This window comes from Haliotis rufescens, unplaced genomic scaffold, assembly GCF_023055435.1.
Source record: "Haliotis rufescens isolate VD_foot unplaced genomic scaffold, xgHalRufe1.0.p SCAF_10, whole genome shotgun sequence".
In the NCBI taxonomy this organism is placed as follows: domain Eukaryota; kingdom Metazoa; phylum Mollusca; class Gastropoda; order Lepetellida; family Haliotidae; genus Haliotis; species Haliotis rufescens.
The window spans coordinates 33,856,618-33,928,706 of NW_025963780.1; the positions used below are offsets into that span (position 1 = coordinate 33,856,618).

At 41.9% G+C, this 72,089-nt stretch overlaps 3 protein-coding genes across 7 annotated transcripts in view; 1 reads left to right on the forward strand and 2 right to left on the reverse strand.

Moving 5' to 3' along the window:
* Nucleotides 1-13,372: 13,372 nt before the first annotated feature.
* LOC124130997 lies at nt 13,373-31,382 on the reverse strand. Its single transcript, XM_046494053.2, has 8 exons — nt 31,274-31,382; nt 24,026-24,420; nt 22,126-22,350; nt 18,500-18,715; nt 17,650-17,715; nt 15,943-15,978; nt 14,734-14,862; nt 13,373-14,074 (listed from the first exon to the last, which is right to left on the reverse strand). Exons 1-8 carry the CDS (start codon nt 31,293-31,295, stop codon nt 13,877-13,879), a joined length of 1,287 nt encoding a protein of 428 aa, XP_046350009.2. The 5' UTR covers nt 31,296-31,382; the 3' UTR covers nt 13,373-13,876.
* Nucleotides 31,383-36,771: 5,389 nt separating this feature from the next.
* Nucleotides 36,772-52,066, forward strand: LOC124130998 (ELL-associated factor 1-like). Its single transcript, XM_046494054.2, has 7 exons — nt 36,772-36,933; nt 41,139-41,233; nt 41,895-42,031; nt 44,214-44,374; nt 45,843-45,959; nt 47,447-47,521; nt 48,467-52,066. Exons 1-7 carry the CDS (start codon nt 36,834-36,836, stop codon nt 48,505-48,507), a joined length of 726 nt encoding a protein of 241 aa, XP_046350010.1. The 5' UTR covers nt 36,772-36,833; the 3' UTR covers nt 48,508-52,066.
* A 5,989-nt stretch (nt 52,067-58,055) lies between these two features.
* LOC124130999 (potassium voltage-gated channel subfamily H member 6-like) overlaps nt 58,056-72,089 on the reverse strand; it is a 252,621-nt gene continuing 238,587 nt past the window's right edge. For all 5 annotated transcript variants that reach the window (XM_046494058.2, XM_046494057.2, XM_046494059.2 and 2 more), the window contains one exon: nt 58,056-64,311. In XM_046494058.2, coding sequence (XP_046350014.2) covers nt 64,036-64,311 — 276 coding nt within the window. In that variant the 3' untranslated portion in view covers nt 58,056-64,035. The remainder of the gene's footprint in view (nt 64,312-72,089) is intronic.

Consider the following 72,089-nt stretch of genomic DNA (forward strand, 5'->3'; position numbering starts at 1 on the left):
TGTAGAAGCTTAATCTCAAACCGAAAAGTTTTACTATAGATTCAATTGTTATTATAATCTTCTCTGGTATCATTCCTCTGTGTACATCACTGTACATGGTACATGTTGTGTTGATATTTATGTATATCACAATGTTTTTCAGTTGATATATTGATGCTGGAATGTCCAAGTAATGTCAGCCCTAGTCTATCAACTTCTTGTGACCATGATAACCTTATGTATATGTGAAGAATTATAAATGCTTAAAAGAGAAAGTGTTTGAAATGTTTGTTTCTTTGAGAATATAGTTACACTAGCATTTTGATGAGCTCTGGTACAGCTCTTTGCATATTGAATGGTTTGAGGTTTTTTTTCACTTGTATATTTTTAAGATGTTTTAACACGTTACACATTTTCTTGAGCAGCGAATTCATTTTGATTTCTTTGTATTCAACAATTAAATTAAAAAAGGGAATGAGAACAGTATAATAATTTGGGGAGACATAATTGGATATGTGGAAAGATTGTCAAAGATATGAAGAGTTATCTTGCCTTTGAATGGTATCAGCTACTGCAGGGGTAGAAGCTCGTTCTTAGCGTTACAAATTGATATACCGGTAACTGTATCCAGTGACTGTCTAGAGATGTTTCCGGATACTTGTTTCGTTAGCCTGTAGAACACCATGGCGGCAGTAGGGAAACCAGGCTTCTTCACGTGGTGTTTGGAATCAGAGGGGTAGAAACTGGCACTAGTCCTGTAGTCCTTGCCAAACTGCCCAATGGTTAAGGTATCATAAGGACTAGTAGAAATTTGCTATTTTGAAGGGTTTTGCTATATGTTATCATTATATAAGGACTAAAAATGTTAGTTTCTATCGCTGAATCAGTGGCCTTGTAAATCTAGGCGTGAACTTTATTATTTAAATTAACCCCTTTTTTGGATCTATTGGCTTTCCACATATTACCTGAGGAATGTTTAAGAAACTTTATAAGTGATTGCTTTTCTAAATATACTATGTCTGGGGGAAAAGTGTAATTTGTTATGTTTGGGTATTGCAGAGATTTGCAGTAAGTTTAGTTAAATACTTGTGAATACTCAGCATAGATTTTCCCCATCCCTCCTGAACTATCTGAAAACATCAGGCAGATCTCAGACAAGGGGTGGGGGGGTCAGGTAGCCTAGTGGTTAAAGCGTTCGCTCGTCACGCCGAAGACCCAGGTTTGATTCCTGACATTGGTACAATGTGTGAAGCCCATTTCTAGTGTCCCCTGCCGTGATATTGCTGGAATATTGCTAAAAGCGGCGGAAAACCAAACTCACTCACTCATTCAGACAAGGGGCGATGGCAGGATCAGTTATTGAACAAAGTCACTGTCATTAAATAACAATATCCTTATTATCCTTTAAATTCATCCTGGCCTCGACCCTCATGTTCAAGAATACAGAGTATGTATCTTTACCACTGAACAATATGGATAGAGACAGCCCCTGGTAGTTTTTATGGTAAAATAAATTGATGTGTAGTTTCTTGACATGTTGCATTAAATGGATTGTGTTAAAATGCTTGATGTAAAATATTAAGGTCACACAAAGTCAGGGTTGATTTGAGACTAATTACTTTTATCCAAACCATTTGAAATAAAAGTTAGAGCAAAAAATACAAAATACAAAAAAGTCTTACCTCATGTATAGTCTTTGATGAGCATTTAGAAGTTGGAAAACCATGAATACATGAGACTTTTTATGGATAACAACTTCTTTTGTTCTTTGTCGCATGACAGAATAAAAGAAGTTGCTATTCATAATAAGTCTCATGTACTCATGTATGCAGTTAAAAATAGAACTGTTTTAAATAAGATGTATCTCATCTTACTTTGTGCCAAATCTTCTCACACTGATGGGGGGCACGGTGGCCCAGTTGTCTAAGGCCCCATCGTCTATTCGCTGTGCAGAGTTGCGTCCCTTGAGCACACCAGAAACATATGATTGTGGTTCGAATCCCGGTTCACCCTTATTATGTTTCTAGGTTTGTCAACACTATACCCGTGCTCGTGGGTTTCACAAAGTGGTAAACGTCTGAGACCTGCATCACTTCGGGCTTTCCACCCACTTTAAGCTGACACACCGTGATATAACTGGAATACTGTTAAAAGCGGCTTAACCTGAAATACTTTTTTGGCATCGCTCTTCCACAACAATTAGGTTTGGTGGTTGACAGCATAGACTTGTATAAGCATGTATTTTAAAACACAATGCATGAAATAGGGTTACCACGGAGGTCATCCCATTCATACGTAAATCTTTAAACAAATTATATGAACAGGAGACTAAACACTAAGACTAAATGGCGCCGCGATTCGCTGTTCAGAGTTGCGTCCCTTGGGCACGCCAGAAACTTATGATTGTGGGTTCGAATCCCGGTTCGCCCCAATTATGTTTCTAGTATTGTCAGCACCATACCCGTGCTCTTGGGTTTCACCGAAGTGGTTAACGTCTAAGACCTGCATCACTTCGGGCTTTCTTCCCACATTAAGCTGACACGCCGCGATATAACTGGAATACTGTTAAAAGCGGCGTTAAACCCAACTCACTCACTAAGACTAAATAGTCCATGTGTGTCTTCATGAATGTAGAAGGAGTGTTAACAGTGTGTGAATATTTGTGATATGCCTGAACATGGGGATGAATGTTTATGTCAGCTGAATCACTTATGAATTGACTTCAATATGTTTTGCGTTTATGGAGTTATATACGTAAAATCCAGCGTGCAAACTGTAAATCTGCACAGCAAATTTACGCAAAGTGTGCACACCGGTTTTTACGTGTATGTCTCCATAAACGCAAAAAAATGTTGAAGGCAATTCTTATAAATAAATATAGTTAATACTTACTTCACAGACTGCTTATTTAATGATTAACACACACACAAAAATGTGGACTACGGTGCGAAATCAGCACAATAATAATTCAACACAAGTCCTACAAAGTCTGTTTCCAACCAATGAGGAAACTGCAGTTTCTGAGTGGCATGGCTTAATTTATTTTTGGTTTATAAAAAGTCAATCAAATGCCACCGAATGGGTTTCGATTTATTTGTTCAGTGTTATCCCTGACTAATGATAGCAGTAGTCTTAGGAATAAAGCATAAGTATTCTTAGGTACCCACTGGGCTGGTAGTATTATATTTTTCTTCTTTTTTTATCATGATTCAGTTCTGTTGCAGTTTGGCAATACAATGTGGAATATGGTAAACCAAAGAGTGTTAAATCCTTGTTATTAAGTTTGTCTTTATTACTTATTGACTTTGCCTGCTTGTTCTTGCATCACCTTCTGTTTTGCTTGTTATTTGTGTATCTCCGTCAGCTGTACATGGTGCACAGGGGCCCATTATTTGGTATCTTTTGTCAGTGTTGTCTATGACCTGAATCTCTTTAATTTGAGCATTGCATGTGGATCATGCTTCATTGTCCATCCCATTAGTGTTCAGTGTTCGAAATTAAGCATCAAAGTCAGGGTCCTTTTGATACCTCCAGGTTTTACATGACACAGAAATTAGCATCCCGTATGCAAAAATGTAAAGAATGGACGCAGAGAAAATAAATGTCACATCAGGGACAAACAGTAATATTCTTTGTACTGAATTTTTGACAAAAATATAAAAGTCCTGTAATTAAAATCATTATCAAATGTTACAATAATATTCTTGGTACTGAATTTTTGACAAGAAATATCAAAGTCGTATAATTAAAATCATTATCAAATCTTACAATAATATTCTTTGTACTGAATTTTTGACAAGAAATATAAAAGTCCTGTAATTAAAATCATTATCAAATCTTACAATAATATTCTTTGTACTGAATTTTTGACAAGAAATATAAAAGTCCTGTAATTAAAATTATTATCAAATCTTACAGTGCACAACACCATTTAATTACTTTACTCCATCCCTATATTTCCTGTAAGGACTCGTGAAATTAATTATTGAGTGTCCAATGGATCCCAGGTTTGTAAAACTCTGTAACCTTAAGCTTACAAGGTAAATATTTATGGGGTCCCTAGATTCAAATACCGGTACTGTCGAAGCACACCTCAAGGTCCTCAGATCCCCTTGATTTCGAACACTGCTATTATCATTAGTAAATGTATTGGCACCGGACAAATATTTTCCTTCTTTTTGTTCAGATGATTTCTGACAAGCTGTAATATAGCATTGTATAAGTTGAATCCCGATTCTCCAGTGCATGGTTGTTGTGCAGAAAGTGTACGAAGAATGCCAGAAGCTTCTGAACCTTCTAGTTCTACAGGATTGTTTTTAATGCCTCCTTTCCTCCTTGCTGTGTTTGTTTGTTGGTCACACTGAGGCTGTAGTAACATTCCCCAAATGACAACACAGATTAGGGGTGTCATGATAGGCCCGCCTAGCATATTGATACACATCTCGATACTTGAGTCCTGTGATAAGTATTGCGATACTGAATTTGAACCTGTTTGTGAGAATTTCCTGTTTCATATTGCCAGGCTAGGAGGTCATGCTTTCAACATTTTTTCTTGGATTTGTGCTGTTGCTTATCATACTATAAGTTTAGCATTTTGTTTTCATGATAGGTGGTAATGCAGCGCTAGCCTGTGTACATGGTGTATCGGTCAAGCCAGGTTATTGCAAAAATATTGTAGACATGTATTGTATCATCAGGGGTAAGGGGTGGTCAGGTAGCCTTGTGGTTAAACTATTACTTGACACACCGAAGACGCTGATTCGATTCCCACATAGGTACAATGTTGTCCTCCACCGTGATACTGCTAGAATAATGCTAAAACAGCGTATAACCGTGCTCATTCATCTGGTGTAAAGGGGCGGTCGGGTAGCCTAGTGGTTAAAGCGTTAGCTCGTCACGCCGAAGACCTGGGTTCGATTCCCGACATGGGTACAATGTGTGAAGCCCATTTCTGGTGTCCCCCGCCGTGATATTGCTGGAATATTGCTAAAAGCAGCGTAAAACCGAACTCACTCACTCATCTGGTGTAAATTTGCGATCAATATGTTGGTGAATTGTGACACTCCTGATCTGTGTAGGTGAAGACAATTTACTTGGTGGCCCTCATTTACGTTTGTTTTTAAAAATGGAATACAACTTATGGATATTAATTGTATAAAGATGAAACATTGGTGAAGAGAAGTGAACCCTTTGATCTAGACACTAACATTCCTCATTTGATCAACCCAATCAACGAATTTTTCTTATGGAGTAATGTCCCTTTTTATATATTTATACGTTCACAGCAGTGTTTCCAAACTAACAGGGCTTCTTTTGTACAGATATTTGGAAGCTCAGTACACTTAAAATGAATATTGGTATTCTGTCGTCATGCTAGTGATGTGTGTAGAACAACATCAGTCTGTTTAAGCTGCTGCTGCTGCTGCTGCTGCTGGTGTGAAATAACTTAGAAAGTTCACTATCCTTAACTTCAAGGAGGTATATTTTGTTCATCAGCGAAACACACATTCTCTACACTACTTGCAAATAGAGCTGTAATGATTTACCAAAGTGTTCATGATGCACAGTCAAATTGCATGTTTATTGTGATACATTACTTGTATTGACAAAGCAATACATTTGTTCAATATTTAGATCAAATTTGAAAATTCTCTTTGGAAGTATGGCAGCGGCAGACAGCATCAGTTTTATCAAACCAGTTCAAAGTTGAGTCTCATTGCCTTTTAGAAGTTAGCTATACACATAAGGAATATTATGGATTACAGCTTCTTTATCACATATCAACCACGTTTCAGGGCTACTCCTTGCCTCTCTTGTATGTATTATAAAGAGGTTATAATCCATAATAAAACAATGTAATACATAGCAATAATCATGGGATAGGGATAATATAACAAGGGAGTATTACCAGTCCTTTCATCATCAAACATGCAAGGAGCATGTGATGTGGGTTTTTTATCAAACAAAAGGCTTTTTTTTATCACACTTGTCAAACTGTTAAATGATATGTTACTGTTTCATTATGAAAATGATTTATTTTTCTCCATTTGACTGATTTAACTTTCTTTGGGAAAATAAACAAGCAATTATACAGACAGCATCACATCACTGATCTAAAACATTGTTTCTCAAGACCCAGTTACCATATTGCTTCTGGTTGAAAAAAGAGAGTCTATTTTGGACAGTTTAACATTGAGATTTACAAAAGCTAAAAATATATATTTTTGATAGAAACAAGCAACTCAATTTAATTTTAAAAGGAATCGCAGTGTGATGGGAGATTGAGAACCTGTGGAAAGTATGGGCTTGCTCCATTTAAGGCTATAGCATCACAGTAAGCCCTGGACAGAAGGGGAAAACATATGATTCAGGGACTGTGAGACAGGCTACATTAAGACGAGTTTTGCAACATTGGGAATATTTCAACCTGCTACTAGGTTATTGTTAAGACTGAGTAATTAAAACCTCTGTCACTTGTATGATGACACTACCTCTTGGAATTCTATTCAAAATGTTGCACCTGGATTCCTGTTAACACATAATTGTAAAACAGTCTTAGCACCTGTTTGATGTAGTTGAGCTTATAATGTTGAAACAAGTAGGAATGGAGGCTTTGTATATATTGCCTATTTTAATTATGCATCAATATCCTTGTATATACTTGTATATAAAAAATAAAAGTTGAAAGAAAAACAGGACTTGTTTTCAAATATATTTTTTTCAATCAAACCAAAACTGAAATTTGGAAAGCTGTGAGAGGGACACGATTCAGTGTGGGCTTGGTCGGATTACCGATTGTTAGGGGCAAGGGACCTGGTGCTGAAGGGATCCTTCAGAGTCATACCCAAGGGGGTAGCTTCAGTGGTGAATGTCTCTGACCCCTGGACAGTTTGGCGTTTCCTCATCTTCCTGAGGCAAGGGAAGTTAACTGACTGTAAAAGTCCAGCTTCCACCCTTGCAGAACTAGGCTGCAATTTTGGATGGACGAACAAGTCTATGCATAGTCCAATCAAAACCATGTAATGAAATCGACACAGGGTTCTTCAACAACATGGATTTCAAGGTGCAGATTTAGGTCAACTGCAGGATTTGCAAGATATGTGTACCATCAACTGGGGCTCAACAGATATTTTCCATATCTTTTCAAGTTTTTAATCAAGGTGATCACATGATTTGATGCACTTCGCAAGCCAAGGTCCACTAACTCTAGGTAAGCATGGGGCGCAGGTGGCTGCATAGTGGTCTTAGGTGTTGCAATTGACAGCAGTGTATGACCCAAGTCACTAACTCTAGGTAAGCATGGGGCGCAGGTGGCTGCATAGTGGTCTAAGGTGTTGCAATTGACAGCAGTGTATGACCCAAGTCACTAACTCTAGGTAAGCATGGGGCGCAGGTGGCTGCATAGTGGTCTAAGGTGTTGCAATTGACAGCAGTGTATGACCCAAGTCACTAACTCTAGGTAAGCATGGGGCGCAGGTGGCTGCATAGTGGTCTAAGGTGTTGCAATTGACAGCAGTGTATGACCCAAGTCACTAACTCTAGGTAAGCATGGGGCGCAGGTGGCTGCATAGTGGTCTTAGGTGTTGCAATTGACAGCAGTGTATGACCCAAGTCACTGGGAAGTGTGGGGCACGGGTGGCTGCATAGTGGTCTAAGGTGTTGCAATTGACAGCAGTGTATGACCCAAGTCACTGGGAAGTGTGGGGCACGGGTGGCTGCATAGTGGTCTAAGCTGCAATACACTATCAAACACTGTATCCCTTGCTAACCTTAGTAGCCCAGAAGATCCAGGTTAGAATTGGCGTTCTGCAACCCATGCTTGCCCAAGAGGTGACTAATTGGGGGTGGGAGGTTGGAGGTGGATTTCACACGAATGCAAGCTCGACCTGGTCACCATACATGGCAACACCACAGGTAATCAGTTGTCCCCAAAAGACATGGACAGTCGTACCTGGCCAGAGACTGCCTACCGCCTTGGTCCACCACACGTTTTGTTTTTTTGTTTGCTGTTTAATGCCGCACTCAGTAAAATTCCAGCTATATTACGGCGGTATGTAAATAATTGTGTCTGGACCAGACAATTCAGTGATTAACATCATCACAATTAGCAGCGATCACAAATGGGATATGATGACACGCATCAACCAAGTCAGCAAGCCTGACCAATAGATCCCGTTAGTCGCCTCTTACTGCAAGCATGGGTTGTTGACCTGTTCTAACCCGGATCTTCACGGGTTCCACCACATGTGAACCAACTTGAGCTAAAAATAGTAAAATTCCAGGAAACAACTGGCTTTTTCCACAAAAAACCATTAATTAATTGTTATTTATAAAATTTGTCACCAAATGATACAATTTTGTTTTATATATGTCAACATTATTTGTATGCTCGTAAAGGTGCACACTACTCTGGTTTTATGATCGAAAGAGTAAAACCTTAACATGTACATTTTCCCAATAGCCTTCAGAAGCAGAATTGTGTGGTGTGGTTGCGGAGGAATGATAACTTGACATGAATCAAATTCAACAACATCTTTATTCAAATTTTGTCAAATACGAGTATATATTAAAAAGAAGCACTTTAAAAATACATAGAGAAAATTAAAATATTTTTATCAAATATATATTCATATATATAAATATGAAGCAAGAATTATTTTGTTTTAACATTTGGGGTTTCAGATGACCATCATTACAAAGTATCAAGGATATGCAAAATATCGAAAACTAGCTAGAATAATCACGTTCTGCTATATTAAAAATATCACAAATGTAAAACTATCAACAATTATCAAACATTCTGTTTTGTGTTTTTTTAAGTATGCAAGTATATTACAAAGAAAAATGGTGACACATATACACCATGTAGTGTTGATGTACCTTTATATTTCACTGGGCCCTAAATAGGAGGGCCAGAATGTGCTAAGATTGAAGTGTCAAGCACGATAGCCTTCCTTAGGCAGCAATGATTAAACTATGTTTTTACCATACCAAAGTATTTGAGTTCAACAATATTTTTAAACAGTTTTGTTTATAATGAGCATGCATGAAAACAGAGGTGAAGTACAAGTTTCACATTTATAAGTCTTACAATGGGACACCTTGAAGTTAAATTGAAATCAACTCTTTGACACGACAGCTTCTAAGTGCCACTTGAAGCTTAGGGCTATGTATCACAACAGAATATAACATCAGCCCTAGTTTTGACTTTGTGACTTTCAAAAACATTGTGACTGAGTTGATATTCATAGCTAAACTGGAGCTGGCCGGACTTTACAAGCATTTACAGATTGACATTGGCCATGGTTGTGACTTTACATGGGTGTGGACCAGATTGACATTAGCCATGGTTTTGACTTTACATAGGTGTGGACCAGATTTGCATCTGCCATGGTTGTGACTTTACATAGGTGTGGACCAGATTGGCATCTGCCATGGTTGTGACTTTACATGGGTTCTGCTATATTAAAAATATCACAAATATAAAACTAAAAACAATTATTAAACATTCTTTTTTTGTGATTATTTCAAGTATGCAAGTATATTACAAAGAAAAATGGTGACACATATACACCATGTAATATTGATGTACTTTTTTATTTCACTGGGCCCTAAATAGGAGGGCCAGAATGTGCCGAGATTGTAGTGTCAAGCACGATAGCCTTCCTTAGGCAGCAATGATTCAACTATGTTTTTACCATACCAAGGTATTTGAGTTCAACAATATTTTTTAAACAGTTTTGTATATAATGAGCATGCATGAAAACAGAGGTGAAGTACAAGTTTCACGTTTATAATTCTTACAATGGGACACGTTTAAGTTGAACTTGAAATCAACAATTTGACACGACAGCTTCTAAGTGCCACTTGAAGCTTAGGACTATGCATCACAACAGAATATAACATCAGCCTTAGTTTTGACTTTGTGACTTTCAAAAACATCGGGGCTGAGTTGATAATCGTAACCAAACTGGAGCTGGCCGGACTTTACAAGCATTTACAGATTGACATTGGCCATGGATTTGACTTTACATGTGTGTGGACCAGATTGGCATCAGCCATGGTTGTGACTTTACATGGGTGTGGACCAGATTGACATAAGCCATGGTTTTGACTTTACATGAGTGTGGACCAGATTGGCATCAGCCATGGTTTTGACACGCATCAAGACCAGATTGACATTCGACATTACATCTCAGAATAATATCTTTGAATTTCCTCTAGCTCCAGAGTTAAGGCGATCTTTGAGAACGATAAAGGAATAAGGAGATATCAAGTACACATCATATACTATAGTAAGGGCTAATAGGTGAAAATATACATGGCAATACCTGTTGAAACACACATTCATCCTTACACAACATGATTAATATTCACACGCACAGAAGCGATCACACATCACTATTTCAGACAAACATACATGCGTCGCATGCACACACAGATATGTTCACAATTACTAAATATATATACATGTATCAAATATTATTTTGTTTTAACATTTTGGTTTCACATGACCATCATTACAAAGTATCAAGGATATGCAAAATATCGAAAACTAGCTAGAATAATCACGTTCTGCTATATAGAGAATATCACAAATATAAAACTATCAACAATTATCAAACATTCTGTTTTGTGGTTTTTTTAAGTATGCAAGTATATTACAAAGAAAAATGGTGACAAATATACACCATGTAATATTGATGTACCTTCATATTTCACTGGGCCCTAAATAGGAGGGCCAGAATGTGCCGAGATTGTAGTGTCAAGCACGATAGCCTTCCTTAGGCAGCAATGATTCAACTATGTTTTTACCATACCAAAGTATTTGAGTTCAACAATATTTTTTAAACAGTTTTGTTTATAATGAGTATGCATGAAAACAGAGGTGAAGTACAAGTTTCACATTTATAATTCTTACAATGGGACACGTTGAAGTTGAACTTGAAATCAACTCTTTCAAACTTCAGCTTCTAAGTGCCACTTGAAGCTTAGGACTATGCATCACAACAGAATATAACATCAGCCATAGTTTTGACTATGTAACTTTCAAAAACATCGTGGCTGAGTTGATAATCTTAGCTAAACTGGAGCTGGCCGGACTTTACAAGCATTTGCAGATTGACATTGGCCATGGTTGTGACTTTACATGCATGTGGACCAGATTGACATTAGCCATGGTTTTGACTTTACATAGGTGTTGACCAGATTGGCATCTGCCATGGTTGTGACTTTACACGGGTGTGAACCAGATTGGCATATAATGAGTATCAAAAACTAGCTAGAATAATCACGTTCTGCTATATTAAAAATATCACAAATGTAAAACTATCAACAATTATCAAACATTCTGTTTTGTGTTTTTTTAAGTATGCAAGTATATTACAAAGAAAAATGGTGACAAATATACACCATGTAATATTGATGTACCTTCATATTTCACTGGGCCCTAAATAGGAGGGCCAGAATGTGCCGAGATTGTAGTGTCAAGCACGATAGCCTTCCTTAGGCAGCAATGATTAAACTATGTTTTTACCATACCAAAGTATTTGAGTTCAACAATATTTTTTAAACAGTTTTGTATATAATGAGCATGCATGACAACAGAGGTGAAGTACAAGTTTCACGTTTATAATTCTTACAATGGGACACCTTGAAGTTGAACTTGAAATCAACTCTTTGACACGACAGCTTCTAAGTGCCACTTGAAGCTTAGGACTATGTATCACAACAGAATATAACATCAGCCATAGTTTTGACTTTGTAACTTTCAAAAACATCATGGCTGAGTTGATAGTCTTAGCCAAACTGGATCTGGCCGGACTTTACAAGCATTTACAGATTGACACTGGCCATGGTTGTGACTTTACATGGGTGTGAACCAGATTGGCATCAAACATGGTTTTGACTTTACATCTGTGTGGACCAGATTGACATAAGTCATGGTTTTGACTTTACATGAGTGTGGACCAGATTGGCATCAGCCATGGTTTTGACAAGCATCAAGACCAGATTGACATTCGACATTACATTTCAGAATAATATCTTTGAATTTCCTCTAGCTCCAGAGTTAAGGTGTTCTTTGAGAACGGAAACGGGATAAGTAGATATCTAGTACACATCATATACAACAGTAAAGGCTAGGTGAACATATACATGGCAATACCTGTTGAAACACACATTCGTCCTTACACAACACGATTAATATTCACACGCACAGAAGCAATCACACATCACTATTTCAGGCAAACATTCATGCGTCCCACGCGCACACAGATATGTTCACAATTACCAAATATATATACATGTATCAAGAATTATTTTGTTATAACATTTTGGTTTTACATGACCATCATTACGAAGCATCAAGGATATGCAAAATATGAAAAACTAGCTAGAATAATCACGTTCTGCTATATTAAAAATATCACAGATGTAAAACTATATACATTTATCAAACATTCTGTTTTGTGGTTGTTTAAAACATGCAAGTATATTACAAAGAAAAATGGTTACACATATACACCATGTAATGTTGATGTACCTTCATATTTCACTGGGCCCTAAATAGGAGGGCCAGAATGTGCTAAGATTGAAGTGTCAAGCTACGATAGCCTTCCTTAGGCAGCAATGATTAAACTATGTTTTTACCATACCAAAGTATTTGAGTTCAACAATATTTTTTAAACAGTTTTGTATATAATGAGCATGCATGAAAACAGAGGTGAAGTACAAGTTTCACGTTTATAATTCTTACAATGGGACTTGTTGAAGTTGAACTTGAAATATACTCTTTCACACTTCTGCTTCTAAGTGCCACTTGAAGCTTAGGGCTATGTATCACAACATAATATAACATCAGCCTTATTTTGTCTTTGTGACTTTCAAAAACATCGTGGCTGAGTTGATAATCGTAGCCAAACTGGAGCTGGCCGGACTTTACAAGCATTTACAGATTGACATTAGCCATGGTTGTGACTTTACATGGGTGTGGACCAGATTGACATCAGCTGTGGTTTTGACTTAACAAGCGTCTGGGCCAGATTGACATCAGACATGGTTGTGACTTTACATGCGTGTGGGCCAGATTGACATCAACCATGGTTGTGACTTTACAAGCGTCTGGGACAGATTGACATCAGACATGGCTGTGACTTTACATGCGTGTGGCCGGATTGACATCAACCATGGTTTTGACTTTACAGGCGTCTAGGCCAGATTGACATCAGTCATGTTTGTGACTTTACATGCGCGTGAACCAGATTGACATCAACCATGGTTTTGACTTTACAAGCGTGTGGACCAGATTGACATCAACCATGGTTGTGACTTTACAAGCGTGTGGACCAGATTGACATCAACCATCGTTTTGATTCTACATACATCAAACCAGATTGACACTAGGCATGGTTGTGACTTTACATGAGTGTGGACCAGATTCACATAAGCCATGGTTTTGATTCTACATGCATCAAACCAGATTGACACTAGGCATGGTTGTGACTTTACATGTTTCTGTGCCAGATTGACATGAGACACAGCTGTGAACTTGACTTGCATCAAGACCAGATTGACATGAGACATTACATATCAGAATAATATCTTTGAATTTCCTCTAGCTTCAGATAACAGGATAAAGAGATATCTAGTACACATCATATACTACAGTAAAGGGCATGTGTACATATACGTGGCAATAACTGTTGAAACACACATCCGTCCATACACAACACGATTAATATTCACACTTACTCACTCACTCACACACGCACGCGCGCAAGCTCAATCACACAGCACTACTTCAGGAAAACATACATGCGTAGCAAGCACCCGCGCATCCACACGCACAAACACACACACATACGTACATAATTACCAAATAATCTATCCTTTCTATCTAATGCCTTGTCCTCTTTGCGGCATGAAGGATGTCATCACATTCTACAGCCTTCCTCTTGCCACAGGTCACTGCGTTGATGCGCTCAGTTGTTCCAGATGATTGTGTCCTTGACCTCTTTATGCCTCTCACATCAGGGACATCGTCATTCTGCCTCTTTCTGGATTTGGCTGGGGTCACGTGCTTATCGTCGCCGGTCTGGAACAGGAAGACGCCGGTACTTCAGGTACAAACCCTACATTATTTTCACAGTCAATTCAACAGATAACAATAATCGGAGAGGTGACATCATCTATAAACGAGTACCAAGGACCGACATCTTGGATGAGTGGCCACAAAATGGCGCCACAGCATGGACGCTACCACGAGAACATCTGAGTTTGAAAGATGCTGTTATGATGGGATAATCTGCTGGTGTTTTGCATACACATTTATTTTCTGAAAGGAGACGACGAATATAATTTATTTCCGGACATTTCTTTTCAGAGGCGAGGTGAAATGATGTTTGACGTCTCTTTAAAGACGATTGCACTTACATCGCAACGCGCGCGCGCGTGTGAGAGACATGAATACCCCACTCAGACACAGTATTCTGACTCCGAGCCGAACAGTCCTTATTTTATCCCCTTAATGTCGGGCGCCAGGCAGGGTAACAACAAGTACCATCTTTTAGCATATTTTTGTTTACGACCCGACCGGGGATCGAACCACGATCTACCGCTCTCCGGGCAGACGCTCGATCTATCCTCTAGACCTCAGAAGATCCAGCAAGTGGATAATACAATCTGTTAATTTAATTTGATATTAAAGATATAGATGTTGTTACATGTACTATCAGTTCCAGGTGCTTCACTTACATGTTGGGCATGTTTGAGACTCAGTCTTGCCATGGGTGGAACTAGGGTAGCGATGACGTCTCCCACATAGGGAGCTCTTGGTCGAGCGGGAGGCCGGAGAAGGCCAATGACGTTGTTGTCGAAGTCCACCTGCAAGGGGAGACAACTGATACTGAGCACCTGTAGGAAGGTTGGTTAGAAATTTGTAGAAGATGGAACAGGTATTAGCGAGTGCTTGTAAGAAAAGACTAAAATGCAATACACTACAGGCAATAGAAATATCAACAATTAATATAACCATTTCTCAAACAGTTAAACGAGGCGTTCATTGAGGGACATGTTTCATGACGTTATGAAATGTATTTGTGTCCTACGTCATAATTACCTGTGTTAGACAGATACAATATGCGCACACAACACGTTATATCTAGGTTAGTATTGATCTTCAGCAACCCATACTTATCGTCAGAGGCCACTAACGGGATCGGGTGGTCAGGCTCGCTGACTTGGTTGATACATGTCATAGTAACCCAATTGCTTATTATGTTAATAACTGGATTGTCTGGTCCTGATTCGATTAGTTTTAGACCGCCTGACCCGTGAAGACCCGGGTTAGAATAGGTCTTCAGCAACCCATGCTTGCCGTAAAAGGCGACTATGCTTGTTGTAGGAGGCGGCCAACGGGATCCGGTGGTCAGGCATGCTGACTTGGCTGATGCATGTCATTATATCCCAATTGCGTGGACCGATTCTCATGATGTCAATCACTGGATTGTCTGGTCCAGACTCGATTATTTACAGACCGCCGTCATATAGCTGGAATATTGCTGAGTGCGGCGTTACACAACAAACAGACATGTATCGCACATCACACAACACCCACCTCGTACATTACACATCGCGTTATACATCTTAATAAACACCACTTCACAAAACACATCCGATATCATAAACAGTGAGCAAAATAAAGTATACACCATGTTTGATTGTGGCTGAAACAAACAAGAAATACTTATATCCATGGTGATGTATTAGATCATAGTTGTGTGGTGGACCTTAAATCTGCAATGTTTCGGCGACTGTTTTCAGCCTAGTAACGTTTTTGAAAAAGTTTGTAATTTTTCAAATCCAATTTCTATTTGTATACTTGTTTTTGCCCTGGCAGTTTATATGACTTATCACATATGACGTATCACACGTCACATGACCGAACACGTCACTTCCACCTACCATGTCTTCATCAAACCACGGGGCGAAGGCGCGAGGCTGGAAGAATAAGAAACAATATTTAAGGTGATGTTGAAATGTTGACAATTAAAAGATGCGGATGATCTGATATTCCTGTCAAAGAGATGTAACGTGAATTTCACGGAGCTCGGACACTTAGTGTCTCCCCTCAAGGGTAATGACATAACGACGTATTTTATCACATTGTCACTACCGTAGCGTTAAAGGGAGACTTTTCTCCACTGTCTTTCCACAATTGTTATTAGTGCCTTGTGAAATAAGACATTATTTCGTTGTAATTATGGTAACATGATTTATCAACATACTAAATTAGCAGACAAACAAAGTGGTATTTGGACGATGTATTCAAGCTTGCTTGATTGGACTACACAAATGTCTCAGACTAGCAACCCCTTTAAGATACGAGCGCCTGTGACGTCAACAAAAGCCTACACTTAACATTCCCATGGCAATTCTGTGAATAAATACTATAACTATATATTCGACAAAATTTCCAAATAAAAGGAAAAGTCCATTGAACATTTCCGAAGACATCATGAGCATGTGTTTGTTTATGAATAACTATCAAATAGTGATGATACCGGGGTTTCTTGTCATAAACACCTGCAAAGGCAAAGTGTTCACTTGAACAAATTCGGTAACAAAGTACGGTAAAAGTCCACATAGAGAAATTCATAGGCCATCATATTGGTCATTGATGCGTCTATTTTGGGATATGTCTTCCTTTATAAAACATTTTGAAAGCTTTACTGAGGCCTTGTATGCTGTAACCCTGAGAAATAACTTTTGAGCAAGAGTCGTATGGCGCTCTTTGAAATCTTTCATAAAAAGGGCATGCTCGTTTGTAATGTTTAAAATGTGGACACCTAGGTTGGAGCTGCTGGAATATCGTTCAACATAGAGGGGAAAGTGACTATGGAAGTCATCCCGCCTGTCCCGCCTGTCCCGCCTGTCTTGTGGAGAGTTTGTTGTCACTCTGAATCTTTATGCACAGCTCTAAATATTAAATATTGGTCTGGTCTCGCTGGTCCATTTCATTTCAAGTTCAGGTTGGTAAATCAGTGGAAGGCGAACGAGTTTAGATCATCGATATACCTGAAGCTTAAGTTTCTCAAGTCTCATCGCCATTTTACTATGTTTATGCTAGCAGAACGGTGAGGTGAGGTTAGGTGAAATGGGGTGTAACGTCGCGTCCAAGATTATTGCACTTACATAGCGACGTGCATGTACGTGTGTGTGTGTTTGTGTGGCTGTTTGTACTAGTCCGGACTGATGCCGATGTATAGTGCTAGCTCACTGAGATACCAAGCCGCAGTTTAACATGAATACCCCACTCAGACACAGTATACTGACTCCGAGCCGACCAGTCCTTGTTTTAGCCCCTTAATGCCGAGCGCCAGACACGGTAACAACAAGTACCATCTTTAAACGTCTTTTGGTATGACGCGGTCGGGGGTCGAACCCCGGACCTTCGGCTCTCCGGGTGGACGCTCTACCACAAGACCACGGAGGCGGTCAGCAGAAATATCGATTCATGAAGAAACAGATCAGCAAGAAGGGGAGCACAACTGGTGCCCAACTGGTGGGATGCCTGCTTGCCCAACTGTCCCATCCCTAAATTTCACAGAGATGTTATCTAGGATGCAGACACTTTGTACCAAGCATGAAGAGGTGGCTGCTGTGACGTACCTGTGGCAGGTATCTGATGGCGTGAAGCATCTCATCCAGGGAGACCAAGTTCCTGGATTTGCGGGCCTGTAAAGACATCAACAGAAATCAGTATTGCAAACTTTATACCTGAATTCAAGAGGGTGGTGGACATACCAGTTGGTTGTTTAAAATCGATTGAGGGTGATCTTTCCAGAAAAATGTTATAGATGTAAAATAGCACTTAAAAGCAACAGATGAACGTTCGAGAGGGTGTGAACACTAGTTGGTTGTTTAAAATCGATTGAGGGTGATCTTTCCAGAAAAATGTTATGGATGTAAATACAACTTTCCGTGCAACATTTAAGTTGTAACTATCCTTTCAGTACTAACTACTGACACAGCTAAACTACCACTACCATAGCTAAACTACTGATACCACATCTAAACTGCCACTACCATAGCTAAACTACCACTACCATAGCTAAACTACTGATACCACATCTAAACTGCCACTTCCATAGCTAAATTATCACTACCACAACTAAACTACTGATACCGCAACAAAACTGCCACTACCATAGATAAACTATCACTACCACAACTAAACTGCCACTTCCATAGCTAAACTATCACTACCACAACTAAACTACTGATACCGCAACTAAACTGCCACTACCATAGCTAAACTATCACTACCACAACTAAACTACTGATACCGCAACTAAACTGCCACTACCATAGCTAAACTATCACTACCACAACTAAACTACTGATACCGCAACTAAACTATCACTATCACAACTAAACTATCTCTACCACAACTAAACTATCACTACCACAACTAAACTGCCACTACCACAACTACCCTGATCCTATTCTTGTATCCTACCTGAGGGACGTGCCCGGCAGCAAGTCTCGCTCTCAGGACTGCCGTGACACGTGACTCTTCATCTGGGTATGTAGGGACATTCACTGTGTCGGTGATTGACGTCTCAGAACATGTCGACCAGCAGGAGTCTGTGTCGCTGTCGCTGCTGCAACTATATTCAGACCAAGAATCGTCCGAAGAATTCTGCATGTCTTGCTGAAGTCGCAGCTCCAGAACCTGAATCAAAATAGTTCGTAATCTTGGACATGATGTCTCCCATCAATTATTTAGTGTGGTTTGAGGAAGAACCGCTATTCGTAGGGTGGAAATCCAGATTTAATCCGATTATGATCCTTGGTACATCGAAAGTATACTGGCTCTTGTTTTATCAACTTAATGCTGACCGCCGGGCATGGTAACAACAAGTACTCTCTTTTATTACGTCTTTTGGTATGACGCAGCCAGGGATCGAGCCACCGATCTTCCACTAGCCACTATAACCATTAGACCATGGAGGCAGTTCAGTCCCATGTCTAGGTCATGACCAATCGTGACCCATGTCCAGATCATGGCCAAATATGCCCCTCTGAGTCCCATGTCTATGTCATGGCCAACCGTGCCCCCTCCGAGTCCAATGTCTAGGTCATGGCCAACCGTGCCCCCTTCGAGTCCCATATCTAGGTCATGGCAAACGGTGGCCCCTGTGAGTCCCATATCTAGGTCATGGCTAACCATGCCCCCTCTGAGTCCCATGTCTATGTCATGGCCAACCGTGCCCCCTCCGAGTCCAATGTCTAGGTCATGGCCAACCGTGCCCCCTCCGAGTCCCATGTCTAGGTCATGGCCAACCGTGGCCCCTGTGAGTCTCATGTCTAGGTCATGGCCAACCGTGGCCCCTCTGAGTCCCATGTCTAGGTCATGGCCAACCGTGGCCCCTATGAGTCTCATGTCTAGGTCATGGCCAACCGTGGCCCCTCTGAGTCTCATGTCTAGGTCACGGCCAACCGTGGCCCCTCTGAGTCCCATGTCTAGGTCATGGCCAACCGTGCCCCCTCCGAGTCCAATGTCTAGGTCATGGCCAACCGTGCCCCCTTCGAGTCCCATATCTAGGTCATGGCAAACGGTGGCCCCTGTGAGTCCCATATCTAGGTCATGGCTAACCATGCCCCCTCTGAGTCCCATGTCTATGTCATGGCCAACCGTGCCCCCTCCGAGTCCAATGTCTAGGTCATGGCCAACCGTGCCCCCTCCGAGTCCCATGTCTAGGTCATGGCCAACCGTGGCCCCTGTGAGTCTCATGTCTAGGTCATGGCCAACCGTGGCCCCTCTGAGTCCCATGTCTAGGTCATGGCCAACCGTGGCCCCTATGAGTCTCATGTCTAGGTCATGGCCAACCGTGGCCCCTCTGAGTCTCATGTCTAGGTCACGGCCAACCGTGGCCCCTCTGAGTCCCATGTCTAGGTCATGACCAACCGTGGCCCCTGTGAGTCTCATGTCTAGGTCATGGCCAACCGTGGCCTCTGTGAATCCCATGTCCAGGTCATGGCCAACCGTGGCCCCTCTGAGTCCCATGTCTAGGTCATGGCCAACCGTGGCCCCTGTGAGTCTCATGTCTAGGTCATGGCCAACCATGGCCCCTGTGAGTCTCATGTCTAGGTCATGGCCAACCGTGCCCCCTCCGAGTCCAATGTCTAGGTCATGGCCAAGCGTGGCCCCTCTGAGTCCCATGTCTAGGTCATGGCCAACCGTGGCCCCTGTGAGTCCCATGTCCAGGTCATGGCCAACCGTGGCCCCTGTGAGTCTCGAGTCTAGGTCATGGCCAACCGTGGCCCCTGTGAGTCTCATGTCTAGGTCATGGCCAACCGTGCCCCCTCCCAGTCCCATGTCCAGGTCATGGCCAACCGTGGCCCCTGTGAGTCTCGAGTCTAGGTCATGGCCAACCGTGGCCCCTGTGAGTCTCATGTCTAGGTCATGGCCAACCGTGCCCCCTCCCAGTCCCATGTCTAGGTCATGGCCAACCGTGCCCCCTCCGAGTCCCATGTCTAGGTCATGGCCAACCGTGGCCCCTCTGAGTCCAATGTCTAGATCATGGGCAACTGTGGTCCCTCCGAGTCCCATGCCTAGGTCATGGGCAACCGTGCCCCCTCCGAGTCCAATGTCTAGGTCATGGCCAACCGTGGCCCCTCTGAGTCCTATGTCTAGGTCATGACCAACCGTGGCCCCTGTGAGTCCCATGTCTAGGTCATGACCAATCGTGACCCCTGTGTCCCATGTCTAAGTTATGACCAATCGTGACCCCCGAATCCCATGTCTAGGTCATGGCCAACCGTGGCCCCTCTGAGTCCTATGTCTAGGTCATGGCCAACCATGGTCCCCCCGAGTCCCATGTCTAGGTCATGGGCAACCGTGGCCCCCCTGAGTCCCATGTCTAGGTCATGGGCAACCGTGTCCCCTCTGAGTCCCATATCTAGGTCATGGCAAACGGTGGCCCCTGTGAGTCCCATATCTAGGTCATGGCTAACCATGCCCCCTCTGAGTCCCATGTCTATGTCATGGCCAAACGTGCCCCCTCCGAGTCCAATGTCTAGGTCATGGCCAACCGTGCCCCCTCCGAGTCACATGTCTAGGTCATGGCCAACCGTGGCCCCTGTGAGTCTCATGTCTAGGTCATGGCCAACCGTGGCCCCTCTGAGTCCCATGTCTAGGTGATGGCCAACCGTGGCCCCTGTGAGTCTCATGTCTAGGTCATGGCCAACCGTGGCCCCTCTGAGTCTCATGTCTAGGTCATGGCCAACCATGGCCCCTCTGAGTCCCATGTCTAGGTCATGACCAACCGTGGCCCCTGTGAGTCTCATGTCTAGGTCATGGCCAACCGTGGCCCCTGTGAATCCCATGTCCTGGTCATGGCCAACCGTGGCCCCTCTGAGTCCCATGTCTAGGTCATGGCCAACCGTGGCCCCTGTGAGTCCCATATCTAGGTCATGGCCAACCATGCCCCCTCTGAGTCCCATGTCTAGGTCATGGCCAACCGTGGCCCCTGTGAGTCCCATGTCTAGGTTATGACCAATCGTGACCCCTGTGTCCAATGTCTAGGTCGTGGCCAATCGTGGCTCCTCTGAGTCCCATGTCTAGGTCATGGCCAACCGTGGCCCCTCTGAGTCCCATGTCTAGGTCATGGACAATCGTGGCCCCTGTGAGTCCAATGTCTAGGTCATGGCCAACCGTGGCCCCTGTGAGTCCCATGTCTAGGTCATGGCCAACCGTGCCCCCTCCGAGTCCCATGTCTAGGTCATGATCAATCGTGGCCCCTGAATTCCCTGTCTAGGTCATGGCCAACCGTGGCCCCGTGGTCGGCGGATTCTCTCACCCTTTAAAGTCTATACAAGAGTAAGATTTGTTTTTTGTTAAACGCCACACTCAGCAATATTCCAGCTATGACGGTGGTCTGTAGATAAGGCAGTGGTTAACATCGTCACCATGAGCATCGATCCACGCAATTGGGTTCGATGAAATGCATCAACCAAGTCAGCGACCCTGACCACCCGATCCAGTATGTCGCCTCTTACGACAACTATACATGTATTTGCATACACAGTAAGGGCCAGTTATCATCCAATTACAGAGAAAATGAAAATTCAAAATATTACCATTTGTATTGCCTTTTGACGACGAGCCTCAAGGTCTGATGGGGCAGATTCTCCACTTGGCAGTGAACAGCCTGGTTTAACCACCGCAGATCTTGCTGGGGCGGAGTGGAGGGTCTTGGTGGCCACTTGCTTAGGGGCGATAACTCTCGCTTTGCCGGATACGTCTTCATCGGAGGGCGAGGAGGGAAGAGCAATTTTAGCGGCTTGTTCGATCCCGAGCTCTGCCTGAAGATATGATAAAGACATACACTCATTTTATCCTCAGAATTGATGCCAAACTTTAGACTGTTAATTCTATCACAAATAAAATGCATGTCAAGTAATCCCGGTCCAACGGTGAATGGAATGGTTTTAATGACGCTTTAATGTCATTTCAAACATTTGGGTTTTACCTTAACGTCATAGGAAAGTCTAAGTCATGTGGGGTGTAAGCGAACCACGAACATAGGGCCAATCTGGAGTTTAAACCAACGAACGGGAGACACAGACACGTAATGGCGACACCTCTAAACGGTCTAGCTTTATTTATTTAAAATTTAGTTTTGATTGAAACAAGCCACTACATTTGAATTGACAAAATAGGAGTCCCAATGACATTTAGTTTCAGAACCCGTGAAAGATCTAGACTTGCTTCATTTAGGGCTCTATCCTTACAGTAAGGGCTGGGCGAAGGGGAAACTAATATGGTTCAGGGACTTTGAGACAAACCCGTGGAAGATCTAGACTTGCTTCATTTAGGGCTCTATCCTTACAGTAAGGGCTGGGCGAAGGGGAAACTAATATGGTTCAGGGAATGTGAGACAGACCCGTGGAAGATCTAGACTTGCTTCATTTAGGGCTCTATCCTTATAGTCAGGGCTGGGCGAAAGGGAAACTAATATGGTTCAGGGGCTGTGAGACAGACCCGTGGAAGATCTAGACTTGCTTCATTTAGGGCTCTATCCTTACAGTAAGGGCTGGGCGAAGGGGAAACGAATATGGTTCAGGGACTGAGACAGACCCGTGGAAGATCTAGACTTGCTTCATTTAGGGCTCTATCCTTACAGTAAGGGCTGGGCGAAGGGGAAACGAATATGGTTCAGGGACTGTGAGACAGACTCGTGGAAGATCTAGACTTGCTTCATTTAGGGCTCTATCCTTACAGTAAGGGCTGGGCGAAGGGGAAACGAATATGGTTCAGGGGCTGTGAGACAGACCCGTGGGAGATCTAGACTTGCTTCATTTAGGGCTCTATCCTTACAGTGAGGGCTGGGCGAAAGGGAAACTAATATGGTTCAGGGACTGTGAGACAGACCCGTGGAAGATCTAGACTTGCTTCATTTAGGGCTCTATCCTTACAGTAAGGGCTGGGCGAAAGGGAAACGAATATGGTTCAGGGACTGTGAGACAGACCCGTGGAAGATCTAGACTTGCTTCATTTAGGGCTCTATCCTTACAGTAAGGGCTGGGCGAAGGGGAAACTAATATGGTTCAGGGACTGTGAGACAGACCCGTGGAAGATCTAGACTTGCTTCATTTAGGGCTGTATCCTTACAGTAAGGGCTAGAGGGAAGATACGAGTACAATGATATGGTTCGGGGACTGAGGTAAACTACGTGATTTGTGGCACCTCACATTGTCCTTGTCTGGTCATCTGTTGGGGCGGTGGGGTAGCCTAGTGGTTAAAGCGTTCGCTCGTAACGCTGAAAACCCGGGCTCGATTCCCGACATGGGTACAATGTGTGAGGCCCATTTCTGGTGTCCCTGCCGTGATATTGCTGGAATATTGCTAAAAGCGGCGTAAAATCAAACTCACTCACTAGTCATCTGTTGCTTGTTCAGCTGAGTTGTTGGGCAGATATTGGGGATCCACATAGTTCAGAGATCAAGATAGACACATGTATGAATGATTAATGGTTACCTTATTGCCGGACGTGGAAGATTGGCTATTTCTCTTGACATTAGTGATGCTGGGAGCATTATCTCTGGCTGGTGATGCAGCAGTAGCGGGCTCTACCTTACGAGAAACAACTTTGGCTGAAGCGCCCCCTTCAGCGCAATTCCAAGAGGAGACTCCATCTTTAGATTTGGCGCAGCCACCTTCAGAATACATCTGCGTTAATCTCCAGTGTATCCCAGTGTCAGATGTACCCGGGGTGGTGTTGGATCTAACCGGGGTGGAGTTTTGGGGCTTCTCATGGCAATTCGGGATTGAAACACTTCGTTGAGAAGAGGCCCAGTTGTGGGATGGATTAGGCCTACGTGTGGGGGGTCGGGCTCTCGGCTCTCTTTTCGGGAACCGCGGACGTCCGTTACCTGCTGACAGAAAATTTGTTAGAATGACTGAGTTACAGTACTAAACAAACCAAAACACGGGGTTCGATCCACTGCGTCGAGATAACATGACATATAATAATTATACACAGTGTTTCTTTTGTAGGCCCTTCCTGGTGGCCACCATTGTAAAATCTATACCCATAATGAGTGAGTGAGTGAGTTGGGTTTAACGCCGCTTTTAACAGTATACCAGTTATATCACGGCGTGTCAGCTTTAGTGATGCAGGACGTTTACCACTTCGGTGAAACCCACGAGCACGGTATGGTGCTAACAAACCTTGAAACATAATCGGGTCGAACCGGGATTCGAACCCACAATCATAGGTTTGCACAGTAAATTGCGGCGCCTTAGACGACTGGGCCACCCGTGCCCCCTATACCCATAATGATCTACATGTGCAATGTTTTAGACGGATTCCTGTTTTCATATCATGTTTTCACATAATTATGAGTAACTGGGAACCTGTTTTCTACGTAAACCAAGTCAAGCTTTGATCACAAGGCTACCCGGCCGCCAGGACGGCATCTGAGGTTCAGGAGATACGACAGGGACAAGTTTCATCTGGACAGCTGTGGTGATCGTGCAAGGGTCTACATGCGTCCAGAAAAATGTTTTAGCGATGCTTGCATTACTCAACGTCGACAGCTTGGGGGTGGAAGTGTAATGGTTTGTTTTTTTTGTTTTTGTTTTGTTTGTTGTTTAACGCCGCACTCAGCAATATTCTAGCTATATGACGGTGGTCTGTAAATAATCGAGTCTGGACCAGACAATCCAGTCATTTATATCATGAGCATCGATCCACGCATTTGGGATCGATGACATGCATCAACCAAGTCAGCGAGCCTGACCACCCGATCCCGTTAGTCGCCTTTTACGACAAGCATAGTCGCCTTTTACGGCAAGCATGGGTTGCTGAAGACCTATTCTATCCCGGATCTTCACGGGGGAAGTGTAATGGTATGGGGTGGCATCACAACTCATGGAAGCACACAACTCATCATTGGCAATGGCAGTTTGAATGGCATACGCTACCGGAACGACATCGTGTTCATGTTCACCAACAACGAGACCATGTTCTACCCTTTGTACAAATGTAGGGACGTAACGTCACTTTGCAGCAGGACCATACCCGCCCACATGTTGCACGTGCTGTAACAGACTGTTTGAGGCAAAATAACAGTGTTGTACTGCCATGGGCGGCTGTTTCTCCAGACCTCTCCCCAACAGAACATGTATGGATGAGATGGAACTGCGGCTACGACAGGACCAGAACCAGCCGATTACGCTGGCTTATTTGGACGAATCTTTGGTTGACATTTGAAACAAGACCCCCAGACTGCCTCGCCTGTATCAATGCAAATTTGTGGTCACATCCGAGGTTGACATTGTTAATTGAGCTATAACACCACCCCTCTTTTGGGGTGTGCCACTCTGTCTCCTGTTTCCAGGCATGTGTTTTGTCAATGGTTGGTTGGTTGGTTTGCTGTTTAACGCCGCGCTCAGCAATATTCCAGCTATTTGACGGCGGTCTGTAAATAATCGAGTCTGGACCAGACAACCCAGTGATTAACATCATGAGCATCGATCCACGCAATTGGGATCGATGACATGCAGCAACCAAGTCAGCGAGCCTGACCACCCGATCCCGTTAGTCGCCGTTTACGATAAGCTTAGTCACCTTTTACGGCAAGCATGGGTTGCTGAAGACCTATTCTACCCCGGAATCTTCACGTGTCTGTTTTGTCAATGAATGTGTTATGATAAAACATTTATCAGGCGAATGACCAAATATTATATTGTTATTTTGAATAACATAAACATTTACACAACTTTATTTGAAGTACGGTTATTTCTTTCCGCTAGTATACATATAGTTATCAAACATACTAATACACAAGTACTATGAGCAATCGTAAACCAGACTAGGCATGTCTAAGGTCACGTGCATCTATTTTCCTGGTTTTCTTCACTGATCGATCCCATGAACACCGGCCCGATCCTCAGTGATTTTATATTCTTTCCATGTTGATTAGGTCCCAGGGCCCCCTTCCACAAAGCGATCTTAGCGCTAAGATGATCGTAACACCCATACTTTAAAATAGGCTTACGGCAATCATAGCACTAAGATCGCTTTGTGGAACGGGCCCCCGTTCGGCAATTTAACATTTAATTTCCATTCTGAAGTTTTCATGTATTCCGTTCTGTCGATCAGTTATATGCTATTCGTTATTTTTGCACATTAGGAAAGGCTGCAGGGTTTAGAAGCCTTAGAGCGGCAGCATTGTTTTCGTTTAATATCGGTGATCAATCTTTCAGCAATGGGACAATATGGCCGCTGTGTACATGTACATAAATGTTTAAATGTGCGATAAGGTATGGAATGTGGATGTGCAGATACGCGAGGATATTTTACTGATCCAAATTTGTTTCAAACGTTATACCAAAAATAATCGACACTCCACATAATGATATTTGCTTGAAAAGGTTTGAGCATAGCGATTTTCAGGTTATGATTCTTGCAACTTTCATTATGAATATACATGGAGCCGATAGTAGCACTATATCATAAAAATTAACACTCTTCGGTGTTAGCTAGTACTGTGACAGAATGTGGGGAATCTACAGAAACTGTAGCTACAACTGTGACAGAATGAGGGCACTCCACAGAAACTGTAGCTAGCACCTTGACAGAATGAGGGCACTCTACAGAACTGTAGCTAGAACTGTGACAGAATGTGGAGAATCTACAGAAACTGTAGCTACAACTGTGACAGAATGAGCGCACCATACAGAAACTGTAGCTAGCACTGTGACAGAATGAGGGCACTCCACAGAAACTGTAGCTAGCACTGTGACAGAATGAGGGCACTATACAGAAACTGTAGCTAGAACTGTGACAGAATGAGGGCACTCTACAGAAACTGTAGCTAGCACTATGACAGAATGAGGGCACTATACAGAAACTGTAGCTAGAACTGTGACAGAATGAGGGCACTATACAGAAACTGTAGCTAGAACTGTGACAGAATGAGGGCACTATACAGAAACTGTAGCTAGAACTGTGACAGAATGAGGGCACTCCACAGAAACTGTAGCTAGCACCTTGACAGAATGAGGGCACTCTACAGAACTGTAGCTAGAACTGTGACAGAATGTGGGGAATCTACAGAAACTGTAGCTAGAACTGTGACAGAATGAGGGCACTCCACAGAAACTGTAGCTAGCACTGTGACAGAATGAGCGCACTATACAGAAACTGTAGCTACAACTGTGACAGAATGAGCGCACTATACAGAAACTGTAGCTAGCACTGTGACAGAATGAGGGCACTCCACAGAAACTGTAGCTAGCACTGTGACAGAATGAGCGCACTATACAGAAACTGTAGCTAGAACTGTGACAGAATGAGGGCACTCTACAGAAACTGTAGCTAGCACTATGACAGAATGAGGGCACTATACAGAAACTGTAGCTAGAACTGTGACAGAATGAGGGCACTATACAGAAACTGTAGCTAGCACTGTGACAGAATGAGGGCACTATACAGAAACTGTAGCTAGAACTGTGACAGAATGAGGGCACTATACAGAAACTGTAGCTAGAACTGTGACAGAATGAGGGCACTCTACAGAAACTGTAGCTAGCACTGTGACAGAATAAGGGCACTATACAGAAACTGTAGCTAGAACTATGACTGAATGAGGGCACTATACAGAAAATGTAGCTAGAACTGTGACAGAATGAGGGCACTCTACAGAAACTGTAGCTAGAACTGTGACAGAATGAGCGCACCATACAGAAACTGTAGCTAGAACTGTGACAGAATGAGGGCACTATACAGAAACTGTAGCTAGAACTGTGATTGAATGAGGGCACTCAACAGAAACTGTAGCTAGAACTGTGACAGAATGAGGGCACTCTACAGAAATTGTAGCTAGAACTGTGACAGAATGAGGGCACTCTACAGAAACTGTAGCTAGCACTGTGACAGAATGAGGGCAATATACAGAAACTGTAGCTAGAACTGTGACAGAATGAGGGCACTATACAGAAAATGTAGCTAGAACTGTGACAGAATGAGCGCACTATACAGAAACTGTAGCTAGAACGGTGACAGAATGAGCGCACTATACAGAAACTGTAGCTAGCACTGTGACAGAATGAGCGCACTATACAGAAACTGTAGCTAGAACGGTGACAGAATGAGCGCACTATACAGAAACTGTAGCTAGCACTGTGACAGAATGAGCGCACTATACAGAAACTGTAGCTAGCACTGTGACAGAATGAGCGCACTATACAGAAACTGTAGCTAGCACTGTGACAGAATGAGCGCACTATACAGAAACTGTAGCTAGAACTGTGACAGAATGAGGGCACTATACAGAAACTGTAACTAGAACTGTGACTGAATGAGGGCACTCAACAGAAACTGTAGCTAGCAATGTTACAGAATGTAGGCATTCTACAGAAACTGTAGCTAGCACCTTGACAGAATGTAGGCATTCTACAGAAACTGTAGCTAGAGCTGTGACAGAATGAGGGCACTATACAGAAATTGTAGCTAGAACTGTGACAGAATGAGCGCACTATACAGAAACTGTAGCTAGAGCTGTGACAGAATGAGCGCACTATACAGAAACTGTAGCTAGAGCTGTGACAGAATGAGCGCACTATATAGAAACTGTAGCTAGTACTGTGACAGAATGAGGGCACTCTACAGAAACTGTAGCTACAACTGTGACAGAATGAGGGCACTCTACAGAAACTGTAGCTAGCACTGTGACAGAATGAGCGCACTATACAGAAACTGTAGCTAGAACTGTGACAGAATGAGCGCACTATACAGAAACTGTAGCTAGCACTGTGACAGAATGAGCGCACTATACAGAAACTGTAGCTAGTACTATGACAGAATGAGGGCACTATACAGAAACTGTAGCTAGAACTGTGACAGAATGAGGGCACTCTACAGAAACTGTAGCTAGAACTGTGACAGAATGAGGGCACTCTACAGAAACTGTAGCTAGAACTGTGACAGAATGAGGGCACTCTACAGAAACTGTAGCTAGCACTGTGACAGAATGAGGGCGCTCTACAGAAACTGTAGCTAGCACTGTGACAGAATGAGGGCACTCTACAGAAACTGTAGCTAGCACTGTGACAGAATGAGGGCACTCTACAGAAACTGTAGCTAGTACTATGACAGAATGAGGGCACTATACAGAAACTGTAGCTAGAACTGTGACAGATTGAGGGCACTCTACAGAAACTGTAGCTAGCACTGTGACAGAATGAGGGCACTCTACAGAAACTGTAGCTAGTACTATGACAGAATGAGGGCACTCTACAGAAACTGTAGCTAGAACTGTGACAGATTGAGGGCACTCTACAGAAACTGTAGCTAGAACTGTGACAGATTGAGGGCACTCTTCACAAATGATAGTTTGATTATATTAATGACTCCTTTAATATTTTGAAGCCCCAGAATTGTTGATATATCAAAGCACGGAATCACCTATTAACAAGAAATATTTTTGGACACAAACGCATGAATCCTTCAGTTGTCAGAATATATTTATGTACTACCGTCTGACTTTGGGTCGCAATATAGAGGGTGAAGCTCAAATCCTATGTCAAATTCGGAAGATTCATGAAATAATCTATGAGATCTAGTTTAATTACAACATTCGAGGATATAATGTGAAACACTTCCATAGCCTGAACAAGAAGAAGAGATGATTGTCAATACGACTTGCATTGAATAAGCCGGCTTGTATGTAACATACTTGGGTTTTTTTCTATTTCCTATCACATACAAACAAGGCAAAGTGTTTTGTTTCTGGCTTCTTGTCTGTGTCAATACCCTTAATGAACCTGCTCCCTTCACTACTGAAGTTGATTACATTAAGCTAAATGAAGTAGTTTTGCAGGGGGGATATAATCATGTGACAATGTGACACATTTCGTCTGCACAATATACAAATCTCATACAGAGGCTAAATGAAGTTGTTTTGCAGAGTGGATATAATCACGTGACAATGTGACACATTTCGTCTGCACAATATACAAACCTCATACAGAAATAAACAACAAACAGTTGCAGGGGATACGTTTTATTTCACTCGTTCTGGGGTGTTGATGCAAAGAATTGAAAGAATTAGAAAAGAAGATACAGACATATTGAAGGAGTTAACGAAAACGATTGATCTTAGCAAGTACAACCTTCATTCACTCGCGACATATTTTACATTCAATTAATTAAGTTAGAAAATACTGCAGTATATAATATACTTTATAATGCCACAGATCGCCTACATTCAGTACATTGCCCTTCTTCAAATCCATGTGTCACCTTTCGTACACCTCCAAAGATAACGGTAGAAACTAGTACTGGTCCTTATGATACCTTAACTATTGGGCAATCTGACAAGGACTTCAGCCAATTTCTAGCGCTGAAAAACTGTTTTCTGGTGTCAGGGTAATTACACTATATCAAATAAGTCACGATGTCCTCATTGGGGAAATGCGACGAAAGTCTTCTTGGCGGAATATTCAAACTGGCAACTTATTAATTATTTATAGTTAATTAAGGTATTTTAAAATAATTCCAACGTAAATAAGACGCCACTAGGTGAAGTATTTACCAGATTAACTGGTTCTAGTAGAAGGAGACGCATGGGTACATATAGCCTCACTCGGTACTAGTCGGTAGGCCTAGGAAATAAAACCAATGAGTCTGAAAAAAAGACAAGGAGAAAAAGAAATGCAAATATCTACAGAAAACAGGTAAACAAATCAACAAAAAAAGAATCAAAATAAAGGAAATACCTGAACAGTTTCTTTGATGCATGACAATGCTGCTAACGAGGAAAATGACAGAGAAACAGAAGAAAAGGAAGAGAGACTTGTGGACGTGGTGCAACTATCTAGAGACAATCTGCAAAGATGGCAGGCGTTGCTAGGCGACTATAAGTGAATAAATTGCCCGGATGGTGTCGCTTGCTTTTTCAGTTGTTCGTCAAATGCAGAAACAATTTTGGGGTTTTGTGTAACTCATGAATGCTTAATGTTTGTGCAATATTTTCCAGATGATTGCGTTATTTTGTGTTCTCTCGTGGGACCGTTACTGTCGTGCCACACGCTACAATGACGTCATGTATTTGTGACGTCATCGATGAGTCACAACATCAACTCGGGTGCATTCGGCTTCTTCCGCTATCTACATATCCTACCACATGAATCCGCAGCTGTACACAAATAAAAGTAGACTGCTTAAATTTCACCCATGTATCCTACGAGGGCTCGCATTTATCGTAGGATACTGGGGTCGTACTAGACTCTAGTCTCTGAAATGAACATATCGTACAGAAAAAACAGTTGTTCAGTTATCTTAATATAATTAAATTTTCGTTGTGTTCATGCAAATTCCTGCATTCTGATTAGCTGAATTGGTCACGTGTTATTGCATTCATTTCCCAATGAATGTAAAAAATTAAGCTACGCAGATTCATACAGTTTGCACATCGGTTTTTCGATTCATACCTCAATGAACCGAAAAAAATACACAGTCAATCCTTAAAAAAATATATTATAATAAAAGGGAGCCCAGTGACTATCTACTACAGTAATCTAGACTTGCCAAACATTATAGACTTTCATGGGCTGTATTTGATATATATTTGTATCAGGGTCTGTAAGACAGACTAGGGTCGTACAAAAATATGAGTGTGCGGCTACGAATGACAGCGAGAATACGTACCATTCAAGCAGTGGTCTCGGTAATCTAGACTAACATCTAGTCTCTGAAATGAACATATTTTACGGATAAAAACAGTTGTGAAATTATAGTTATGAAATATAATAAAGAGATCCTGATACTACAGTAATATAGACTTGCTAAATATTATAGACTTGCATGGGCTGTATTGGATATATTTGTTTCATTTGTTATATTTGTATGACAGACTATCGGTAATCATGAGTCATGGAATCGGAGTCATGAAAGAAATGTATATGACTGTGTAAAATTGTTACGATATATACACAACTGTGTGCTTAATTAACTGCAATCTTTGCGTAAAGAGCAGTATATTTATATTGTTACGGAGTCAAAGATCTTCCACTGAGATTGAATCAGTTGTGAAGGTGGGAACGGAAGGCGTGTCATGTTGGAATTCATAGCGGTGTATAATATATAAATCGGCCAAGCGGTATACGTCAGTCGTGAAAATCCACATATTGTCACTTTCGATTTAAAATCCTAGGTCTGTGTTAAGGTAGGCTATGGGAGTAACGATCTTCTTAGTGCTACGATCGTTTTGTGGAACTGACCCTTGGACGACCTGGTTGAACGCGCGCATACAAAGAATGACCGAATTGAACTTCTGTTGACCAATGTAAGCACATGTAAACTGAATGACGTCATACTTCGGTTTATCTAAGCCGCACTTGCTGAATCCCATTTGCGTGGTCTTGTCGTAAGAGGCGACTGACATGCTCGCTGACTTGGTTGATGCATGTCATCGTATCCCAATTGTGTGGATCGATGCTCATGACATCAATCACTGGATTGTCTGGTCCAGACACGATTATTTACAGGCCGCCGTCTTATAGCTGGAATAGTGTTGAGTGCGGCGTAAGCAACAAACAAACAAACCCTGGGGCGTGGTACTCTGGTTAGAGGGGTCCTTGTGATGTCATGGTTAAAGCTAATTAGTTTTCCTGACTGTGATCATGAATAAAAGCATTTTAATGAATATAATTAACAAGTCATTTATAGTAAATAATGATTTTGATATACGTCAGAGAAAGTTAAATTTCGATTGATGATCTTAATATCTCAGATTAAATAAAGCAACTTTGATGATGATTTTGCATCCCTGTTTGATGTTATGCGCGTTATTTTGAACTTTCTTAGCATTTTACTTGCATTAAAAAGAAAAGGCACAACGGCAGCTTTGTCCGGCAATAAGACACTCGTTAATCTCTCATATATTTTATTTATAATGTTATTTCATAATGCTACAGTGTGTCTCTTTCTGACAGACATTAATAATGCGTTAACTTCCACTCAAATGAAAGCTCGTGGCGCTCCTGACCCGGTCAATGGATCAATGTGTGCTCGATTTTCATTCTCAGCCCCCTTGGGAGTATACAACCGAAGCAGCCTGTGATACTCCAGATGGTTAACAGTCGTTCTACCGGGTACCCATCCACTGCTGGGTAAACTGAGGCATATTTCGAACGCAGTCGCATGTGCTACATGCGCTTCACTGTGGGGAATAACCGAAGCCCCAGAAACTCTCAGGAGCCAAACTGTCGAACACGGGTCACCTATCCATCCACTTTCCGCGACCAACGATGCTTAACTTCACCTGATTTATAACCTGTGGGTATATTATATATCCGGTATATATCCTTATTATTTAATATTACATCGGTAGCATGGCATTGTGTGTGATGTGCAATCGTGCATGTGTGTTATATGTATTTTTTAATAATATAATGACACAGGGGCTGTATTGCAATACTTCATCTTAAAGAAATTTGATCGATAAGCTTAAGAAATGATTTCACATACTCAGGGCAAGCAATGTTTGAAATTTCTTTCCCGTTATGACAGATTAAAACGTGAAAAACGCCCTGTCTCTATACTCTCAAACCCCATTCATGAAGGCAGAGGTGGCGTAGTAGTCTAAGGTGCAGCTAAGGCCGCTTATCGTTTGTTCGAATCCAATGTTCGTCCTAATTATCATCCATGGTTTGTCAGCACCTTACTAATGTTCGTGGACTTTACGTCCCTCACCTGCGTCACTTCTGGCTTACCTCCCTTGTTGAGTTGACACGCCGACAAAGCTTCTCGTTGCACCAAACCCACTCGCTCTCTCACTACTGGCATAGAGCTGGGGACTAAATTGCAGCATCTTTTCGCGAAGAATTGAGCTCCTTATGCATGCCCGTTGATTGTGGGTTCGAATCCAAAAATCGGCCCGACTATGGTCTTGGTGTGTCAGCATCATATACATCTGCCCTTGGGTATCAAGACCTTGCAGTCGCTGGCCTGATTCCCTTTTGGTTTAATTTTCTCTCACATGAACTTGACACACCCTGACGTGACAGAAATACTTTTCAAAGCAGCGTTACCTCCCAACACACAAGGGGGCACGGGTGGCCCAGTCGTCTAAGGCGCCGCGATTCGCTGTGCAGAGTTGCGTCCCTTGGGCACGCCAGAAACCTATGATTGTGGGTTCGAATCCCGGTTCGCCCCGATTATGTTTCTAGGTTTGTCAGCACCATACACGTGCTCGTGGTTTTCACCGAAGTGGTAAACGTTTGAGACCTGCATCACTTCGGGCTTTCCTCCCACATTAAGCTGACACGCCTTGATAGAACTGGAATGCTGTTAAAAGCGGCGTTAAACCCAACTCACTCAGACCTGAGACCTGCATCACTTCGGGCTTTCCTCCCAAATAAAGCTGACACGCCGCGATATAACTGGAATACTGTTAAAGGCGGCGTTAAACCCAACTCACGCACTTCCCATGGCGTCTTTAATAACACGTGGTGCATATTAGGCTGCATAAGATATGTCTCGGGTACATTGTGTTTCAGAAGTGAGGAGGACGGTAGGATTTTGTTTCTATTTTCTGTTAAACAAAAGCGATGCAGGAGCAACACTTCTTGTTTTGTTCCCACCAAGAATATCGACAAGCACAACTGGCTTCATTATGTGGCCAACACAATCGAAAGAGCTTCATATGACGCGTGGATTTTGAAACACACGAAAAGATGCATGTTAAATGGTACCACGAATGTAGATCTTAATACTTTAGCATTTTATGAGAATAATCAATCTCATTAAAATCATATCTTAGTTCTCGCTATCCCTAAACAAAGATCTGAGGACATCCCATTCCGGGTCACGTCAGAACGACCTTTCCTCCGACCAATCAAAGCGTCGCTTACCAGATCATGAAAGTGACAGTCACGGGGTATTCCGAACGACAGTTACGGTCCGTACGACTGATTCCGTCAAAATTATCGTCTATCTCTCGCTTCCGTGGGATAAACATTTGAACGGAGGATGCGTTACACAGTACGTAGGAAGCACTGCCATACCATATGTCGCAATCGCAACCAAATTTTAGACATTCCGGAATGTTCGTTTGTTCAGTTCAAAAAAAAAATAATCGAGAACTGTGTCAACATCTTTTTCAAGCGTTGTCTGAAATGGAAGTCGCCCGATTAAAACGTGTGCCGTAAAGCTCATGAAAGCTGCTTTCTGATTGGCTAATGTCGACTTCTTGTAAGTCGTTTCAGTGGTCGGTCAAAGTTCGCGAAAGGTCGTTCTGACGTGATCCGTAATGGGATGTCCTCAGACCTTTGTTTAGCGGCAGATCTGATTTTAATGAGATTGTGAGAATAATCAAATTGAAGGGGTGCTATACAAGATCCGTTCTCACGAAGGTTCGTATCCACCGAAAATGGCAAACCCGTACCTATTTATTTTCATATAATATACTATAATATTTCTCTCACTATGTTGATTGAGATAATTGGTGATTATCCCTTCGACAAAGCGACCCGTGAAGATCCGGGGTAGAATAGGTCTTCAGCAACCCATGCTTGCCGTAAAAGGCGACTCTGCTTGTCTTAAGAGGCGACTAACGGGATCGGGTGGTCAGGCTTGCTGACTTGGTTGATGCAAAGACGTATTGTATATACGTCCGTGGTTGATGGATGTCATCGATACGTCCGTGGTTGATGGATGTCATCGATCCCAATTGCTAGGATCGATGCTCTTGTTGTCAATCACCGGATTTTCTGGTCCAGATTCGATTATTTACAGATCGCCGTCAAATAACTAGAATATTGCTGAGTGCGGCGTTAAACAACAAACAAACAAACTTAGATTAAGGACCAGTTAACACATTGTGTCCCTCACTATCAGGTTTTCCGGAATTTAAGCTATTGTTTCAAAATGACATCCCGGTCACCACAGCATCTACAGTCTCAAATATCATTTTCTTGTCATTGCAGATAACAATATATGTTAATAGAAGCGAATAATGTTTAAAATCCTATAAATTTCCATTTTGTACGAATATTACGCGTTTTATACTAGTAATCAGAGTATTTTATGGTCTCTGGAGTCATCCAGTTTATTAGATACGGGTGGGTACGGGTTATCCAACATTTGTTTATTAGTACGCCAAAACATACAAGATCTCCCTCAGTGCGGATTGTCCAGTTTCCCTATGAAGTTTCAGTGTTGTTTTCAACTATCCGTCCGGTTAAAGATCCGGTTCAGATACTGGTGACCTCAAGGTATCACTTCCGGTTTATTTGGAAAATAATGGATTCCGACTGGTGAAAATAAGTTTTCGACATGAGTGACAGAAATATGCCAATAGACAACAGTGTTCACGAACTGAAGTTAGGCAGGAGTTTTGATCCTTCCACCCGGGCAGCTTTTCATTCAATACGCTGTGAGTCCTGACAAAATGTCGAGATTACACCGCCAAATATGGTGGACGAAACAACCACGATTATTCGATTCCCTGGCTCAAATCACATCCCATGTCTCCGCGTGTACACTTAAATGGCTAAACCCCATTTTTGAGATCATAATTTTGTCTGACTTTTAGATTCTTGATGAGTTATGAAAATATCACGCTGATGATAATCCCATTTTTTTCTATCTGTCCCTTTACATTGCAATCGGTGGTGTAAATGTTGCAGATAAGAAAGGAGGAAAGTGTTTATAACGAGTCGGAATTATTATTTTGACATAACTTGTTTATTTCATCTGACAATTCGTTCACGTTAAACATACAATATTATAATCTTATCAGTCATTGCAACAGCTGGATAAAAAAGATGTAGGTCAAAATGACTGATGACATTAACCCACAATTCAATCTTTTTGAACATGTTAAGGTAGTATTATGAGATGTTTACTTATCAGTGATAAATCCCCACATGACCAGTGATTTATCTAGGGTGCAGGCTAAAATGGCACCTCAGCAAAATGGCACCGATTTCTCAAGCGAAAACGGCACCTCATTTGGCGAAAACAGCTACTAATTGTCCACAAACTTTTCAAACATGTGAAAATACCCTATGACATAATTTGTAGTATTTTGTTGCCAGTCAAACCGGCGAAAAAATGCCCTGTGACGTCAGGGGTCTTTGATTGTGCATAAGCTCAACCAAGTGATCTATCATCTCTACACGTTTAATTTTAATAATCATTAATTTTCATTATTATGCACAAGAATACAATTTATTTGGGATATTATACTGACGCTGAACACATCCAAATGTCGCCAGTGTTAGGGCAGGTTACCCCGAACTCCATCCCTTGGATCCCCTTTACTCTCAGTCACCCCTTTACTCTCAGTCACCCCTTTACGATCATTAGGGTTAGGTACCTGTTTAGGGGCTATTAGATTACCCGAACTCTATCCTAGCTTAGCCCTGGGATCTCCTTTACGATCAATCACCCCTTTACAAGTCATTAGGGTTAGGTACCCATTTAGTGGCTATTATAGATACTATAGCGGCTCCTAATATTCTTCACACAAAAACTTCGAGTATTTTGGCTACTGGAAACTGTTCTGGAACATTCACACAAGCCACTTTCACCGGCTACATTTTTTCAGTTCTGATTCAAAAGCGAACTCACAGTTATGTCGTCACTAGCCATGCTCATGCCTCCCTCATTCCTTACTATTATCCACATTATCCTTATAGTGTTCCCTACCACACCTTTCTCTCACAAAAAGCACCCGACGAATTATTAAATACCATATCATTCATGAGTACTCGGGCGTTCGACATCTGATGCCTGTAGCCGTTTTCAGTTCGCGCCATATCGGATCATTCCTAACCACTCGGTATCTTGTAGAATACGGAATGGGATGAGTGTGCCAAATGTCATTGGGATCATTCATAAGTGTCAGTAGACTAAAGTCAAGAGACGCCATGCCTACCTGTTACCTTCGTAAGTGTCCGTAACACGTTTTCATTCAGTTCCGTAACGTCATAGGCATGACTAGGTAAATTTGCACTTAGGTTCACAGTGTGGACATTGTTCAGTTGGTTAGCTGTCCGCCTAACAATCTGAAGGTCGCGAATTCGCATCCAACGGATTCTCACAAAAACTGGTTGCTTGTCTTTGAGACATGTGACCTACGGCAGAGGTCGTCCTCACGAGAAGTTGTGGTACTGTATTCTAAGGTGCTCGATGTATTATTATATATGCTTTATTTACATGCTTTATTTTGTTATGTTGTAGTATATATGTTTTCCTTGGTCAAGGACACTGTCTGTTATCTGGAGAGACATTCTTGGGATGTCGGCAGCTGGCAGTAAGGGGAAATATATATGAAATATCTATAAAAACTACTATTTTTTTCCTACTTACTCACATAAATTTTAAATATATTGTATACCTGTTGTCCAATTTCTGGACATTTCCGCCACACTCAGTTTCAACTTGACATTGAGTTTAATTTGAGCAAAGGTAATCAAAGCATGTGATGTTTTCACAATAAGTTTAGTTGCACCTCCCAAGCAATTGTAATAGAGGCTTATTTCTAGAGTAAACTTGTTTTAAGGTGGTTAACATTTCACAATCATTTTTGTTCGCAAGTGACCATGTGAGTTTCATTTCATGTATTTCAGTACCAAGGTAAAAAATAAACGAGGTGCCATTTTGCGAGGCAATAATAGCTGTTTTCGCTTTAGGCAAGGTGACCTTTTCGCCAATCGGTGCTGTTTTCGCTCAGTGACGTTTTGCTGAGGTGCTGTTTTAGCTATAACCCATTTACCTAGACCTGCTCAGAGGCCGATATTGACCCCAAGATCTAAAGCCTATGTCAGTAAAAAATCTCCAATAGAATTAAAAATTTGTCAAGTCATATCGTTATTAATGATTATAAGGATGGTCTAGTAGTAATTTATGTTAGAGGTGATTTGCATTTCATTAGCCATGTTAGCAGCCGGTCCAGTAAACATGAAGAGGCTTTAATGTTTACGTTCACATTTTTGCATTTAGTGACATATTCATGATCTCAAAATAACCCAGAATCTAAGAAAATAAGGACCTTTAAGAACATCCCAATTGTGTTCTAAATTATGTTTTTTGAGTGTGTAAGTGTATGCATAAGCATGATAAGTGTGGGTAAATTGAGCATGTATGTTATGGTGAAATGTATGCAGGGGACATTTGCCCTGTTTGTGGGACGTACATGTGAGCACAGAGCTCCAGATAACTTTTTGAGCAATTGAGTTTTTACTCTAGGGTTTGTATGTTAATTGGGTTATTACATTTTTCATTAGGTAACCAATATTTTTCACTCATCTATTCATAACTGTATTGGGGTTTTCCCCAAAAGAGTGAACATTTTAAGATTTAAAAAAAATGAAATAATGTTTTAGATGTATATAACCATAATAACTGTTCTAAGTATATAGGCACGACTCAGAAAGTAACTTAGCTTGTAATTGTGTTTCAGAAATTAGCTCCTTTGTACCCGTGCTGAAAAATCTTCATTGGGTATTTGCGCGTGCTGTTTTTATACATTTGTGTTTTTTATTTAATGTATGGGTTTCTGTACTTAAGTTAATTGAAAGTACATGTAATTGGGTTTTGAATATTTGGGGGGGGGGGGGTATTTTACGCAAATACGCTGCTTATCTGTAGCTTTGTGAGCATATATGATGAGATGTCGATGTGTGGAATGACTGCTATGTGATTGTATACACATTTGAACCTATCTCGCTTTTATGTATGTAATAACATGTAGTACAGGTAGTTAACATGGTTTTGTTCTTACGTGATCCTCTGTATGAGAGTATTTAGAATGTCTCATCGGACCCAAACTGGCTTCTGTAGTCCATATTTTACTGTTGACTGTATGTAGATGTATCTTCTATGTTCACCATGTTGGTTGGCTGGTTGGTTTGTTGTCTAACGCCGCACTCGGCAATATTCCAGCTATATGACGGCGGTCTGTAAATAATCGAGTCTGGACCAGACAATCCAGTGATTGATATCATGAGCATCGATCAAAGCAATTGGGATACGATGACATGCATCAACCAAGTCAGCGAGCCTGACCACCTGATCCCGTTAGTCGCCTCTTACGACAAGCATAGTCGCCTTTTACGGAAAGCATGGGTTGCTGAAGACCTATTCTACCCCGGAATCTTCACGGGTCATGTTCACCATGTGTGATACCTCTGTGTGATACCTCTGTGTGATACCTCTGTGTGATACCTCTTAACATACTCAGGTCATGTCAGTGAGGATGCAAGGACTGTGTGGACAGCTCAGATTAACCCCTGATGGGTCATTGTTAAGTAAAATCTCAGTGATTTTCCTTGAAAAAAATTTCATGCTTTTATTAACTCTTGATCATGTTGATATGCCATTTCTCTTTATCATTATCAAATTTGAAAAATATCTGTCAGATATTTTGGTTTGCAATCAGTCAGTGTCCTAGAAAATGAACAGATCTGAAACCCTGAGACCTGTTAAGTATATTGCACAACGAACGTTGGTGGATTTGTTTAGAATAGATAATAAAAAATGAAACATTTTATCATGGTATATAATTATATAAGTGATAGGTTTTTTTTGTATTAGTGTGTTAGGAGTGATTTGATATGAGTTTTGATGTTGCAGATGACTTCAAGCCAGCTTCAGTAGACACAGCACGGGAGGCAGCGTTTGAAGTGGGTGAAGGTCACCAGGTGTCTGTAACAGTTCCACATGTACAGGTGAGACTTGCATATGTCCCAATGGGGAGTAGGAGTTTATGTGGGGCGGTCGGGTAGCCGAAGTCCTGGGTTTGATTCCCGACATGGGTACGATGTGTGAAGCCCATTTCTGGTGTCCCCCACCGTGATATTGCTGGAATATTGCTAAAAGCGGCGTAAAACCATACTCACTCACTCACTGAGTTAATGTATGCCCCTAGTAGACTGTGTGTCTTCATCACTGACACTGTCATTGTGCTCATAATATGAATCACTGGATTGTCTGGTCTGGACTGTCATGTACAGCCTGCCATTGTGTAGCTGTAGTGTTGTTGGATTGTCATAATATGAATCACTGGATTGTCTGGTCTGGACTGTCATGTACAGCCTGCCATTGTGTAGCTGTAGTGTTGTTGGATTGTCATAATATGAATCACTGGATTGTCTGGTCTGGGCTGTCATGTACAGCCTGCCATTGTGTAGCTGTAGTGTTGTTGGATTGTCATAATATGAATCACTGGATTGTCTGGTCTGGACTGTCATGTACAGCCTGCCATTGTGTAGCTGTAGAGTTGCTGAGTTGTGGCATTAGACAACTAACCAACAAACAAAACAGATGAGACTTGCATATGTACAGGTGCCTTTAAACTTAAAAGTTTAACTTACTCCATTTGTGCTTCAGAATTCAGGCACAAGTCACACAGTCTACAAGGGCAACAAGAAGCCGTGCCCGAAGGAGTGTCTGTTGATCATCGACCATGACACCGGAACCTTTACCCTGGAGAAACTCACAAACACAATCCAGCTCAAGAAAACCAGGTCTGCAAGACAATACTCAGCCTTATACCTGCCCCTGTCATGTTACCATGGGGGCGGTGGGGTGGCCTAGTGGTTAAAACGTTTGCTCGTCACACCAAAGACTCGGGTTCAATTCCCCATATGGGTACAATGTGTGAAGCTCATTTCTGGTGTCCCCCGCCGTGATATTGCTGTAATAACCATTCTCACTCATGTTACCATGGTTTCCAGGAATTTCAGAATATTCTTGCGGGAATCCCAGTTTAAATGTTATTTGGTGAATTGAATTACAAATGTATCACTAGTTGTAGGAAGGACCTGTCAATGAAACTTCAGTTCCTGTCACCACCGCACTTGTCGTTACACCTCGTTACATGCTCCGCAGGCAAGGACCGTTAAATGGAGACCATGTGGTGGTCCATCTGAGCTCAGCAGTGAGGGAAAAAGTATTGCTTTCCCCAACTTGTAACTACTACATGTAATTCCTTGAGTTACAATATTTCCATTCAACAACTAACACATGTATTTTTGTGTTAACATCATTTGAGGTGTCAACAAGATTCAATAGCTTGGGCGTAGTGTATTATGTTTCTGGTTTCATTGCCAACATCAAGCCTTCAGTTTTTGGTGCTTAGCAGATGCAGAAAACTCTGTTAGTGCTGGTAACTTGAACTAGAAACAGGAAGGGGTATGTGAGTGAGCGAAACCACATAGCTAGGAACGTGAGACTAATGCGTTGGTGTATTGAGACACTGAAATGTTCACTTGCACATAAACTGCACATGTTTTGTGGTAACTCCGACTCTTAATTGGGTATCGGGAGCTTCATCCCTTGACAGGAGAAACACTGTCTAAATCTTTCATACGGACCAACCACTTTTATCCATAACATTGAAAACTCGGGAAGGGTAACATAAGTGACTCAGGGCATGTAATTAAATGTTTGTCAGCCATTTTTGTCTATCATCCAGAATAGAAATGACCATGGTTCATTGGTCCAAGACGAGTTAAAGTCCAGGGTGCAAGGGGGACCCAGTCGTCTATGGCGCCGCAATTCGCTGTGCAGAGTTGTGTCCCTTGGGCACGCCAGAAACCCATGATTGTGGGTTCAAATCCTGGTTCGCCCCGATTATGTTTCTAGGTTTGTTAGCACCATACCCGTGCTCGTGGGTTTCATTGAAGTGGTAGGCGTCTGAGATCTGCATCACTTCGGGCTTTCCTCCCACATTAAGCTGACACACCGTGATATAACGGGAATACTGTTAAAAGAGGCGTTAAAGTCCAATGGTAATGGTTGTTTTCTTACGTCTAGTTATTCATCTAAACCACTACCCCCGTGAAGATCCTGGTTAGAATAGGTCTTCAGCAACCCATGCTTGCCGTAACAGGCGACTGTGCTTGTCGTAAGAGGCGACAGAGCTCCAGATAAGCTTTTGGTGTTGTGGGTATTTTACCCATGCATTTTAAAATCATTGGGTATCAGTACTTCTATTTGGGTATTCAAATTTCTGTTACCTACTAGTTTTTACACATGTGGGTATTTAAGTTAAATATTTAAAAACACTATTCATCTAGTCCCTGCAAACTGGTGTTGTGTGTGTTTGAGAGCTTTATAGGACTCAAAAATACCACGATTCTTCCACAAGAAAGTGTGATTGCAAATGATCATGATGTAACTGTCATCTCGGAGTTTGGCAAGGTTGACGGAATCCCCGTTTATAATTTCAAAATAAGTTGCTGATTTGTTAATCGAATATGCAGGGTTACTTCACAATATTTTGATGATACGCACAAGTTTTTTTTTTGTAGCGTATCTGTAATATTCGTTGCGTATTTGATACGCTTGGATTATATTTTACTGCGTATTTCTGCATTTCTGATTCGTATTTTACGCAGATACACAGCTTATCTGGAGCTCTGAGGCAACAAACGGGATTGGGTGGTCAATCTTGCTGACTTGGTTGATGTATGTCATTGTATCTCAATTGCATGGATAGATGCTCATGACATCAATCACTGGATTGTCTGGTCCAGAATCGTTTATTTACAGACTGCTGTCATATAGCTGGAATATTGCTGAGTGCTTCGTTAAACAAACAAACAAACAAACAAAGAAGTAAATGAACTAAGCTCTAGTCGGATATGACCAATGGTGTCTCCCTGTTTCCAGCTCTCATGCAACTCATACATTGACATGTTTCAGAATTGAAGGGTCAAGTCGAGCTCAGCAGAGGCCTTTGACCCCTGTTGAAGTTGCTAAGCAACGGCCTACGTCCCCTTCAAGACCCAAGGCCAACCAAAGAAGTCCGTCTTCTGTGAAAGGGTTCTCCCCAGTCTCTAACAGCCAGCAGGACATGGATATAGGTACAGACTCACTGGAAATATAGGACACTGCCAAGTCTTGGTGTACTTTAACATTCCTGGAATGATGATGTTTAGTCTATTTTATTTGTTACAACATACGAAAGCTCATTTGTTGCAGGGGGCACGTCTGGCCCAATTGTCTTGGACTCCGTAATTCTCTGTGCAGAGTTGCGTCCCTTGGGCACGCCAGAAACCTATGATTGTGGGTTCGAATCTCGGTTCGCCCCGATTATACTTCTAGCCTTGTCAGCCCCATTCCCGTGTACGTTGGTTTCACCGAAGTGGTAAATGTCTGAGATCTGCATCACTTTGGGCTTTCCTCCCACATTAAGCTGACACACCGTGATATAACTGGATTACTGTTAAAAGCAGCGTTAACCCAAACTCACTCATTCATTTGTTGTGTGTACTGCCTCACATACTGTATGGCTCGACTGACGCAGGTCAGACTCCTGTCTTGCGATTAGCTGACTTGCCAGGAGTGGCCCAGTCATTTTAGGCACCACAATTGTCTCCATGGTGAGATCGGGTTGCTGTCGGTTCCTTTGCTAGTTAGAGGCGCCATTATGGATCAGTGGTCAGACTCAGTGTCTTGGTTGATAGTGTGTCATCATACCCAGATTGCGAGAATCATTTGTTCACAATATGAATGACTGGATTGTCTGGTCCAGACTTGATTATTCGTTTGTTTGTTGTTTAACGCCTCACTGAGCAATATTCCAGATATGTGACGGCCGTCTGTAAATAATCCAGTCTTGACCAGACAATGATTGATATCATGAGCATCAATCCACGCTATTGGGATACGATGACATGCATCAACCAAGTCAGCGAGCCTGACCCCTCGATCCCATTAGTTGCCTCTTACGACAACATAGTTGCCTTGTATGGCAAGCATGGGTTGCTGAAGACCTATTCACTCGATTATTCATAGACTACCAGAGTAGGTCATTATGTCACAAGCAAAGGTACACGCGCGTAAATCTGTGTACATTATGTACATAATGATGGCTAGCTCTGCCTGGGATGGAGCTGTAATGTCAATGTTGTTCTTGCTCATGTGTGACCGCCTCTGTGGTCTAGTGGTAGAGCATCCGCCCGGAGAGCGGAAGGTCCAGGGCTCAATCCCCGGCTGTGTCATACCAAAAGACGTTAAAAGATGGTACTTGTTGTTTTACCATGTCTGGCGCACGGCATTAAGGGGCTAAAACAAGGACTGGTCGGCTCGGAGTCAGTATACTGTGTCTGAATGGGATATTCATGTTAAACTGCGGCATGGTATCTCAGTGAGCTAGCACTATAAATCGGCATCAGTCCGGACTAGGACAAGCAGCCACACAAACACACATACGTACATGCACGTCGCTATGTAAGTGCAAAAACCTTGGACACGACGTTAAACCCAATTTCACTTGCTCATGTGTGTAGTTATTACAGTGACAGGAAGTTTATCCACGTTTTCTTCCAGTGATGCCAGAGCCGACAGAGGCGAGCTACATCGGGGAGATCAGCAGCAGCAGCTCCTCCAGTTCCAGCGAGGACAGCGACTCCGACAATGAGGCCCCCCCACAACACAACCCTGCTGGTACGTGCTCCTTCTCACAACATACGCGATGTACGCGATGTAGATATGTGCTTCTAGTACTCACAAATGTATGGAATGGATCAGAAAAAAAGTATATCTTGTTTTCTTGACGATATCAAATTAATTATCAAATCTTACAGTACAGTAAATCATTAATTTACAGGAACCTCATATTTCCTGTCGGGGTCTTTAAATTAATCAATTGTAGGTCAAGGGAAAACCCTGCTCTAATATGGTTGAAGTGCACCAGGCACAATTCTTACGCCAATTCTTTTTTATTTCTTCTTTATTTACTTTTACAACTCAAAGACCACCCGATTCTTTCATATTTGTATAGTTACTCTGTCATGTTTGCCACTTTTGTAAATCCCATGAGCACAGGTATGGTGCTGAGAAACCTAGGAACATGATTGGGTCAGGATTTGAACCCACTGTCATAGGTTTTTAGCGTGCCCAAGGGACACAACTCTTCACTACAAATTGTGGAATCTTAGCAGCCTTGACCATCCCTGCCCCCTCCTAATTAGGATCTGCTGCATCACACTGTGGGGCTCGTGTGACACGGGTGAAGCTGTGGGGTTCTTATCAGTAGATCAAGAATCATGTATTTCATCAGCCAACCCTTTGGGATTCAGTGTCAGAATTGCTCCGCAGCAATTTCTGCTGATTTAAGAGGCAACTTGATGGTACGTGTAGTGAGGCTCAATGACTTGGTAGATTGTGTGTCATCTTACCACAATGGCGTGGATCGTTGCTCACTGTGTCAATCACTGGATTGTCTTGTCCAGAATCTGGATTCTTTAATATAACTGTAGTTAGTTAATCTGTCAACCTGTGAAGATCCGGGATAGAATAGGTCTTCAGCAACACATGCATCCTGTTAAAGGCGACTATGGTTGTCATAAGAGGCGACTAACGAGATCAGATTGTCAGGCTCGCTGACTTTATGGTTGCATGTCGTCGTACACCAAATGCCTGGATTGATGCTCATGATATCAATCACTGGATTGTCTGGTCCAAACTGGATTATTTAAACAACAAACAAAACAAAACAAAAAAGTAATCTGTCACGGGTGGTACTTATGATAGATTATCACACAATGCACAAGGCCGTATTGTGATCCGTATCACAATATATTTTATGGTTCTAAATTTTGAATTCAGAAGCAATTTGAAATACCAGTGAATGAATTGAAGTTTATAAATGGAACAAAACAAGATGCTGGTGAAACACAATGTGTACTCATTTAATAAATATGCACAGATGCACACTCCATATACTATAACATAAAATCGCTATTTGAAATCACCCGATATACCGAGCATTAAAAGTTATGTATACCTGTAATACAGCCCCCTTAGTAATATGCAAGAATCAAGTGGTCCTTAACTTTTTTTTAGTAGAATATGATTATCCATACTGTGATGTCGGAACAGATGTTATTGTTTTAAAATTCGTACAATTCAATTATCATGTTTTGTTGCAGGTCAGGCCCCAGTCAGTACGCCAAGCGCCCCTCCTACCAATCAGTCCAACTCAGGGCGACAGTTCTCTTTGATAAGTAAGTTGTGTTCAGCTGTGTCATCAACATGACAGTAAACCTCCATCTCCTCACCATACCTCACCTTACCTCATACCTCACCTCACCATATCTCAACTCACCATACCTCACCTCACCATATGGGGGCGGTTGGGTAGCCTAGTGGTTAAAGCATTTGCTCATCACGCCGAAGACCTGGCTTCAAATCCCGACATGGGTACAATGTATGAAGCCCATTTCTGGTGTCCCCCGCCGTGATATTGCTGGAATATTGCTAAAAGCGGTGTAAAACCATACTCACTCACTCGCTCACCTCATTTCACCATACCTCACCTCATCATAATCACCTCGCCTCATCATACCTCACTAACCTCAACTCACCATACCTCACCTCATCATACCTCAACTCACCATACCTCATCTCATCATACTTCACCTCACCTCACCTCATACATCACCTTAACATACCTCGACTCACCATACCTCATCTCATCATACTTCCTCACCTCACCTCAACATACCTCCCCTCACCATACCTCAACTCACCATACCTCATCTCATACTTCACCTCACCTCATACCTCACCTCACCATACCTCATCTCATCATACTTCACCTCATCTCACCATACCTCACCTCATACCTCACCATACCTCACCTCATACTTCACCTCACCTCATCATACCTCACCTCACCATACCTCACCTCATCATACTTCAACTCACCTCACCTCATACCTCATCTCATCATAGTTCACCTCACCTCATCATACCTCACCATACCTCAACTCACCATACCTCATCTCATACTTCACCTCACCTCGCCACACAAATTTGGTTTGTTTTGGGAATGGCATGAAGATGGATGCTTTTGTTCTCATATTTTTGTCGGTGAATTGAATAATAAGATTCCATAAGCTGTGGCTTTGATTCTAGAACATTGTGTTACGCAGATTCTTTCCTTTCAGACGATCTGGAATTGAGTGAATCAGGCAGCGACAGTGACTGATATGTTGACCATTTCCATGGCGTTGACCTTCAAAGATGAAAATATCTGTTTCCATGGTGATGATAATGTATGAGACAGGATGTGTTTCTGATGTGTGTGAGTGATTGTGTGAAAGAGATTTTGAAGTTATTGCATGCAAGTAAAAACTTCTTTTACTTAACATAATTAACACCTAAGGCATTTAACAGTCATGTTTGGGTGCTTAAAGGGATACAGTCTATGTGGAGAGAAGGGTGCCTAGATACCATCTATAGGGCGAGAAGGGTGCCTGGATACCATCTATAGGGAGAGAAGGGTGCCTAGATACCATCAATAGGGAGAGAAGGGTGCCTAGATACCATCTATAGGGAGAGAAGGGTGCCTAGATACAATCTATAGGGCGAGAAGGGTGCCTAGATTCCATCTATAGGGCGAGAAGGGTGCCTAGATACAATCTATAGGGCGAGAAGGGTGCCTAGATACCATCTATAGGGAGAGAAGGGTGCCTAGATACAATCTATAGGGCGAGAAGGGTGCCTAGATTCCATCTATAGGGAGAGAAGGGTGCCTAGATACAATCTATAGGGCGAGAAGGGTGCCTAGATACCATCTATAGGGAGAGAAGGGTGCCTAGATACAATCTATAGGGCGAGAAGGGTGCCTAGATACCATCTATAGGGAGAGAAGGGTGCCTAGATACCATCTATAGGGCAAGAAGGGTGCCTAGATTCCATCTATAGGGCAAGAAGGGTGCCTAGATACCATCTATAGGGCGAGAAGGGTGCCTAGATTCCATCAATAGGGAGAGAAGGGTCCTAGATACCATCTATATGGAGAGAAAATTGCCTAGATACCATCAATAGGGAGAGAAGGGTGCCTAGATACCATCAATAGGGAGAGAAGGGTGCCTAGATACAATCAATAGGGAGAGAAGGGTGCCTAGATACCATGTATAGGGAGAGAAGGGTGCCTAGATACTATATATGGGGAGAGGAGAGAAGGGAGCCTAAATACCATCAATACTGAGAGAAGGGTGCCTAGATACCATCTATAGGGAGAGAAGGGTGGCTAGATAACATCTATAGGGAGAGAAGGGTGCCTAGATACCATCTATAGGGAGAGAAGGGTGCCTAGATACCATCCAGAGGGAGAGAAGGGTGCCTAGATACCATCCATAGGGAGAGAAGGGTGCCTAGATACCATCCATAGGGAGAGAAGGGTGCCTAGATACCATCCATAGGGAGAGAAGGGTGGCTAGATATCATCTATAGGGAGAGAAGGGTGCCTAGATACCATCAATAGGGAGAGAAGGGTGCCTAGATACCATCTATAGGGAGAGAAGGGAGCCTAAATACCATCCATAGGGAAAAAAGGATGCCTAGATACCATCTATAGGGAAAGAAGGGTGCCTAGATACCATCTATATAGAGAGAAGGATGCCTAGATACCATCTATAGTGAGAGAAGGGTGCCTAGATACCATCTATAGGGAGAGAAGGGTGCCTAGATACTATCTATAGGGAGAGAAGGGTGCCTAGATACCATCTATTATGAGAGAAGGGTGCCTAGATACCATCTATAGGGAGAGAAGGGTGGCTAGATAACATCTATAGGGAGAGAAGGGTGCCTAGATACTATCTATAGGGAGAGGAGAGAAGGGAGCCTAAATACCATCAATACGGAGAGAAGGGTGCCTAGATACCATCTATAGGGAGAGAAGGGTGGCTAGATAACATCTATAGGGAGAGAAGGGTGCCTAGATACCATCTTTAGGGAGAGAGGAAGGGGGCCTAGATACAGTCTATTGTGAGAGAAGGGTGCCTAGATACCATCAATAGGGAGAGAAGGGTGCCTAGATACCATCTATAGGGAGAGAAGGGTGCCTAGATACCATCCAGAGGGAGAGAAGGGTGCCTAGATACCATCCATAGGGAGAGAAGGGTGCCTAGATACCATCCATAGGGAGAGAAGGGTGCCTAGATACCATCCATAGGGAGAGAAGGGTGGCTAGATATCATCTATAGGGAGAGAAGGGTGCCTAGATACCATCAATAGGGAGAGAAGGGTGCCTAGATACCATCTATAGGGAGAGAAGGGAGCCTAAATACCATCCATAGGGAAAAAAGGATGCCTAGATACCATCTATAGGGAAAGAAGGGTGCCTAGATACCATCTATATAGAGAGAAGGATGCCTAGATACCATCTATAGTGAGAGAAGGGTGCCTAGATACCATCTATAGGGAGAGAAGGGTGCCTAGATACTATCTATAGGGAGAAAAGGGTGCCTAGATACCATCTATTATGAGAGAAGGGTGCCTAGATACCATCTATAGGGAGAGAAGGGTGGCTAGATAACATCTACAGGGAGAGAAGGGTGCCTAGATACTATCTATAGGGAGAGAGGAAGGAGGCCTAGATACCGTCTATTGTGAGAGAAAAGGGGGGCCTAGATACCATCTATATGAAGAGAAGGGTGCCTAGATACCATCTGTAGGGAGAGAAGGGTGCCTAGATACCATCTTTAGGGAGAGAGGAAGGGGGCCTAGATACAGTCTATTGTGAGAGAAAACGGGGGCCAAGATACCATCTAATCAGAGAATGTAGACGTTGTATACTAAACGAGATGTCACAGCGATATATTTGACAATGAGTTTGACATTTCTAGTATTATCTTAAGGTTGTGGGTGGTTCATTCTATTGTTGATTGTGGTATTTCATATAAGTGATGTCGTAATCAACACTGGTTGATTAGTTGAAAGGTCATTCTGATATGACATGTAATGGGATGTCCTCTGATCTTTGTGTAGATCTAATTATATTAAGATTGCATCTTTTGCGTCTGTTCCTTTATTTCTTTCCCTCAGTATATATGTTATAATCATGGTAATCAATGTCTTGTATCAGCTGGGTGGCTAGCTCAACAGTAGGCTGCCTGAATTGTGATATTCAGTTTGTCAAGGCTTTTCCCACTGCAGCAGTTGTAAAGATTACCGAAAGTTTTACTTCTCTCACTCAGATGCTGACCATGGAATTTGTTTCATATTACGAATTTGCAACTAAAATACGAAAAAATGATTTCTTCCTTGTCATATAAATAATATGGCATCTTGTTTATCGACTGGTATAGTCTCGCATCAGTCAAATCGAGCTACTTCACTCATATTATAGGAAGTTGCTGCAGCCGAAATAAAAACAAAGCAATAAAATGGGACCCTTCTATACCCTCACCCCACCCTTATGACAATATTACCGGGCTTTTGTGTCTTGCCCAGACGATCGTAACAAAATATGAATTGTAATTTGGGAAAAACGGCAGTTATGTATTAGTACTTCAGTTTAATTTGGTCCCGAGCTTGCTGTTGAAGGTATCTGTGATTTAGAGATGTTAATACAAACTGGCACCAAAGGAGTCTGTGCTACTGAAGAGTGAAGTCTGGGTAAAGGAGAGAAATGACAAGGCTCCAGTAAGGAATAAACTGTTGCTGGTATATATTTTCTGTACAACATTGTCACACTATGTGTGATTCTATTATGTACATACTATTGATTCCATTGATGTAATAAATGATGTCTGCTTACAGGGCTTTGTCTGTTGTATTGTGCCTTAGGAAACTTAGGCCAGATTTTCTTTTTAAACTTGGTTTGCAAATCCGCCAACTCCCAAAATTAAAATGTGAACAATAAGAAAAGAATGAAAAGCACTTGTTTTTTTATTCCAGTGACCAGAAATAAGTAAAATATCAAAAACCTCTTTTACTGTTGCTATCAATACATATATATACATTATTTAATATACTATAATTAACCCCCTGAAAATATATCTTAAAAATACCCATTCCCACTTTTTAATCCTACCTACTTAACATTTAAAAGGCTTTTGTTGTGCATGTGTGTCCAAGTCTCGACTTCTGCTTGCTGTATAATGCTAGGTAATTAATGAATGCAATTCGTGGATGGAGATCCAATAAGTAATGGAGAAATTATAAAATTTGTTAGATTCCGAAGTAGAATCAATGAACATCTGGTAAAAAATGTCAGCATAGCAGATCCCACTGAAGGCATCAGGTTGGTAGGGACAACATATGAGTGAGTGAGTTTGGTTTTATGCCGCTTTTAGCAATATTCCAGCAACATCACGGCGGGGGACACCAGAAATGTGCTTCACACATTGTACCCAGACAAAAAAAAGATTTTTTTTCTTGGTGTGTATCTAGCACTGAAATGTGTATAAAACAAACGCTGGATATTGTATCAACAAACAGTTTTTATTTATCTTATAAATAGTTAACTTTCCAGCACAGTAAGGAGAACGTTTCTGATAACACATGTCAGAGAACACAGCACGGGACATAGACAAGCATGTTGTGTGATATACGCATCGTAACGCCTCACAGTCACTGAGCCTTGTGTAGATTGGTTGGCTGGCCTTAGCTGACTAGGAGATAACTTAGTTATAAGCCCAAGATGGATTAAACCTCAATCCTTGTCTTAATATGACCATCTATCCTGCTGACATGTTCTGCGTGTAAATTATCTGCCATCTCATCTCATGTATCCTAACATTTTGATCAATTCATATATGCTGAAGGAAAAGTAAGGGAACAGTAATACTGCAGTATAATGTTTACTGTGGTAAGAAAAGCTTCTATTCAACAAAATGGGTCACTGAGTCTAATGTTCTCATGGACAGTGTTCCTTCATTGCCAAATAATATGAATACATACAAGAGTTTTTCAAACTACATTCTTCCCTGCAATTTCCATCAATGTACATACACTGCTTATATGCCTTGATTTGTCTCCAAGTCTTTTTAAAAAAGGGGTAGAGGTGATTTGTTCTTACTATGGACCATTCTATTTCAGAACATGCAGTTTTTCAAGTTAGTGATAGGTAGAAAGATAGGCAACGTAAGGTCTTCATGGGTTATCAAAATGAGATGTTTGTTATTTCAAGAAGATAATTGTCTTGATCAAATTAATTATGGCCTAGATTATTTTTGAAGTAAAACATACATTGCTTCACAGATGTATGTTACCCTCCCAATACATGAGGGGAGAATGATGGACAGTGGCAACACGACGGCATCTTTAGATACAAGTTGAAGTCATTGGTAACTTGTGTCGAACTGATTATTTTAACCCCAGAGTCCATAACTAAGAGAAAGGATGATTTCTATCCAACTTCCAAGGAATTCTCCATGTTTACTGTCATTCAGAAACTGATAAGATCCTCAAATTTCTTTTACAAATCAGTTTCTTAGAAGTCTTCAAGGTAGGATTCGAGGTGGAGTTATTAACTCAGGTATACATTACTGCCAAATATAAAATACTGGTTGTATTATAATATTCTTTTATTCTCCATATTGGTAAATCAGCATAAACAATATCTAGGTATATTCAAAGGCGTATTCTAACAGAATCCAGATTTCATAAAGGCTTTTTTCTCTACTTGACTTTGTACACATTCAAAGTAATGAATATATTAACACCATCGATAAAGGTACAGCATATGAAAATACCTGCTTCAACATTGCTAAGTCTTCAAAAATATAATGAGTATCCTAGAAACAGAATTAACATGAAATAATCACAATGTTAAAAAAAATAACAAACTCAACAACTGGTCAGATCTGCTGAACAAGGAAAAATGTCACTACACAAACATTATTTTACAGTAAGACAAAATTAGCATTCTTGTAAAAAAATTAAAAAATGTATACTGTTTGACTTAAGATTTGCATATACTTCGCTATGTGTCTTTAGGAAGCTGTAGAAACATGACATTGCTTAACTCAAGTTATTTAATGTCAATTAGATTCGTGTCAACGCTTGTAGGAACAGTCCCTACAAGTGGTAAAGACACATAATTGACTGATGTTTTGATCGGTACGCCAGGTAATCAATGCGAGTTAGGATTATGCACTAAATCATCAATATCACACGGTTTACTATATCAAGGGCTTCTTGGTTTGTTTGTTTTCATTTCACATCACACAACCAAAGATAATTTTTGGCGTAATTTTCATCAAGATCAATAAAAAGCTTTGAAAACATGATAAATGTTGTCATTTATTGTGGGAGATTCTTGTACACATTTTCAACATGAATCCAAATTGGCGTGACTAAAAATGTTCATTGTTATTTTGACACAAAATGAGGAGGGTGATGTGAAATTCAAAGAAACAATGCCTGAAATAGTATTTGCAGTGAAATCTAACATTACCTCACATGTGAGGGCATTCAGTGAAATGCGAGGGTAATTCAGTGAAACTTAACATAACCTCACATGTGAGGGTATTGAGGGAACCTCTAAAATCACCTCACAAGTGAAGGTATACATAACCTCATATGTGAGGGTAATTCAGTGAAACTTAACATCACCTCACATGTGAGGGTATTGAGGGAACCCCTAAAATCACCTCACAAGTGAGGGTATACATAACCTCATATGTGAGGGTAATTCAGTGAAACTTAACATAACCTCACATGTGAGGGTATTGAGGGAACCTCTAAAATCACCTCACAAGTGAGGGTATACATAACCTCATATGTGAGGGTAATTCAGTGAAACTTAACATCACCTCACATGTGAGGGTTTTTAGCAAACCAGTAATATAACCTCACATGTGATGGCATTCAGTGAAATTCTAACATTACCTCACATTTGAAGGTATTTATCCACACACCTGGATACGCCCAGGTGTCTGGAACACAGACAGGTGATGAAGGTACTGTACAGGTGGAATGATAATGGCCAAAGGGTTTTGTAGGGAATGCAGGCATAACAGATATAGGTAAATTGATTATATAAACACTAATATTCTACAATCTCATCTGGCTTTCAGTTGTTCTTGTGTCACTTCAATTTTCATGATAAAAAAAGGATTATGTTAAAATCATCACAATAACTTGATCTGGTTCATAAAGAATCAACAAATAAACAACTTTTCTGTTGTCCAAGAATATATTTTGAGCTTGAGGCTTTTACAGGATACACTGTCTGAATGGTATTGTCAACAAATTGGAAGAAATTTCTTATTGCTGAAATAACTTATTAAGACTTATCAAAGAAAACTCAAAATGCAGAATTAATTTTTGTTGTTGGCTGACGGAGTGAATCAAAACATCGTCACCAGGAAATAAAGCTGAAGCAAGCTAAATTCTAGTTTGTTTCTGATCTTTTATCCCCAAAGCAAGATAAATATATCACTTTGTAAAGACATTAACATATATTTTAATGTTACTGTTTTAAGCATAAAATACCTACTTGTATTAACATTCTTTTCACCAAGGAGTAATGATCTTTTTCATGGAAGATGTTAAAATTGCATATGTCTGCCACTTCTTAAAACTGATGTTAGGTTAGAACTCCTTTGATTTTACACAAGTTCCTAACATTTGCGCACCCCCCCCCCTACCCAAAATCCAACAAGTCTTTATACACTACTCACCATTTGACCACACCTATTTCGGACCCTAGCTAATGTCGTGTGGCCTTGTACAACAGAAATAATATCTCCTAGGTACAAAGCAATCTTTAGTAATAGCACATCTATGAAGTAAAATACCACACTACGGACATTCGGAACCCTCTATCCTGTTTCAATACTTTGTGGGTAGATAGATTATTTCTGCAAGAGGAATGAGTGAGTGAGTTGTGTTTAACGCCGCTTTTAACAGTATTACAGTAATAACAAGGAGAGTCAGCTTAATGTAGGAGGAAAGCCCGAAGTGATGCAGGTCTCAGACGTTTACCACTTCGGTGAAACCCACGAGCACGGGTATGGTGCTGACAAACCTAGAAACATAATCGGGGCGAACCGGGATTCGAACCCACAATCATAGGTTTCTGGCATGCCCAAGGGACGTAACTCTGCACAGCGAATCGCGGCGCCTTAGACGACTTGGCCACCGGTGACCCCTCTGCAAGAGGAACTGTTATGGCTCATTAATCATGGCTATACAAAAATGTATGAGGTCCATACTCCAGTTGATACTCATTATATTGTAGACAACATTGACAATTTTCAGGAAAACAATTTTTATAATTATTATACAGTGTTTTTAGATTTGATTATCACAGCCAGATTGGCGCCAAGTCTTTTATGGCACTGAGATAGGGACAGAGAGTTGGGTCTAGCGCCACTTTGAACAGTATTTCAGTAATGATAGTATCAGCTCGATGTGGAGGGAGAGGCTGATAGTAGTTCTCAAGAGTACTAAATCATAGGACATAAAAGAGAAACTGCTATCTACACTGACCCATTACTATGACCACACAATCCCCTTTGTACTTGCTTCTAACCAACAGGTACCCTCTGACACCTAATATAGGTGTCAGTACAGAGAAACCCTGTTACGCTAGTCTCAGTCTTGGTCTGCATTAACCTTAAACCTGCTGAATTGTTTTGGCATAAGGCGCTATAAAGAGGGTGGACAATTTCAAACAGTCGGTGCTTCATCAAACAAGGGACAATTGAAGAAAAGTTTTGCACATTTATTCCTCATAGAAAACTACACATTACTATATAAAAATATCCTGATGTTTTCAACCATAACAAGGTTAAGACCACAGCGAACATCATTGGTAAGTAGTGATGTTCACAGCAGGAACAGTTCAGGGTTTCTAGTTTAACAGGGTCCAGACTAACAGGATATCACTGTAGAGCCTTTTTTTCATTAGTTAGTTAACCAAATTTTGGGCCTTTAATCCAGCAGTGGTGGTCGGAATTTTTTTTATATATATATGTTCGCTTTCCTGTTTAGTACTGGTACTAATGAATGAAAAACAAACAAGTTTTAACATGGTAAGACACCAAACGATATTAATTGTTGTATTTTTTCAAAATAATTTTTTTTACACATAGTATTCACCACCTACAGTGTATAGTGGTGATAAAATCTGATGTTTTTTATTTCACCTAAATGTAATCAAAATTGTCACAAGTCATTTCTTCTTCTAATTTCAGGATTTATTTTTGGGGTTGATATCGTAAACAAAATAAAAAGAACTTTAAGGCCTAGTGACCATTGAAGGACAATATCAAAGTCAGATGAGTTCCTTGACACGGGGGCCTTGCATTGTATTGCAAGATGGAGCAGACATTTCTCCTGTTCCCTGCACAAAGTACACAAGTGGAATACCATCAGTGTTTGTGTAACACAATGAATGTCGAGGCCAATATGGGAAAACCAGTGATTTCAGCGCTGTTTCATACACTGTTTTCTGTCCAATCTCATTAAAATCAGATCTTAGTTCTCGCTATCGCTAAAGAAAGATCTGAGGACATCCCATTACGGGTCACGTCAGACCGACCTTGCGCGAACTTTGACCGACCAATGGAATAACCAATCAGAAGGCAGCTTTCTCGTGCTTTACCGCACTAATTTCAATTTGGTGACTACGCTTCGAAACATATTTTGACAAATTCTCTATTACAAATTTGAAACCTGAAGAAAAGAACATTCTGGAATGGCTAATAGATGGTTTAGATTGTATGGATTCAGTCGTTAAACCCGTAACTATCATTTGGAGTTAAAGTTTTCGAGGTTGCATGATTAGAAATCACATTCCAACTGTCACATTCATAATCTGGTAAGCGATACTCTGATTGGTCGGATGAAAGGTCGTTCTGACGTGATCCCTAATGGGATGTCCTAAGATCTTTGTTTTGCGGTCTGATTTTATTGAGATTGTTTTCTGTCCAAACTGGCACCATTACCGATTTGAAAAGAGTGCAGGCTGAGGGAATATGATCGTATAAAGGTAAACAGTTTAATTCCAGTTCATGAAGAGTGTATTTCATCGCATCTGAGGTTCATTCACACATTCATCATGGAGATGCCAGTTTAGACACAAAGTCACAGTATATAAATATCTGCCACCATGAAAATTTAATAACAGGGCTACTATCTTATACATTATATAATTTAACAAGAACAATAAAGTCACTTTATTATATAAATACATGTTTATAAATGTAAATATTGCTGAGGTGATATTTAAGGAAATGTCAACCAATAAATAATATTATTGCACTTTTCCATTCTTGGACAAGTTAATTAAATGTGTATGTCAAAAAACTTGTGCCAGAAAATGTCATGAGATGATGAATGATTTTAATACTAGGTGCTGATAATTAGATTGTGTATTTTTACAATGAAATTTACAATTGAATTTGTAATGGTGGGAATACATTTGAGTGAGTGAGTGAGTGAGTTGGGTTTAACACCAGTTAGAACAGTATTTCAGTTATACCACGACATGTCAGCCTAACATAGCAGGAAATCCCAGTGTAATCAAGTTGTGGTTCCTGAGACGGCTGAGCCACCCAGAATACATTTGAAACATGAAGAACACTGGTGAATACAATACCCTAAGAGTTCCGACTTCATTTTACAGCAACTAAAACTAATTTGGCAAAATTATTTTGACTAGGAAATCCATAAACTTTAAAACAAGTTGACAGAATGTGGGATATTCATATAAATACAGTTATAAACAAAACCCTATTCAAATATGAAAACCTACCAAGGGGGATAACTACCAGTAACAAACTGTCAAGGGAAACAACTCCTGACATACATTTGGCATGGACAAAGGAACAATGAACAACTTTAATAGTAAAGAAACAGTCTTATGTAAAAATGAAATATATCACATAATTGAAAATAAAAGCTGTCATAATTTACAATGTACAAATGGTTATATATACATATGAGGTATTGCTCACTATACATAAATCCTCTGAAAATAAGGTGTGCCATTGTTTCTTTGCGTTGTGTACTCGTGATCTGCCTTGTTGCGTTGCTAGTAGGATAGGCCAATAGTCTACAAGTTAAAGCTCCACTAAAATCCACATAATTATCCATGCCAATTGCACTGACGGATCAGCCAATTCAAATAAAATTATCCCAGAAAACAAATAGCAATTACATAAGATTTATGAAGAATCTTGTGCTGCCGGCAAAGCTTGTCGAAGTGGACTGTACCATAGGGTGATGACACATGAGTTATCCCCCCTGAACTCATCAGTGCAAGTGGCATAGGAGCATATATTTCAGAATGTCGATGAACACAAATATTTTAGAACACAAGTTACATCTTAAAAACAACAATTGTTAACTTTATGTTTTAGCATAGAATTTGAGTATTAGATTCAAGTTCTATTGTCTAAATATCGATAGAAATATGCATACCGGTAACTGAAATTATTTTGATAATTCATCGTCTTATTCCAGCTATTATTCCTAACTTTATGGTTTCTTGGTCTTAAACACAGGTGTATGACATGCCACACTCCAGAGCACAAGCACCTGTTAAAATAAAGTCAAGGCTCGATTTAAGGAACTTGATTAACTTGCACCAGGTGCTTGTTGATATGAAAAGATAGTTGCACCAGCAAAAACCAGGAAGCACCCTGGTCCTATAAATTTATCAAAGTTGAAACAGAGATGCATGAACTAGTGTAAGGCCACACATTTCTTATTTTTCGTTTCAATGGCCCGCTGCCCCAACTAAAAAGCAGCCGGGAAAGATGTAAATTAAACATAAAAATAATGATTTTTATTATGTCTCCAGCTAGTTAATAGACCCTTATAAAATATGTTATATAAGAATTCCATGTCTACATCACTATCAGTGATTTAAGAAGCCAGCTGCAGTTGATTTCAGGCAGAATCATTTCCATATAAATAAATAAACAAATAAATAAATAATTAATAAATAAATAAATAATAAATGCCATAGCTATTTATTTTTATTTCTACCGACCTTGAGTGGAAAAGCTGGAATAAATCTGTGAAATGTAAAATTAACAAAGTGTGGCCTAAGTAATTAAAAAGGATTAGTTATGTAATATGGTAAATAAACCTTAGAGGTACTGAATGTGTTCAACAATCAATGTTGTGTGGCCAAGAAATGGTTAGACAAGACAAGAATATGATTTTTGTTACATCCACTTAGTGCATGTAGAAATAAATATTAGGTTGCATTTTTCAATAATAGCTTGCACCGATGGATGTTATAATATAGCTAAATCGAGCCCTGATAGTAAAACAATGAACTTGTCTCGGACCCAGGCTCCCGAATGGTTCAAGGATTTTTTATCACTACTACAAGATTGTTTTCTCTTAAAGATGAAGCTAGACAAACATATTTTTTTCATAACACAGTACATCAAATTTGTGTGTCAATATCCCAGCTGAATCACCACTCCCATCCACAATATCAAATAGCCAGTCCCAAACTTTATTACATCATAATCTACCAATGATATCAAGAATCAGGTGTTGGTCTTAAAGTAGTTTGCTAGATCTGTCCTTAAACACATAAGGTCTAACAATTCAGTTCCTTATGCCATATGAACCCCCAAACATGAATTTAAGATTTTGCAACAATTTACAATATCCAAGGATGCCTCTCATGACTAGAGTGAATGAGTGAGTATGGTTTTACGCCGCTTTTAGCAATATTCCAGCAATATCATTGCGGGAGACACCAGAAATGGGCTTCACACATTGTACCCATGTCGGGAATCGAACCCGGGTCTTGGGCGTGACGCGCGAACACTTTAACCACTAGGCTATCCGACCGCCCCTCATGACTAGAGTCTGAACAATATATTCCTAATATAGTAGAAAAAGTGTTGAAAGCAACAAATGAAAAACAAACCAAATGCCCTGTGGACTAGAATTTCACTCAAACTATATTCATTGTTTCAAGGTATTCTTATATAAACAACATCAAAATGGCTTCATGTCAACATTTCTAAACAGAAGGCCTACACAAGTCCCTAGCGTAGCAGGAACAAGATTGCTATCATGACCATGGTCCATTTATCAATATAGCTGTAAATTGAAAATACTCTTGCTAGGTATTAAGTTATTCTATGTCCTAGTTATCACCGCTTATTTGCATTTAAGGGACTGGTCATTTATTATAGGGTAGGGGTAACACAAAATAGGACAGTCTCGAGGGGAGGGTATAAAAGATTATTACACTTATTTGGGAGGTTCGTGAAGACATTGACATTTTATGAAAAAACATAAAGTGCTTTTGCATTTTGTCTTTTCAGGGAGGGTTGTAAATAAACTTACAAGTACATGGGGAGGTCATACAAAACTATGACAAGCATCAGGCAAGGGTAGTTATTTTCTGTACATAGTGCTTCAAAAACTTCTGCCACCATCCCTGTAATAAGTGACCGGTCCCTAACCATTCCTATTATACACTGCATGTCAGGGATGAACTGTCTTGCTCCTCGAATCCTCCAACCTAAACAATGGACTTCCACCTGTTACATTCATGAGATCTCACATTGGGTACGGTACATGACGAATGAAACTACCTGAAGTTGGCGGACATTTCAGTACAATAAATGGCAACTACGAGTACATGTCACACATGGTAATATCACACATTGAAGAAGAGTAAACGGCTGTTCACAACTCATTGTTAAGTGGGACTAGAATCTGGCGATAGAAAATCCTTGCTTGGGGCTGATATCAAACCATCCTGGCCCCAATTGAGGGTTTTCATCTGCAAAGTCTTGTCTCGCTGATATTAGGAATATGGAACACACAAGATGACTTCGTTATTGGTCGATGGCAATGCGTTCCTGTTATCACTGCAATGTTCATGACTGTTATTATATGTCACAGTCACAGTCGGGTGTTATACAGGCATAATTACCACTTCAAAATCCCATGGGAAGTATATATGAAGGATTGAATAACTAACAATAATGTCCCGCCATTGTTGTTGCAGCATGCATTCTCAGCATGCATTTTCTGCAAGTAAAACTTATGCAAATATACCTCATTATGTAAAATTATAGAGAAATTATATACCAGGGTATCAGTCATAACAAGGTTTAAGTCAGAGAAATCACTAAAATTTGTTTCTTTCAGGAGTAGACTCAACTTACCCCTTTATGATTTCTCAATTACTGAATCACCACAGAACCTTTTTTCACAATACACAAATTTGTTTCTTGAAATAACAAAATAATTAACATAGAAGCTGTTTTTTTATGTCAAATTTAGTCATATGGACATGCCAAAAAACAGAATATACAACACTATATTTTTTTTGAAAATCTGATACAGATAATTAAATAACTTTGTGGATAAAATGTATTTATATAGAAGGAAGGGAACTGTGTATCGTAATGTCAAGTGTAATACTGTGGCGCACCCAGTCATAGGTGGATGTCATTGTTTTTAGGGTTATTTTGAGGAAATTCAGACATCTTACTCATATTACTGGAAAACTAACAAAACATAAAGCTTCACTCTTTGGCACTGGAGGTATTACTGTCAACAAAAACAATTTCACAAAACTAAGAATCAAATTTGACTTTTTAGAAAGACAACATATTAAAAAAAGATCCAACATTTGTAGAATGATGAAAACAGACGTAAAAAAATGCAAACGTTTTTTCAATAATGGTAAACCTATTAAATGACCATATATAATTCCAATGGGATCTGCATAACAATGGAAGTACTGACTGTGTAAGAAGTCTCATTCAACAGATGCAGTATCTTGTTATATAAATGTTGACAGCAGAATCTCTGACACATATCATAGCAACATTCATGATCTATGAAATATACACAGATGTAGAGTGTCATGGCTATGCATCATAAAGAGTTATTTACTTGTCTATGCGTTAAGAAGAGTTATTCACTTATCTGAGCATTAAGAAGAGTTTTTCATTTGTCTGAGCATTAAGAAGAGATATTCACTTGTCTATGCATTAAGAAGAGTTATTCACTTGTCTATGCATTAAGAAGAGATATTCACTTGTCTGAGCATTAAGAAGAGCTATTCACTTGTCTAAGTGTTATGAAGAGTTATTCACTTATCTATGTATTATAGAGTTATTCACATGTCTATTTGCACTTTGAAGTTTTATTTGCCTGTCTATGCATTAAGAAGAGTTATTCACTTGGCAATGCATTAAGAAGAGTTATTCACTTGTCTATGCATTATGAAGAGTTATTCACCACTATTGAATATACATCGTATCTTGGCGTGAAGAACACAGCAACAGAGAATTCTTTCAACACATACTTGTATCATGTACAGTGCAGTCAGTATTTGCATGTAGATATCACACAAATCACATAGAAACACACAACAGCCTTGGCAGTAATTTCAACCAAGTGTTCTCAGTTTCAGTTTTCTTGCTCTCTGTCCAGTCTTGCTCCCGAGAAGATTGAAGCAGTTCCGAAACCTTCCTTTAACACAAAATTAACTTGGCAAATTATGTAGAAACAATTGACATTCCTTTTCAATCCTTTCCCAGAATGCTGTTCTTCATAATCAACAAGGTTCTTGCTAAAACTGCAATCTCTATTTGAACATCCAAACTGGTCCTCTCATTTGCCATTTCCACACAACATTTGTATAAACTGTTCCATTGGTCTCTGCTAGACATACCACTCATGTTATTCCCTAGTGACACCTCCCCACTATTGTCTGCCAGAACACATATCTGCCTCCATATCACCAACAGAGTGTGCTGCCCTCGAGAGGTTACTATCAAACGTTCGTGTTTCTCACGTCCAGGCCCTCCGTCTCACCCAACTGTCTCTGTTGCCGTGGTGACGGGGGCAGCTTGACTTCGGGTATCTCAGCCTCGGACTGGTTGGCTATGGCGGATGAAAGACCTGATTGGTTGGGATCTGTTGTTGGATCTGCTTGGCTGGCAGATGCAGGTATTGAATCTGATTGGCTTGGAGGTTTGAAAGTGGAATGATGGGTATAAGGGGGTTCTGTGCGTTGCCAGTCACCTGAAGAAGGGGGACCAACTCCGCCCTGAAAAAAAGTTAAAAGTGTTGAATTAAACTTTTTATAAAGGTAACTTTCACAACATTTTCAAAATTAGTTATGTACAGCTCTCTCTGAAATTAGTTGTCAATCACAAAGCAAGAGAACCAGCATCAAAGAGCACCAAAGAACACAGATTATGGCCCAACTGATCTGTAACTCCAGTACTAAGAATAGCAAGCCCTTTGTAATGTTGTCAATGTTATCGAAACTCTCCCATCTCTTCTGTAAGGGTTTGAAATTGAATAAAATTGACAAAACCATTTCCATAATCAAGAGTCCATCGTGTGATTCCGACTACATCACTTTTGTAAAGTATCCTTCATTCTGACCTCTTCCGGATCAGGATCAGTATCAGGATCAGGATCAGGTTACAGTGGAACTGTTTGGTCCAGAAACCATGCTATGTTCTTGTTGGGATGGTCCATATAAACATGATGGGGTGGTCGGGTAGACTAAAATATTGCTGTTATTGTACTTCATTGACATGCATTGATGAGGTAGCAATTTAGGATATGTACTGCATTATATTTGCTTGGAAACATGACGGACCAGTTAAGAACTATGAGTGAGTGAGTGAGTGAGTATGGTTTTACGCCGCTTTTAGCAATATTCCAGCAATATCACGCCGGGGGACACCAGAAATGGGCTTCACACATTGTACCCATGTCGGGAATCGAACCCGGGTCTTCGGCGTGACCAACTACTTTAACCACTAGGCTACCCGACCGCCCCTAAGAGCTATGAAACGGGATGAGTTTTAGAAGGTTGCGGTTTTGGAATCCAGAAGTATTTGTTGTTCTACAGATGGTTTCTTGAGGTAGCATTTATCTCCGCTGATGAAGTATATGAATCTGTACTTTTGAATGTTGTTATGTCTTGCCACGAACCCTGTACATTTAGCCAAGATAGACACAACAGGGTTGAGCTCACAATGTCTGACTGCCGTACGTAAGACAACGTAACCGTGTTGTGCCGCCAGCACATATGTCTTGTACTTTACTAGTTTCTTATTCAGACGAATTTTCTCCATGAGTTGAACTTTCATTTCATATGGTCTGAAGTCGACCAATGTCATATGTTTTAGTCTGTTTTCAGTCGTACAAATGGGTATCTCTCATACCCTCACGTCAAGTCGCACGTTTAGAGGAAGCCAGAAGCTGGAATGTAAACATTAAACTTGTTTCCGTCCGGTTGCGCACGCACCTCCCTATGACATGCCACAAATATCTCAGCGCGCCTCTGCGCTGGTCGCTCGAGAAAGTCTTTCGCGGTAGACTGCTAGTTTGTATTCTACTAGTACTTATCGCTTATCTACAGTTGTTCTAATAAAGTCATAATATGTCTTACCTGTAGACTCCTGGAATGTAATCCTGGGTAATCCATTGTTTGTGTTCAACGCGTGTTTCGCTGTTTGACAGTGATTCTACACGTGGCAATATGTCGGGCATTTGTGCCTCGTGTCAACGAAAACTGTCTAAAGTAGACCCTCACAAGTATTGTCCTTCCTGCATCATTAAGGACGGGTTTTCAACGTATTCGTGGAATAAACGTTGTAAAAAATGTGAGAACTTGTCTTCAATAAACTTTAACTTGTATCTTCGTGCGTTGGCGAAGCAGGCCGCTGACCAGCGCTACAAGCGGATATGGTCATCGGTTGGATCCTTGGACTCTGCACCCTCCGCATCAGGCCCTGGGGGTGGCGAGTCGACCACACCTCAGAAATCAGTTGAAAAAGACCCGCCTCAGTCAACTTCAGCTTTCGACACGTGACCGTTCGCCTGCTGATGATACTACCCGCACGACTGGTCTTCGTCATTCGGTTGATCGAGAGCGTCACTCAGCCTCCCCCGTTACGACGGGACCGGGTGGTGACGAGGACCATGAGGGGACTACGGTCCCCAGTCGGTCCGCATCTCGTTCTACCAACGACGATAGGGACGTCGTGCGGGACGACAGTGGACACAGAAGTCGTTCCCGTTCAAGTTGGGACGACAGGATGAGTGCCTCTTCGTGAGACAGTACACGACACGAGGGTGTCCATCGTCATCGTGGTCGTCGAATGTACGATTCGGATACACCGCAGTCTCTTCAGTTTTCTCCTCCCGATGTCTTCAGAGCCATGGCTCACGATATGGACCAGAACTTTGGCTCTGCTCTGCCTGGGCAGAGCTTCTGCAAGCCGCCTGGTCGATCTCGTTACCCGATCTATGGCATGCCGTTTTCGTCACCCATGACTAGGGATTTGGACTGGGGGCTGCTCTTCAAGAGACCAGCACCCTCCACATTTGGAATCCATGGGCACTGCTGTTCGTCACCAGCTGCAAACGCTTGCTATGCTGTCGACAGCGATCAAGGCCCTCTCAGTGTACTTTGCGGCGAAAGAACCCCAGGACGAGGACGACAGGACGGTGCCATCGGTCCTCACCTGTATGCAACGGTGGATCTAGGACGTCCTCGCCCAGTCCCGATATGTATCGGGCCAGATTACTACGGCGCGTCGCCATGGTTACATCGACTGCACTGACCTACCTGATCGTCATGGCAGGTCACTCTTACGGGCCCCGTGGACATCGCAACAGTTGTTCGACGGTCGTACCAACGACGTTCTGGACAAGTACTCCAGGGAAGCCGAGCGTGACATCATCATTTCGGCTTCACCCAACCTGTCCAGACGGCCACCGGTTTCGAACGCCCCACGACGACGTTACCGAAACGAGAATGTGCAACGGGCTTTCCGTAGGGACGTGCCTCGACAGCCGTCCCGCAAGGGAGGTTCCGACAGGAAAGGTCGCCAGGTCTCCTTTTCCAAGTTTCCCAGAGGGGGAAAGTACCAGCGGGGGAGGAAGTGAGGTCCCTTCCCCCGCCGTCGCCGTGGTTAGAGTCTCCCCCGGTGACACTACCTTTAGACGAGCTACCGGTAGGGGGGCGACTTCGTCACTATGCCCACAAGTGGGTTTTCCTCAACGCAACATACCTCCAACCACCCGACACATTCAACTTGACATCCCTCAGCTCTCTGCGTCGGATGATATTACCGAACGACTTCCTCGTCTCGTTAGACCTTCAGGACGCGTATCTACATGTACCAATAGCTTCCGAGTTCCAGAAGTACCTCCGATTCGAATGCCAAGGTATTCATTACCAGTGGGCGGCCCTCCCGATTGGAATTTCTACGGCCCCGTGCTTTTTCACACGGATCATGAAGACGGTCGTAGAATGGCTCCATCGGCAGGCGATCAGGGTCGCCTTCTACCTAGACGTCGGGCTCCAAGCTCACCAGTTTACAGTAGCCCTTCAAGGTGAGTTGGCGACCACCCTGAGTCTACTACGGTACCTCGGGTGGATCGTCAACTTTCAAAAGTCGGACTTGGTACCACCTCGGGTTCTACAGTACATTAGGATACGCTTCTAGACGGGAGTCAATCTGGTCCAGGTACCTCAAGACCGTTGGGACAAGATTGTCAGCAGCGTTCCGTGACGTCTACATGCCTCGTCGTCGGTGCACACGTGACAGAAAGTCCTCGGTCTGTTGACATCGGCCCAAGACTTGACCCGTCGAGGTCGTCTTCAACTTCGTCCACTGCAGAGATTGCTGTACCCCCACCTGGAGTTTCCCAATCTCCTGGTTCCACTTCCGGCGCAGCTACGTTGTCATTTGGAGTGGTGGCTCCAGCCGTCGAACGTTTGCGAGGGCGTCTTTATGAGCGAGCCTCCGTTCATACTACACCTATTCGTAGACGCGTCATTGGAAGGCTGGGGAGCGCACTTCGGGGACGACCAAGCGGCCGGGCGGTAGTCGCCAGTAGAAAAGGTCCTCCACATCAACTACCTCGAGATGGAAGCAGTGATTCGGGCGGTCGAGTTTTGGAAACTTCGACTCCGTCGGAAACGGCTGATGATACAGTCGGACAACTCCACAGTCGTCCTCTGCGTCAACAAACAGGGAACAACTCAGTCGGCGGCCCTTCTGGACCGGACATTCAGGTTCTTCGCCCTCGTCGACGACTTGGACATGGGCGTACGCGCCCGTCACATCCGGGGGGCCAAGAATGTGATTGCCGACGCCCTGTCGAGACCATCGAGGCCGTCTCCCACGGAGTGGATGATCCATCTGACAGTCTTTCATCTGCTGACAGATCGACTCTGGTTGCCCCAAGTAGATCTCTTTGCTGCCCCGTACAACAACCGCCTCCCTCGATTCGTGTCGCCGGTTCCAGACCCATGGGCATGGGACCACGACGCTCTAGCGATATCGTGGGGGGTCTAGACGCTTACGCGTTTCCACCAACGGTGCTGTTACCATCGCAACTGGTGAAAGTTCGTCAAACGGCCAACCTACGTCTGCTTTTGGTCGCGCCTTATTGGCCGGCCAGAACATGGTTCCCGGAACTTCTTCAGATCATCGTTCAACCACCGTTCCCGTTGCCAGATCGAGACGACCTCCTTCTACATCCTCACACCGACGACTTGCATCCGGGGATAAAGAACTTCCAGCTTCACGCCTGGGTTTGCTTAAGACCTCGTTAATGAAGAAAGGCTATTCGGCTAAAGCGGCAGCGCTTGTCTCGTCGGCACATCGAGTTACCACTCGTAAGCTGTAAGATAACAAGTGGACCACTTTCTCCATTTTCGCCAGGTCTCATGGCTTCAACCCGGCGGTAGCGACCCCACCACAGGTGGCGGAGTTCCTAGTCTCTCTCCGGTCATCTCGGCGTCTGAAAGGGTCGACGATCTCGACATATCTGGCAGCTTTGGCTTCAGTAGTGCCGTCTCCTACGGGCGACAAGCTCACTACCGTACCGGAGTTGCAGAAGATTCTACGTGCCTTCATGGTTGAAGATCAGTCACGTAAATTCCGACCGCCGGCCTGGGACCTCGATGTCGTTCTGCGCATCCTGTCTAGTCAGGCTTACGAGCCTCTCGATCAGGTCGCGTTCGACTTATTGTCTCAGAAAACGTTTTTTCCTTCTCTCGCTGGCTACGGCTGCGAGAATTACGGAAATACATGCCATTGACGTCGGTCGGATTACGTTCGATCAGCGTAACCATGGCAAGGATAACAACGATGGGGATCGTAGTACTTCTACAGTTAGAGATCGTAGCTCTCGTCCCCACGGGGACGTGCGACGTTCTCGCAGGGAGAATTTGGGGGTTCAGCGTCGTAGTGAAGATAGTGACAGAACGACGACCTCGTCTCACTTTCATATCGACCCGGCTTTGATAGCCCAGATCACGGCGTCAGTCCTCGCCTCGACGGCGTCGACCAAGAAGGATACGACTACGTCAGGGGTCCATGGCCCGTCAACTATTCTACAATGGGGATCGTAGTACTTCTACGGTTAGAGATCGTAGCCCTCGTCCCCACGGGGACGTGCGACGTTCTCGCAGGGAGAGTTTGGGGGTTCAGCGTCGTAGTGAAGATAGTGACAGAACGACGACCTCGTCTCACTTTCATATCGACCCGGCTTTGATAGCCCAGACACGGCGGCGGTCCTCGCCTCAACGGCGTCGACCAAGAAGGATACGACTACGTCAGGGGTCCATGGCCCGTCAACTAGTACAGCAGCTCCTTCATCTACGCCTCCACACTCGACGTCGACGATGGATTGTGACGTCCATCTTGGTCTCCGATGGGATTTTTTAGGGAAAAATTAACTTCCTGGCCAAGATCCGAGAATGTTCAACATTCCTTCCTTGTCTGCCATTATGGGCCCTCGTGATCACGCTGATCTCACCTTGTGCCCAGTTCGTGCGTTTCGTATTTACCTGCAGCGTTCTGAACAGCGACGACAACATTTTCGACGGCTGTTCATACCGCTCTCAACCAATGCAAAGAAAGAGATTACACGTAATACTCTCTCATTTTGGTTGAGAGCGGTAATTCTCAGAGCTTACGAGGCGCAAGGACTCGCACCTCCCACCTCCTCTCATCCGCACGAAGTTCGAGCCATCGCTTCAACATTAGCATTCCACAGTAATTGTTCGCTACAAGCTATTATGGAGGGCTGCTTTTGGAGATCTACTTCAGTGTTTGCTTCGCATTATCTTAGAGATATCTCCACAGAAGATGTTGAAGGACTCAAACAGTTTGGTCCACTCGTGGTGGCACAACAGATCTCTCAGAAAAGACAGTAAATTTGTGTTTTATTCACTTTGGAGTTTTTGCTCGACACTTCGTGACATATAACAGGTTACAATAAAAGCTGTTGGTGAATGTACGCATTCGTATGGTTTTTTGTTGCGTGTAGTACTTCTGTTTTTTATTATGGTTATTCGGTGTATGCATCGTCTTCCCATACATTGTAATACTGCTCGTATTCTTTAGTTACTTTGTATACTGCGAGTTGCTCTGTAACTAAATTATGCGCCGACCACACTTCGATCCGGGTTCAACTGACGTGTGCAGTTGTACTGTCGCATCGATAATTAGTTGTGTGTCGATGAGCATTACCCATGCTATTTTAATTACCTTGTATACTGCGAGTTGCTCTGTAACTAAACTATTCGTCGACCACACTTCGATCGCAGTTCAACTGACACGTGCAGTTTGTCTGTCGCATCGATAATTAGTTGTGTGTCGAAGAGCATTAACCATGCTGTGCGTTCGTGATAAACAACTTGTCTCGTCCGTGCATCTGGTCGAATGTTCTATTGTCACTACAGGGGTGAGGAACTTGGTACATTCGACGTGAAAGTGGTCACTGCCTGATTATTTTCCCGACCCTCCTTCCAGTGTTCCGTCGAATTCTACCCATTTGTACGACTGAAAACAGACTAAAACATGGGTTTTTCAGATTAAAAACGATGTTTTATTGGTCTGTTTTTAGTCGTACGTTCCCACCCAGCCATCCCCACAGGGAAGTAATCCAGTCCAGTCCTGCTTGATGGCTTATTCTTCGAGATTTGTGACATGTCATAGGGAGGTGCGTGCGCAACCGGACGGAAACAAGTTTAATGTTTACATTCCAGCTTCTGGCTTCCTCTAAACGTGCGACTAGACGTGAGGGTATGAGAGATACCCATTTGTACGACTGAAAACAGACCAATAAAACATCGTTTTTAATCTGAAAAACCCATATTTCTGAATGGTCGCCTTCAGACTACTCATGGTTTGGGCGACAGTATCTGAATCTCGGACGTTATATTAACTGACAATCACACTCATGTTGTTTAAAATGGGCAATAGCTTAAGTTCCAACCAGTCTATGAACACATCACCTCCTATAATTTCCTTATGAAAATCACCAGCCTCGAAAACATCCATCAATAAGCCCCATATCATTGGTTGCAGCGTGCAAAACAATGACACGATTTCCTTGACCTGATGGTACCATGGGTGCTTTTTGGCCATCTGCCAATAGCCACATGTGGTCAGTGGAATGATTCACCGGGGTAATTATCTGGACGCCCTGACTGTGATAGTTATGAATGGTTCGGAGATAATGTGACCTCATAGACAGGATGGAATATTTTCCCCTGAAAAGTGCTCGGTCATCGCCACGCACAGTGTATCGGAATGCCATCTCGTGGTGAGCAATAGTGCAGTCCGGGAAACATTAAGTGTATCTTTAATTCCTCCAAAATTCTACTACAAGTCAGGGTTACCTTCTGCTCATAAAGCTTGTACACTATACGCCTAATCACCCTGTATCAAAGCTGTCTAAATGCTTTTACGCCCTATACCTGTTTTGTTTTCTTATCATACCGTAGACTTGATTGTATGAATTCAAAATACCATAGCTTGGGTAGTTTGGTAATTCACC

What these genes read in the sequence shown, in the direction of transcription:
- LOC124130997 (XM_046494053.2), bottom strand. Translation starts at nt 31,295, where the DNA reads ATGCATCAAAGAAACTGTTCAG. An exon ending in GCATCAAAGAAACTGTTCAG is followed by an intron (nt 24,421 to 31,273) that starts GTATTTCCTTTA and finishes TTCTGTCAGCAG; the next exon opens with GTAACGGACGTCCGCGGTTC. An exon ending in CTTCCACGTCCGGCAATAAG is followed by an intron (nt 22,351 to 24,025) that starts GTAACCATTAAT and finishes TCATATCTTCAG; the next exon opens with GCAGAGCTCGGGATCGAACA.
- LOC124130998 (XM_046494054.2), top strand. Translation starts at nt 36,834, where the DNA reads ATGAGTGACAGAAATATGCCAATAGACAACAGTGTTCACGAACTGAAG. An exon ending in ATCCAGCTCAAGAAAACCAG is followed by an intron (nt 42,032 to 44,213) that starts GTCTGCAAGACA and finishes GACATGTTTCAG; the next exon opens with AATTGAAGGGTCAAGTCGAG. An exon ending in GCGACAGTTCTCTTTGATAA is followed by an intron (nt 47,522 to 48,466) that starts GTAAGTTGTGTT and finishes CTTTCCTTTCAG; the next exon opens with ACGATCTGGAATTGAGTGAA.